Source organism: Prionailurus bengalensis, chromosome D2, assembly GCF_016509475.1.
Source record: "Prionailurus bengalensis isolate Pbe53 chromosome D2, Fcat_Pben_1.1_paternal_pri, whole genome shotgun sequence".
In the NCBI taxonomy this organism is placed as follows: Eukaryota; Metazoa; Chordata; class Mammalia; order Carnivora; family Felidae; genus Prionailurus; species Prionailurus bengalensis.
In genome coordinates, this window is record NC_057351.1 from 71,406,309 (window position 1) to 71,478,397 (window position 72,089).

Sequence of the window (72,089 nt, forward strand, 5' to 3'; positions counted from 1 at the left end):
GCTTTCCAGCCATGGCTCATGGAAGTTTTGGATAGAAGCTTCTGTCTTCCTTCTTTTTCTGGCTCTTTCCACCGTGGGATCTGTAGAAGAGTGTTGAGCTATGGACAGCCATCTTTTCTCAACTAGCCTGTCTAAAGATAGGTACTTCCAACGTGGGGCTCGAACCCCATAACCCTGAGATCAAGAGTCACATGCCCAACTGGCTGAGCCAGCTAGGAGCCCCAATGATGTGCACTCTTAACCTCAGATGACAAACCTTGCCTTGCAGAGGGTCCTCCCTCAGTGTGCAGCTCAGGAAAGAACGGGAAGTCTGACTTTGTCATAGGTGCAAGCAGCTTATTTTGGCCCAGCTTTACTAGCAGTAAATTTCATATTTTGATCTTCATTTGACTTCTGGGTATATTTCTGAACCGATTCAGCAAAAGAATAAGACGAATTAGCCCGCTGGAGCCCTAACACTTTAATCTCCATGATCAAAATGACCGGCATGACTGCCCTATTTGTGGTGTTTCCACTAAAGTCACGCTGCAGGGTCGATGCACTCGCCACGACATTATCCCTGCAGCTCTCAGTCAAACCAAGTGGTTTGGGCTGAGAGAAATGTTGGTGGGAAGGGTTTGTCATCCTCACTGTACTCTCGTGTTGATGAGCTGAGGTTGATTCATTCAGTAGAAGGTTTCTTTTGTCATGTTTTGTAAGGATTCTAGGATAAACACATGAACACAGCCTGAATTGATTTTTAGCTCCCACAAATTGTTTCAGGATGGGGTAGTGAGGATGGGTAGAGAGGATTATACAGGTAGGAGTCTTTGTAACATTTGCAGTCTGATTTTCATTATTACTCTTGCTCTGTTGGAAAGAAATAGTACCATTCTTAGAAAAGGGCTGGGATACAGAAGTTTTGGGTTTATTGATAGGGACAACTGATTTCACCTATTTTGTACTGAGATGTCTCCAGTTATCAAATAAACTTTTACTGGCTGAGTAATCTTATAATCATTGCTACCATGGGACTTAGATTACTCAATAGATGTAAAGCTGGTAGAAAATTAATGAAACTTTGTGCCCAAATCCATAAGTTGAGAATTTTAAAACCACGTATAACAAGCTTAGATGATCTTGAATTAAAGATATTACTTCAATTCTAGAAGCCACAAATTGATATTTAAAATACCGATTCACTTTTCTTCTTAAGAAACTGATGTGATTATAATGCTTAACAGTGGGCTCAAGCTTGGACCTCACGATGAAGTTCAATTTCTCAGATTTTGAATTCCGAGGGCTTCACTTTGAAGGAAATTGAATGTTTTCAGCCACAATAATTGGCTAAATGACATTTCTGGGAAGAGAATATATTGATAGAATTACGTAGTCAAAGGTTTAGGTAAATTTATGGGCAAAAGACTCTTTAATGTCCTCAGCGTACATGATTAATAATTTAGAGCCAAATTTAGGGCCACTCCACCTAGAGAGAATTACATTATCCAATTTCTGTTAGGTTATCCTGAAGTGTAAGCAGCAAGCTCATTAAAAATAAATGAGGTAATCAGACAAATTCTATGACTGTGCCTGAGCTCCTCATTAATGTTTCACTAGACAGCATTAAGAAAGACTAAATAGACCGCACTAGATTTAGAAGTAATAAATGGACTTCAAAAGCAAAGCAACTTAATGACCTTCCAGTAAACACGAAGACTTGAAACATAAAGGATGAAGGATTTTAGGAGCCTATCAGCTGCACTTTTTGGCTGCATCTACAATGGGAAACACGCAATAGAGTATGATCAATTACCTGCTTAATTTGATGAATCAAGAGGCCAGGTTTAAATATTACTTTGGAGCCAGAAATCACTGATTGGACTGTCATTAACAGGTCTAAGTGCCTAGTTCTCCCCTCACTAAGTATTGTTTGACTACAGCGTGGTTTCTCAAGGGCAACGCTATTGACATTTTGGCTTGGATAATTCTCTGTGGTAGGGCGCAGTCCTGAGACTTGATGTTTAGCAGCATTCCTGACCTCTCTCCACTAGATGCCAGTAACATCGCTCGTTTGCGACAACCAAAAATGACTCCAGACATTGCCAAATGTCCCCTGGCATTCGTCCCCCAAACTAGTGAGAGGAGGCACACCTGTTGCATACAGGCAGAGAACTCTAAGCAGACGAATAGCACCTTTCCAATCAGAGTGGGAGGTTCCACACAGCATTAAATGAGAGGATTGACTTGCAATTATTTGGTCAACTTTGATTTCACAGACAATTAAACTACTTAATTCAGATCAAAATTTCTTCTCCGGGATTTGACTCATCAGGATCGGCATCTACATTAACTCAGTTAGGGATCTCACTGTTCGGTATATGTTTTATTTTGACTTCAGGTTTCTGGCCCAGAAATACCTCCAGTGCAATGATCAGGACTAAAAAGCAGATGAGGCAGAGCTCATCAGCATGAGTATATTTCTTGGGCCTTGTTACTACCGTGCACACACACATCCACCCTCAAGGATTCTTTCCTCTGATTTCTGGTGACCCGGTTCTTTCCCTGGTGTTTTCAACTGCACCTCCCCCACTCCATCCCTGCCTAAACTGATAGACCATCTTAGCTTGGTTGACCAGAATGTATGTACTCTAGAGCCAGACAAAACTGTGTTTTAATTTTGAGCCCGTAATTTATCAGTCCCTCATCATGATAAAAAGGTGAGATCAGTCATAATAATACTTACAAAGTGGTCGTGACAGTTATATGAATTGGTTAAGATGTGTTAATGCTTTTGCCGACATCAGGGACCCAAACACAATGTTAAAAGATAAAGGTTAATTTCTCACGTAGAATTTTAGATGGAGGCAGCCCAGAGCTGGCATGGATGCTCCAGGGAGTTCCCAGGAACCGAAGCACCTCCTTTATTTCTGCTCTGCAATCTTCAGTGAGTGGCTTCCAACTTCCAGGTTAAAAGATGACTTGGATAATTTCCTCATTCCCAGCAGAACAGAAGGCCCAAAGAGCAAAGGAACTTTTTTCAAAGTGTTTCTCAGTGAGTTATTTTTACTCTCATTGGCCACACGTGTGAGAAGCAGGTACCATTGCCCCCCAGGAACATAGCAGTTATGGGCCTACGTTTCAAATTTTTTTTTTCCAACGTTTATTTATTTTGGGGACAGAGAGAGACAGAGCATGAACGGGGGAGGGGCAGAGAGAGAGGGAGACACAGAATCGGAAACAGGCTCCAGGCTCTGAGCCATCAGCCCAGAGCCTGACGCGGGGCTCGAACTCACGGACCGCGAGATCGTGACCTGGCTAAAGTCGGATGCTTAACCGACTGCGCCACCCAGGCGCCCCGACGTTTCAAGAATTCAAGTCAAATATTTCCTTTTAGAGCTAAGGAAATTCAAACCGTCAACATACAAGCCTGGGTTTCTTTATTTGGAACAATAGAGGTGGGGACACATACACGGGAGCACACAAGCAATGCTATTATTTGGGGGGAAAATAAAGGAAAATTTTACATTGATCAGTTAATGTCCTTAGCAGTTTAAGTGGAACATCCAACAAAAATATTTTTTCATCTATGTGGGAGAAATGCAAATCATTTGATGATTATTTGAAGTGTAGAATAATTGGGACTTTTTTCTTTTCCCCAGTGCCATTGCAATGCTAAAAGTATAACACTTAATTGAGTCCTGCTACTACCCATCAAAAGGTACCTTTCCTTTTATTTTTATCCAACTATAGAAAGAGAAATCTGTGCCTGTGTGTTAATGTTTAATGATTCATTGTCTGATCTCAGGCTTGTGTTTTGCCCTTTTGAAAGGAAATGCTAATTAAGTAATAAATGAGGTATCATGGAATTTCCTAAGTATGTGCTACTCAGAATAGTTGTAAATCTGTGTTTTATAAAACACAGAATAAGTGTGGCAGACATGAATAGTTATCTCTCCAAAAGCCAGTCTCCCTACCACCTTGACTACTTCCTTTCTTCCTTGGTAGCTGAGCCCTGGTTTTGTTCAAATATTTACCTTCCCGCATACTCAGCCCCAGGAGGGAATCACTGATTCATTACTGTAAGCCTGCTCTAATTTTATTACTCCCGCTAATGATCGGTGTAAACATGGGCATGTGATGCCCAGTTAGCTGGGAGGTTTCTTCCCTGAAGGGACACAGATGAAAACTTGCCTTTTCAAGGGTTTGGATGTTGTAATGTGAAGACACAATGCAGCCGTTTTTTTTTGGCCACAGAGAGAAAGACATTGTTGATATCTTCTTGAATGGCATAGCAGAAAGGTGGAAGGTGCCCAGACCTTGATAACATCCTTGAGCTTCTGAAACAACTCTGAACCATCCTAAATTTGTAGGTTACCATTTACTGTGTAGGTTCCTTCTTGACAGGTGTTTTGTGATTTGCACCTTGACTGGTGAATGGCATAAAAAGAGTTTGCTGTGGTCTCTTATGGGCTAGCTGCTTATACAATATCTGCTGTCCATTGTTTCTTATTAACAGAACTGGGATTGTATTCTTAGTAGCAGCTGACCACATTTCCCAGCTTCCCTTGAAGCTAGGGCTTATCTGAGATGTAAACTGAAGTTGATGGGTGTGTCTTCTAGGATTGCTCCCTAACGGGCACTAACTCAGTCCAGATGCTCTCTTTTCCCCTTTTCTCCTTGCCAGGAATATGGATGTAAAAGGGTGGTACTCTAATAGCCAAACTTGACCGGGTAAATTTTTTTTTAATGTTTATTTATTTTTGAGAGAGCGCAAGCAGGGGAGAGGCAGAGAGAGGGTAACAGAGGATCAGAAGCAGGCTGTATGCTGGACAGCAGCAAGCCCCAATGCGGGGCTTGAACTCACGAACCGCAAGATCATGACCTAAGCCGAAGCCTGATGCTCAACGGACTGAGCCACCCAGGTGCCCCCTCTTGCCTGGGTAGACTATTTAAGGATGCAAGACACATACAAATGATAGAGGAGAAGGAAGAAACTGACCACAGAAATGTCATGCTGGTATTGGACTATTTAGCTTTGGATTTTTTGTTTAACCCATTATTATTTGGGATTACGAATATGCAACCAAGCCTAATCCTAATGTTGCAGCTGCTGGATGGCGTTAAAAGTGAAACTTTTCTGAAAGAAATTGAGATGCAGAAGGGGTTTTTTTGGCAGACAGATTTTTTTCAAATTAAGAAATTGCCAGTTATTTTGAAAGATCAAAGAGCCACTCAAATTGAATTTAATAATTTGATTATATATTTTTTACACAACTATCGTAAAAAAACATTTTCTTTTGGAGCTAATTGAGAAAGCAAGGAATAGAGATAGATCCTTATAATACTTGTTACTATGTTTCTGTGAATGCCCAGAAAGGAGTCCAAAACTGGGTCACCAAATACATTCAGTCCAAACGTATTTATTGAGTGCATAAAACAGTAGAGACACGATGTTAGGCACTGTGTGTGTGTGTGTGTGTGTGTGTGTGCGCGCGCGCGAGAGAGAGAGAGAGAGAGAGAGAGAGAAAGAGAGAGAGAGAGAGAGAGAGAGAGAGAGAGAGAGAGAGTAAAGAGAGAGAAATGATCAAATATAGACTCTATATTCATAGATCAAAATGAATGCTTACTGGCAGGAAAGAAAATGAAAAAGCTAAGGCCGATTTAAAAAAAAATAAAAATAAAAAAATAGAGAGCGTGCCTGGGTGGCTCAGTAGGTTAAGCATTCACCTCTGGATTTCAGCTCAGGCAGGATCCAGCCCCGCATTGGGCTCCGAACTGAGTTTGGAGCCTGCTGAAGATTCTGTCTCTCCCTCTGCCCCTCTCCCCAGCTCACTCTCTCTAAAATAAATAATTAAATAAACAAAAAATACAAATAATTGCCTAAAAATGGAAGGAAATAAGCCAAAATGTTAAAAGTTTTCTGTCTTACAGTTTTAATTTTCTTCCTTATAATCTTTTCATGTTTCTTATAAAAAACATGCAGTTTTTAGTCAGAAAAAAGACTTCATAAAAACATTTTTATTGTTCAAAAAATGTAGTTGTTACAAACAAGGAATTTGGAGCCAATGTCCTCCACCCATACGTCCTGGGAGTTCTTGGCTTTCTGCATTTCCTTTCCACGGCTGCTTAAAATTCTCTAGTCGATCAGAGTGGCTTTAGTTGCAGGTTTTGAACCTATTAAAATGCAGATTCAGTGAAAGGTCAGTAATTCTTAATCAGGAATACTTAGAGTCTTTTAAAAAATAAAAATTTCTGTTTCCATTCCTAGCAATACTGATTCACTAAGTCTGGAGTAGAACCAGCCACATGACTTCTTCCTCCCCATGTGATGCTGATGTGCACTGTGGGTTAAGAACCATCGCTTTAGGTTGTTAACAGTAATGTGAACCTTAGTATACATGAGGATCCAAAGAAAAGTTTGATAGGGAATGAGGAGACGTTCAAGAGCAAGGGGACCTAACCCCGAAGGGCCAAGGGGCAGGCTGCAGTGGAGAGAAACTCAAAAGCCTTCAGCTCCGCCATTCTCCAGGGCCTTGCACTGAGCTTATAAAGAAACAAAATGTATGAAGAGAGGTGCACCTGGGTGGCCCGGTCAGTCAAGTGTCTTAATTTCAGCTCAGGTCATGATCTCACAGTTCATCAGATCAAGCCCCGTGTCAGGATCCTCACTGACACAACAGAGCCTGCCTGGGATTCTCTGTTTCTCCATCTCCCTCTGCCCCTCCCCTGTTCATGCATTCTCTCTCTCTTTCAAAAAAATAAACAAACTTAAAAATATACATGAAAATATACCCTTTAAGTATTCAACTTCTTGAGACAATGAAACAGCCAGGCCCTTGTCTCAGAGAGGTAGAAGGCAATAAAGAGAAATAGCTTGCATCTTCTGACACACAATATGAAATCAGCTTGAGTGCCTCTCATTTTTGAAGACTTAAATCAGGACCGAAAGGCAGGAGAGGGTCACTGGAGACAAATCCAGAGGGTGTGATCTGGGTGTCTCCAGATCTCATTAAAAACTGGGAGACAGTGTTAAACACTGCTTCCTTAGGTGATTTAAGGGACCTAGCTGGGGATCATCACAGCTTCAACTCGCAGCTAGATCCTGCTCCAGGGTTCGCATAAATGACTCTCACTATGAATGGCGCGTATACATGCCAGGATAGGTCTTAATCTCCATCTTTGTTTATCACTGACAAAGGAAGATAACTATAGGAATCATTTTTCTCCCTCATATCTTGCCAGAACAAAAGAAGATCCATCATCGACCCTAACTAGCCAGTTGTTTATACGGGTAATTTTTTGAAAGCCCTTAAAGCTCCAGATTCCATTGTGTTACGGTAATTTCTTCCTCGACTCTTAATTAGACTATTGCCACTTGAAAAATGAACATATTTTTATTGCAAGTAGAATGATAATAAATCTTATAAATTTAAACCAGGAATCAAAGACCCACTGAGTTAGGAAGAAATCAAAAGGCTGTAAAATGTATTTCATCATTTTCCCCTGGGCAATCTGATTCTTCTAGAGTCAGGCTCTGCCTGTTCTCTCGTTGTAACGGGCTTGAAGGATGTGGATATTCAAGATGAGGCATTACATTGTACATTACTAATTATACACACAGAATTTTGATGCTTACAGACGTTTAATTCATTGAAGGGGAAAAGACCTTTATTAAGGCCTTTATTTCACTTATCAGCTTCTAGGACTTACCCTCTCGGATTTAATTGAGAAAAATTTATTCAACTGAAGAATTAATGTTTTAAAAATCAAAGTCTAAGGCAACTAAAGAACTTCCTAAACTCAACAGGATGAAAATGAGAATTTCTTGTAGGAATGGAGACGAATTCTTTAGTGACCTGGCAAGCCTGTATATTTCCCTTTACCCATCCCTTGATAAAAGAGAATCACTTCAGAGAAAAGAGGCCATTATCAATTCTATCCAGAGAAGTAAATACCATATTAAGTATTCTTACAGCATAGAACATGGCAGCATTGATGACAGGTGAATATTTTACGTTAGCTTCGGTAAAAACTAAAATCTTATTCTTACTGGACGTACCACGTTAAGTAGTTAAAACAATCACGGAAATGTGTGTGTGTGTGTGTGTGTGTGTGTACGTGTGTGTGTGTGTGAAGTGCAAGAAAAAAAAGACATTGTGTTATATAATTCTAGGGACTATTGAAAATGGTGGTTCCTTCTCGGGAAGACTAAAATGTAGTTCCTCCCTACAAAAGCGGAGCAAAGAAAAGGCTGTAGTCTTAAAATAAATCACTGAACACTAATACCCAGTTACAGGTTTTATTACTGTAATCACAAAAGGCCAAAGACCAATATCATTTCCTATAACAGCTGCGGCCAGTTAACAACCATTTAGAAAAGACCACGTTCCAAGAACACACACCAAAATAAGTGACGTCATCTGCAAAAAGAAATAATGCTCTGCTGTCTCCATCAGCAATCCTGAACCGTGGCAGTTATAAATAACTTCACTTAGCCCACACTGCCATTTCTGTCTGTGAAGCAGGCTCTCCGCCACTAGATCAACCTTCTGAATAATGACACGCACCTCCAGTTACACCTTAGAAACCACTGATACACCTTCTTTGTATTTGTTCACACACAAAAAGGGGCGAAGTAGGTCTCTTTTTGAAGCTATGGTTAATTTCCAGTTTTCAAGATGATACCGAGTTGTATCGTCTTTTTCTCCCCAATTAAGTAGATGTGTTCCAAAGTCACTCCCCTTCCTGTTCTGCATGCCTAGCGTAATGCTGGGTACGTTGCTCAGTAAGTACCCACTGACTGATAGATTGCTCAATGATTGCACTGTGGATTAGCCGGAGTGGGTATCTGATGCCAAATGAAAGATAGTGACCCTCCTTTGAACCCTCACTGGCTGCAAACCAAGGAATTTATGTCTCATCCATTCCAATTTCTGCAAGTTATAATAAAGCACCTTCTGAAACTCATTAAAGGGAGAGAAATCTTGATCTGCTACTGCTGACGGTGTCTTACTCTTTTGCTTTCTGTTTTCCTCTTTTCCTTCCTTCCTTTACACTCACCTCCTCTTCTTCCTTTTTATTTAAGCCCATAAGCATTTATTGTCGGGTATTGAGATAGCTCCTGAGGCATATACAAAGAAGAGATGTGTTTTTCTTTTCCCCCCACAACCTGCTTAGAGGAGCTCCCGGTTTCGTGGGCTACCATTCGTAATAATGATAACTCCCTCTATGGCACATTTACTTCATTCCAGGTGTGTTTTATATATCACTGCATGTAATCTTCACCACCATCTGGGGAGGGAGTCATTTGACAAGCCCATTTTACAGATAGGAACAAAAGCTCAGCATGGTTAATTAGCTCGCCAAGTTCACACAGCTAATACATGACTGATCTGGGATTCAAACCGGGTCTGTTCAGATCCAAGGCCAACGTTTATTGCACAATAATATTCTCTTCCTAGGGAGGGGGTTGGGAGATACTTACCACTGCACTAACAAGCATGTGATCTTCCCTCTTCTGCAGAAAGATTCTCTGAAAGTGTGTGCATCACAGTTTGATTACAATTCGTAAAGGCATACACCGAAAGCGTGTAAGGATATTTAAAGCACAAAGGCTATGATTTAGATCAGTGCTACTTAAAAGCCTGACTTACAGGCCAGCACCGGCAGGTGAACTATGTATTATCAGTCTGTGATGAGATAAATACAGAAATTGGGAGCAAGCGTTTAGGAACTTCTATAGCAACTTGAGAGAGTACTACTAATAATTATATAATCAGACATAGTAATATACAGTAATGAGGATGATGATAATACAATGTAGCATTCTATTTTGGGGTTTTTAAAAAACATTTATCTTTTCTAGTACTGCATTTTTATTGTATTTTAACAAAGTCTTATTCTGCATAAATTGGCCATTAGAAAAAAACTGGTCCTTCACCACACATAGTTTGAGAAGCACTGGGTTAGGTCACTGTGAATATAAGTAAGTAAAATTTAAATGCCATTAATAACCTATCAGTGTGATTTTCCAGACATACCACTAGGAAGCCCAGAATAGATCTTTTCTCCTTCCTGCACTGTAAACCGCTAGCTGACTACTGGACCTGCCGTTGTGGCATCTGGCAGGATCAGGCCACTCAGGAGCATGTCTGTCCCCAAACTCCTCTCGCAGGTGCCTGGAACCAAGGGGGTTTTCAGGAGCTGCTTGATGAATGTTGACTGGAACAATTAGTGACCAGTGACCCATGAGGTAAAAAGTCTCTTCTGAGTTTTAACTCCTATTTCTTGGGGAAAAAAGAATTAAGTGTGGACATATCGGTGAACCTTCCAGCAATTTGGATCAGGGGACTTAGTGACAGACATGGAGGACGCATTGAAGTGGTACCATTGACATACTAGGTGGATTCACAGTTGTGTTCTTCATCCCACGTCGGTGGAGTATTTCAGGGAATAATACAAGGCTGTAAGATGATCTCAGGGCTCTTCCGTGGGCAGAATATAGACCTATAATTTGGTACTTGGAAGGGACATCCTGGACAATTTATGTACCCAGGAACCAGAATTGGCTTATTCATGACTTTGAAGGGAAGTCATGCATTTAAGGATTTGGTTATTGCAACTGGTGATAAAATGCTGCTGCTGGCAGAAAGTGTTATTTTATGAAAGCTTTTAAAAGAAATCTCTCCCCACACCCCGAATGATAATATATTGAGGACTTCAATTGCACGTGTCACTTCCTTATTTTCAGAGCAGTGTCCTGGCCATGAAAACATCTTCTGCGTCTAGTGACACCTTAACCGAAGTTGATAGGGTTGATTTTCCGCTGGCCGGCGACAAGCATGAATCCTTCATGGAAAAATCTGAGCTATGGAGTTGTTGCGTGGCTTCCCTGCCCCCAGAGACCAGCAGTGAGCGCACAAGACTGCTCTTTTATCCGTGACTAAGGAAGCTAACGGGATGACTCAGGGGCCAGGGGAAAACAGGCTCTAGGGATTTCTCCTTTCAGACCCCTAAAATGGGAGGAAGAGTAATGGCAGACAAAGTCACAGAGCAGATTAGAATTCTCTTCAGGCAGGTTACAAAGGTGCACTGACAAGCTCCGTGCGGTGGGGGAGATGAGGAAAGGAAAAGTCTCATAGCAGCTTTCAGTGCCATTTATCAGAAGAGAAAGTATCTCTTAATAAAATGACACCATATCTAAAAATTCTTACCTGGCCCCCCCATCTGTCATACGCTACAGTGTCTACTAAGTATGCCTTCATAGTAATTTCAGAAAATAGAATTTACGTTTAGGATGTATGTAAATATTAGATACATACGTTTAATAAAACAAACTGGCTTGTTTTAGACTCTGAAATGAAGCAAGGCTACAATTTCATATATGAGTTTGGTCATCTGTTTGATGAATCACGCAGACTGGCAACTTTACGAACACTGTAAGTACCCCAGCTTCCTGATGAAACATGGAATATGTATTGTATACTATAGATAGGAGGATTTCATTATTTCAATTCATTTTTTCAAATGATACACACACACACACACACACACACACACACACACACACATATAGGGAGGAGGAGGGGGAGGGGGAGATGTTCCCCCTGGAATAGTTATTTATTATCAAAGATAAATTTGTTGGCTACAATGGGGTTCAGGATATGCTACCCCAAAATATGGTACCTTGGCATATTGAATATCTTAAGCTGAAGAAATTTGAGAAAATGGCAGCTGCAGAAAGGTCACTCTGACCTTCCCCTGCTCATTCTCTTTCCCTGAAAGCCAGAGATAAATCTCCCATGTGAAAAGTACCCTCACTGAACCAAGAGGAAGGAAGACATTCTTATCACTAGAGACAGAGAATTTGGGGCTGAGAAATCTGTACAAACAAACCCTCTTAAACTAAGCCTTATCTTTCTAGTTATTTCTTCATTATTTACTACCTCTACCAAATCCCTTTGTCTTGTCAATTTTTCACAAAGTTATTGTTTCTTTGTCTGAAAGGTATAAAAGCTTCCTGCTATGACCACTTCTTCAGGTATTCCTTCTCTGGTGAAGATCCCTGTGTACATGTAAAAATTCAGTACCATTTGTAAGCTTTTTTCCTGTTACTCTGTCAGTTTAATTTTCAGATCCAGCCAGGAACCCTATAGGATCAAGGAAAACTTTTTCCTCCCCTACAGGTGGGATATAACCTTTAGCAGGATAGGCTAAACTGAGTCAATTCAACCACTGACAAGGTGTCATGGTTAATTCACAAACCAGGTATTAACTGGGTTCCCACGTTACAGCTTAAGAAACAGATCAAAGCCCAGCAACATTGAGTATGACCTTAACTGAACTGAGAAAGAATTGTCTTCTTTCCTTTCAGAAATGTTTAAAAGTAGAAGTAAATTTTATTTTTGGAGAGAATGACCAGGGTGTTCATGGTTAATTAGTACTCGTTCAAAGTAGGGAGGTAGAATAGAAAAAAAAATAAGAAAAAAAATAACATTTATTGTTGGTATAAGATGTAGATGAAGGTCAGAACTTATTCTTGAGGTTCCTTTTTTGTAATTTTTTTATTTTTTATTAAAAAAATTTTTTCTAACGTTTATTTATTTATTTATTTTTTTTTTAAATTTTTTTTTCAACGTTTATTTATTTTTTGGGGGGGACAGAGAGAGACAGAGCATGAACGGGGGAGGGGCAGAGAGAGGGAGACACAGAATCGGAAACAGGCTCCAGGCTCCGAGCCATCAGCCCAGAGCCTGACGCGGGGCTCGAACTCACGGACCGCGAGATCGTGACCTGGCTGAAGTCGGACGCTTAACCGACTGCGCCACCCAGGCGCCCCTAACGTTTATTTATTTTTGAGACAGAGAGAGACAGAGCATGAACAGGGGAGGGTCAGAGAGAGGGAGACACAGATTCTGAAACAGGCTCCAGGCTCTGAGCTGTCAGCCCAGAGCCTGACACGGGGCTTGAACTCACGGACCGTAAGATCATGACCTGAGCCGAGGTCAGCCACTTAACCGACTGAGCCACCCAGGCACCCCTTGAGATTCCTATGATAAAGTTGATGGAGTAATGAATGCCTAGTATATTATATGTAATTCAATGTCAAATAGTAAAAGTACTTTTAGAATTTCCTACTGAAGTTTTACTTTTTCTGAAATGTTTGTCCCTACCTAAGACTAACCACAAGAATCAAGAAATTTCTGGAGCCAAAGCATATCTGCATAACCAAGAAACTTAGATATGCCTTGGCTCCAAAAGGAGAACATATTTTTATTTTCTAACTTAGCCAAAACATTCAGATGTTTTTTAAATTGTGGAATAGATGTTAATCACAGATTAGGAGGAATATATCCAAACATTCTTCAGGCAAAAAAAAAAAAAAATCAATCATACATTTAAAAACCTGTAAAATATTTAAAAGGAAGATTATGATTTTCTAAATTCAATTAAGTAGTAATAGGAAAGGTTGAAGCCTTCGGGAGTTTTCAGATAACAAATGACGGGGGGCGGGGGGCATAAATCCTTCTTCCTCTGATAGCTTCTAAGCATAGTCCAGGCTAAATAAGCGGTTCTTCATTCAACCTGTTAATGGGAAACATCCATCACCTCTGAGTTCAGCCTTAAAATCGTCCTCAAGTGGAGACCATTATTAAATGTTTAAAGAAAACTGAAATTACAGAATGACATTTCCCCAGCTTCTGATAGCACAGATTAATCAATGAAGACAATTTGTACATTATCTTTGGAATGTGAATATAGAATGGTTTTAAATATTCCAAATCCTCAGAGCCTACTTAAAAGCTGATACTGATCACACTTTCTCCATGTGTTTATAAATGACTTTATTTGCACCAGTGGTCAATATGAACGTTATTTCACGTGCCTATCACAGAGCAAATGCATAACAAACATTTGTTTTACAAATGGATGAACACATGAAGGTGAAGAAACATAAAAATGATCAAATCTACTATGTTACTTTGGCAGCATTAAAGATAGCATTTGGCCAATCCTAGAGTAGCCTATTCTATTGTGTTTGTAATTTACCTAACATGTATAATCACATATATTTTGTTTACATTAGACTATAAATATTTCTATTTTAATGTCATTTAATACAAATTCAATATTTATAATTGTGTATATTGGTTTAATTTAGAATTTATTAAATATCCTTAATGTACCTTGATGACAGTGTGTACATTGTAGGAATCAATTATGTCCCTTGAGTGAATGTTCTGAGAGTTCAGGAGTAATTATAGGGATCTCTTTATGGACCTAAAAAGCACACACACACACACACACACACACACACACACACACACGTCAAGTACTTTTATTTTAAACATTGTAAAATATTCCTATCATCTTGAGTCTTTCTGTATCATGTCCCCGCTTTTTCATCTCTTGGCCCTTAAATTTTTTCACAATTGTTTAACTTGAACTGCTACACTAGGGGAGAGGGGGACTGCCATTTTCCTTTGCTTATTCCTGTGAAAATATACTTTCTTGATGGAGAGGTCCTATGAGCCAGCTAATGCACTGGCAGGTGAAGTAGCTTTTACTGCCAAGTGAGTCAGCTGAGATGGGAACGTTAGTTTATTTGAATGGACATGAGTTGACAATGCTACAAAGAGGTATTGGTATAGCTTAATGGAACGAGCTGTCAGGAAAATGTAGGTTGGGTATGGTGTGATTGGCAAACATCAAGAATGTTTCATGTTTGTGAGTTTCTCCCTTTCCTAACCTAGACTGTTGTCTCTTGGATTCCTTTGCTGAAATGCAAATAATTAACAATTATCAGGTGTGATATTAGATTAAAATTTCTGATAGTTAAATGTTTTCACCTACATAAGTGGTACTTTTATTTGATTCAACATCAGACCTTCCTAGGGATAGTTCATCAGATTACCTTGTTACGGAACTGAGAAGAGAGAGGACAAGAAACCTCTGAGACAGGGAAAGATCTGGAGTATGAAGTGTTGCCCAGAGTTGGCCATGTTATCAGGACCCATGACACCTCTGTCATTCTAGACATAATAATTCTGTTATTGCTTCCAAGATTGTGTGTCTTACATGGCTATTTTATATCCATGTAAAGTTTATATTGCACTCATGTAAGACTCAGTGTGGACAGAAATTTCCCAAATTTGTTCATTCAGGTTGATTCAAAGCCATGTGTTCTCTGACCTGTCCCTGAAAATTAGTTTTTAACATCTAGAATTTAATGTTCACCTCTATAAAAATCATTTAAATTCAGCTTAGTTCTCCAGCCTCTATAGACTGGTTAGTGGTTACTGAATACTGGTTAAGATTATGAACTTTGGAGTCAGGCAAACCTGGATTCTACTAACTCTAACTGACACTTATTGGTTATTGGAACCTTGGCAAACTGCTTACTCTTTTTGAGCCTCAATCACCTCATCATCTCAGAGTCATTACATGAGTTCCATCTGGGTTACATGAATTATTATGCTAATTCTGCACATTCCAAAGAAAAAACTAGTCCTTGACTGGTTCCAGGGAGATAACCCCTCACCCTTGGCATATCCAGCCTGATAAGAATATTTTAGTATGCCTGAGGTCTTGGACTACACCATACCAGTTGGACAAGATTGTTTATGCTAACAAGACAACTTAGGGTGATCGCCTATTCTTGTATGCCTGAGGCCCTGGGCCACATGGTATCAGTTGGATTTCTGGGGGCTTGGAGACTGTGTAGCTGAGGTCTGTCATGCAGGTACTATATGTCTATATGACAGATCCCCAATTAAAACCCTGGATACAAAGGCTCAGAGGAACTTCCCTGAGGGGCAACACTTCACACATGTTGTCACATTTTATTACTGGGAGAATTAAGTGTTGTCCTTGTGCCCCTACTAGGAGATGATAACTAGAAGCTTGTGCCTGGTTTCTCCTGGTGACTTCATCTTAAGTGTCTTTTACTTTTGCTGATTTTGATCTATATCCTTTCACTGTAATAAACCATGACCATGAGTATTACAGTTTTCCTGAATTCTGTGAGTCCTTCCAGAGAATCCATTCTGAGTTTGGTCTTAGGGACCCCCCCCCAACACACACACATTCATTTATGCTATACTAGCTATATGCCCTTGGTCAAATGATTTAACCTCATTTAGTTTTATTTTCCTCATCAGTACTCTATTTTCTCCATAAGCATCCCTTAAGAATTACTCTAGAAATTCCAGGAAAATGTAAAGTGCCAGCCCATAGCAGAAGTATAGTCAACCAAAGTTAGTTCTCTTAAGCAATCTCTTTCGCAAGCTGACCCCAAGATATAATTTCTGGACTAGGAGATCTAACCTCAACTAGTGTGGAAATGTCTTCTTCCAAACTCTTCAGCTCTCAGGAACATCATTCTCCTCTTATCAGTTGCTGACTTCTCCCATTTTCATGCAACTTTCTTGATCTTCTCTAAAAGCTTCTTGTTTTCTTTCAGCCTTCCTTCCTTCCTTCCTTCCCTTCCCTTCCCTTCCCTTCCCTTCCCTTCCCAAATCATCTGGACTTTTCTGGCCTTACTCCTTCCTGCACGTTTTTGATATTGTCTCGTATTAGTCTTTTATTATCTGCTCCTTCTTTAAAAAAAATTCTTTGCCTAATTAAAAATTTCAAATTATTACTACTATTTTTCCTTAATTATTAAAGAAACTTATGATCAAAATTAAAACATTAAAATATTTATGAAAATATTTTAGAAAATAAAACTGTGTTTTAGAATTCTGCCTCTAAAGAAACCACAAACATATTTCCTTTAGATACCTCAGTTCACAGCAGAGTCCAATCAACCACTGGTTTCTTTAATTACCTTCCTTATTAGGATAATTTTCTTCTCTAGTAGGATAATTTGAAATGGCAGAAGGGGTGTGTGTGTGTGTGTGTGTGTGTGTGTGTGTGTGTGTGTTTGGTGAGTTTTCCAGGTCTCTCAAATCTCATGCTACGAGACATGCCCATCTGTTTCCTGAACTTTAAAAAAAAATATGCCTTTCTCAAGGCCATGATATGAATTGGAGCATCTCTGGCTTTCTCTTTTTGGTTACCAGGAACACCCTTTTGTGTTTCAGTTTTTATTATTATTTTTTTTTACATTTACTTATTTTTGAGAAACAGAGTGAGACAAAGTGTGAGTGGGGGAGGGGCAGAGAGAGAGGGAGACACAGAATCCGAAACACGCTCCAGGCTCTGAGCAAGCGGCAGCACAGAGCCTGATGTGGGGCTCAAACCCACGAACTGTGAGATCATGACCTGAGCAGAAGTCGGACGCTCAACTGACTGAGCCACTCAGGCACCCCTGTGTTTCAGTTTTTTAATTTAATTTTATTTTTATTTTTTAATTTTATTTATTTATTTTATTTTAAATGTTTTTTTTTTTTTTTTTTTTTTTTTTTTTTTTTTTGAGACAGAGAGAGACAGAGCATGAACAGGGGAAGAGCAGAGAGAGAGAGGGAGACACAGAATCCGAAGCAGGCTCCAGGCTCTGAGCTGTCAGCACAGAGCCCGACGTGGGGCTCGAACTCACGGACCATGAGATCGTGACCCGGGCCGAAGTCGGACGCTTAACCCACTGAGCCACCCAGGTGCCCCTGTGTTTCAGTTTTTTAATGAGGGTCTTGCACTATATGGTCTATAAGTTCTCATCAAGCACTATTTTTCTAGGAGTCTGCTATCTACAGGAACTTGTACAGGTGAACAATTGGAGAAGTCTTTGTAAAGAACAGCCTTCCCAGGCATACATGCATATGGTAAGGAGCAAAGAAGTGTCCCAAGAAGGCAACCGTGGTGGAGCCCGTGGGAGGTTTAGAATCGAACCTGAAAGTGTTACCAATTTTTAAGTCCCATTATTTAACAATCCTTGGAGAGGTGACTGGGTTGAGGGCAGCATAGAAGCTGGTTTAGAAAGTTAGGGTCTTATGAAATAGCATGAAGTGATTGTATTCTCTCTTTGCATCAGTTCCATACACACGCAAAAATGGAGATAAAAGCATTGAGGTAAGCTATGCTTGTTTTACACTCGAGGTAATAAGCTATTTTATGTGTTCAACACTCTACTTTTCTGGAAACTGGCGCTCACTCCCCTGTACCTACATGGTTTCTGCTGGAGCTACCACGATTATTCATTCAGTTATTCAACAACTACTTACTGAGTGCCATATGTGACACTATTCCAGGCTCTGGAGACATAGCAATGAAAAAAATATACAAAAAATTCCTCATGGAGCTTACGTTCTGATGGAGGAAATAAGACATTAAACACAATAAGTAAATATTTGGTATGTCGCATAAAACGTGCTATGAGAAAAATTAAGCAGGAACGTGAACAAGGAAAGAGTAAGGCACAGAGTGAGAGAAGCACTATGTTCTGTAGGTGGCCAGGAGGGACTTCATCCAGGAAGTTTTTGGAATTAGATAAACAGGATGGTTTAAACTAAGACTGTGGAATGAGGAGTAGAAAAAACCCAAAGCCTCTTAGAAGCAAAAGGAAGCATGAAGACACAAGAGAGAAATGTGGCAGAAAAAGAGAATGTGGGTGGAGAGAGAGAACCCAAGAGAGAACTTTTCAGGTTCTGCATAATGTCCCTGTATACTATAAATCCTTTTTCTAAAAGCCTTTTGATAAATTTTAGACTGGATCAGTTTCTGTCTCTCCCACCTAAAGGATCCTAACTCACACCCATATTAAGTAACATAACTTGTAAATTCAAGGCTTCCCCAATGTGGGAGATGTTGGTTACCTCAGAAGATTAGAGCTCGATGCTTCTGATGACAAGGACACAGATTTGATGGCAGAATAGAATTAATTGTGCTGTTCCCTAGCATTCCAGAAATAAAATGTGCAAGAAATGTCCACTTTTCTGTTTTCCTTTAATCAAATTAAGTCTGATTCTGCACTGGCATTGTGGAAAATTCCAATGGAAGCATTATTTTTCACCTCTACTTCTGTCCTCCCTCCACTCTCTCCACCCTGGAGGCACAAAAGAATTAGGGAAGCTTACTCATGTCTAGACCACTGGGGAAAGGCTCTGTAATCTCCAAGTTGTTATTGTTCAATTCTGCTTTATACTTTCTCTTAAAGTCCCTGACTCTCTGCTTCTTGCCAAGAGGAGAGTACAGAAATCTGTGCTGAGGTTAAAGGAAGCTTTGCTCCCTGGGTGTAGTTAACCCTTCTGAAGTTGTGGTATCTTTCTGGAAAAGGAAAACTCGTGAAGCAGGCTCAAGTATCCAGTCGGGTAATCATGGGACCTGTAAAGCATTCCGTTTCTCTCTATTCTCTTCAGGCCTCCAAGGCACCCCCAGGCATGTTTTCTTGCAGTTTAGGCTTTTGAATAGACCATAAGAGTGACTCCCACTTCCAATTCAGCTTTCCACCTTGCAAAAACTCCCCAAAGAGCTTTTTGGCCTTTCCATTTGTGGCATAACATACATAACAGAAACTTTCCCACTTTAACCATTTGTAAGTGTACATTTCTGCGGCATTAAGTACATTTGCATTGTTGTGTACCCCAAAGATTTAAGAGATTCTGGTGATTGAAATGGGGAAGAATGACAATAGAAATAAATACTTTATTTGAAACATTGTTCTTTCATTACTTGTTGAGTGAATGGGGCAAGTTCCATAATTGCTAATTTTCAGTAGCAACGAGGCATTATTAGTATACTAGGTTCTTATTTATTTTTAAGAGAGGTCGGGGGGGGGGGGGGGGTTGGAGAACATGAACGGGGGAGGGGCAGAGAGAGAGGGAGACACAGAATCCAAAGCAGGCTCCAGGCTCTGAGCTGTCAGCACAGAACCTGACACAGGGCTCAAACTCTCAAACCGTGAGATCATGACCTGAGCCAAAGTCAGATGCTTAACCGACTGAGCCACCCATGTGACCCCAGTATATTAGGTTTTATGGTATAAGAGGATGATGAGGAGAAAGGGTGGCTGTAAAGAAACTTGGAGAAACTAAAGAAAATTAATGTGAAACTTGGGGAAACAACAGAGCCAAATTTTATCTGTTTCACAATACTCATAATACCATTTAATGTATCTGAAGCAGAAGTAGCATGAAGAATTTTTCTCCACTCTGCCTTGTGCCAGGATCAGAACAACGTTCCTGCATTTTGATGGATATGTAAATAACTTTCAGAGAGAAAGTCTCAAATCAAAAGTAAAGTTTAATTTTATGAATTGCCATAATGCCTTTTGATATCTAAGCCGTGTATTACTCAGGGATGCAATCCACAGAAGAGTTAGTATTAAAAATCTTACAATTATTACGAATTACAGTGGGGGTGATAAGGGGCAAGGTAAGGTGGACAGGAGGGCACCAAAATAAGCCCAAGTGATTTAGCACTGGCTTGGCCTAGAAGTTTCTTTTGGGAATTTGAAGAACTCGTATCCATTTATTCCTTCACGAATATTTAGTTAAGTGCCTACTCTGTGTGAGGCACTGGGGATACAACAGTGAACAGGTGAATAGTTTCCTTTCTTTAATACAGCTTACATTTAGGTGTATTTTAATTCTGAATCGTGAATCCTAGAGCACCATACATCGAATGAAGCAGTGATCCCAAGGAGCCATGATTCTTCACAAACTGCAGCAAAGACAGTATTTTAAGATTTCTATTCTTGGAAGCTGGGTCCTCTTACTAGTTCTGGGCAGGTGGGATGCAAAGAGATTGCCCGTCGAATATATACACAGACTTTGTGTTTGGGCTCAGCAGTTTGGGACTGGAACTCCGAATCACACCTGCAGCTCTGAACTAACCCGACCTAAGAGACATATAGGAGTACAGGAGAAAAAAATACTCCATGAGAGCCCCGGGAAGGCGCAGCTACCCCCAGCCTGCCGCAAAAGGCCATGGACTACAATTCCCACATGCCCTTGCGACTGCCCCTCCCGTCAGCACAGCTTCGAAGTATGGGAAAGATGGAGGGACGTCGGGCGCACTCCTGTTGCGTCATTAGCGTGCGACTCCAGCTACAAAACTGGTCTGGGTTGAAAAAGTATGGCAGCTGCTGAGGCGGCGGTGGTATCGTCATCTTTGGAAACAGACACGGCCCGGGTCCCTGAAACTGCAGGAGCAGCCGCAGCAACGGCCGCCACCTCATCAGCGACGGCTGCAGCCGCGGCGGTTGCGGCCGCCGCCAGGACCGGATCCGAAGCCACGGCCTCCAAGGCCGCTTTGGCTACTAAGCTGCTGTCCCTGAGCGGCGTGTTCGCCGTGCACAAGCCCAAAGGGCCCACTTCAGCCGAGCTGCTGAATCGGCTGAAGGAGAAGCTGCTAGCAGGTACCGCAGCCCGGGTGGGGACCAGGCTGAGGCGGTCGTCGCGAGAGCGGAAGCCGTAGAGAGCCAATGGGCTTTTTTTTTTTTTTTTTTTTTTTTTTGCGTGTTTGTGCCTCAAGAAATAAAAGGAGGGTAAAGGGTAGGATGACCACTGAATTAGCTCTGGACAGACATCTGGGGCATCTCGAGCTTGGACTTGCCCTGACGTGAACTCCTGTAGCCTGGTTGGCAGTTGTCGTTCTCAAGGGAAGAACAAAAAACAAAACACAAAAACCCCACACTTACACAAACACATCTCTTCCCTTGGGCAGGCCGGCCAATATTCTGTGATCTGATCGCCCAGGAGCCTTTTCTTTGGTTCACGTTGATGAACCTCTCCTGAAGGCAGAACTGGCTCTCTACCCCCAAAGTTGCCAAAGTTGCATCCTTAAAAATAGTTTGGATATGCATATATCACTTAATTAACCAAGGCTTTAATGCAGTGGTTTTCACATAGTGGGCATAGGAATTATTTGGAGTCCCTTGTACAAATGCAGATTCCTGAAACCCAGAGGTTGTGATTTTGAGGTTCTGGGGTATTTTTAGGAAACCATTTTTAAAGTGTTGTTCCGGGTGATTCTGTTGTAGGTAGTCTGCGGACCGCGTTTTGAGGAACACCATAACTTAAGAGCATTCTTTTTGTTTCTTCACGCGCACTGAGGGAATATCAGAAAAGCCTGCAGGATCTCTCAGTTCATCAGCCCAGTAGATTATTTCAGACAGTGGCATCCAGGAACCTTAGATTTATTGGACACCTACATTAAGCCAGATCTATGCTAGCCTATAGAGAAGTGAAGGTGAAAGATAACTGTCTTTTCTCTTAGCTGTGCTCAAAGCATAGACATTCCTGCAGCCTTTGGTGATAAAACTATGTGGCAAATTCAAGGCTGTCCTGAATTTGGCTCTGGCCTGTCTTTGCACATGGGAAACTTTCTTCTTAACATTGTTTGGAGTCCCTGGGCAAAGTTTATTATACTTTTTTTTTTTTTTGATGCAAAAACATTATGCTTATAGGAATTTGTTAATTAAAATGGACACAATCCAGATTCAGATGTTTAATGGCAGTAGGTACACTCTTGCGGATGTTTAATTGCCGTGTTCTATCTACTCGTTCTTTTGTTCCACTTTCCTTGCACTTTGTTACCTGTAAGAATGGGTCTTACAACAGGGAATGTTAAGGAAGGGTCCTTCAACAGGGAATGTTGAAGGAAGGAAATGCATCCAGAGCAAGCTTTGTGGTGTCATCATAGGGTTGTTTCCCTCATAGAATTGCTTTCATTTGGCCTGATTTGTTAGCTACACTGCGACTCAGACAGATTTTCATATGATCAAAGCCATACCCCTGCCTTCTGGTGAATCTGCCTCCAAGCCACTGAAGTTTCTTGTTGAAACTTGGTTAAAACATTGTTTCAAGACTGCGGCTAGGCTATCTTCCAGAAGCCTGTCACTCGGATGCAGATATTCTCATTACTCCATTTCTATATTGCTTTGATTGGTCTATTCTGTATTTATGTTAGCTAGACCAGGCTTTCCCAAATGCCATTGTAACTGGCTGTCAGAATTACCTGGTAAGATTCTAAAAGACACAGATTCCAAGGCACCACATTCTGATGCTAGCCAGGTTTGACACCCGCTCATTTAGACCACCGTTAATGGAAATCGCCTCTATTAACATTTCTGGCCTTTCCCTATAGTGATTCATATTATACTAAAGTCCTTCCTCTTCTTTGTCTATCTGAATCCTTCAAGGCCCAAAACATTGGGAAAGACCTTAACAAATATTCTTCCATAAATGTTACCGATAAGGTGAACAAAATTCCAATAGAGGTGGTGTGTCTTTGGACTTGAAAGAGGCAAATTTGGACACAAAGGGAAGAAGCAAACTTGGGGGCCTTCTTACTCGAAGGAGTGTCAAGTTGAAAAATCCAAAGAGTTCTCCAAAAGTTTTCTATAAACTTATAGATGAGAAATCCATAATGCATTACGAGTGAAAGGTGAAGGGTTCGAAACCTGGACCTAGGCTTATGGGTTTGTGTTACAGCAGCAGCCATGCCTTTCCAAACATGGTGATATAATCAGAGAGGGGCCTTAGGACTGTGTTCTAACACACTGTGTTCTGTAATTACGTGGTCAGGCTGAGCAGCCCAGCACATCTTTTGGCCATCGAATCTGGCTTCTCCATTATTGTTCAGCTTCCCTTCTTTTCCTTTCTCTGTTCCCTCTTTCCATTTTCTTTGGCTCTCTTTTTTATCTTCTTGGTGTCAGTGGTTATAAGGGAAGTTTGATGGGTTTGGGAGATGGAGATCAATAGAGCTGTTCTGCTCCTGCCCTTTCTCATTTGAACTTTAGTAGCCAATATTCTATCAATATGTTGATATATATAACAATAATACTGCTGAAAATAGTAATAATTTATTGTCAGAATGTCTTGTGGTTTCCAAAGCACTGTCAGATAACATGATTTCAGTGTATCTTCACACTAGGAGGATGAGAGGGGCCGGGTTGGCATTTTCTTAAGTCTCAATGCTTCAGAGGTTGAGAGGCAACCTAACTGTTACACACTTCCCACATAACCTTTTGTTGAGATTAGCTTCTTGAAGGAATAGTGAGGATTTTGATTTGGAGCAAAGGGCAATGAAGATACTTTGGGAACTTAGCATTCTTAGAAGTAGCCGTGTGAGAGGTACTCCCGACATTAGGTAACTGGGGGCACCAGCAAAGAATACCGGGAAACAAGAGAGAATTAGAAATGAAATTGAGGACCTGTAAAACTAGCTGCCTATGTAAGAACTAATTTCTTTTCATCATTCTCCAACAGCTCACTATTACTAGGAATTTACTAGGTGTTTCAGCGTTAGCCTGGATCTTTGCTCATGTTTAAAAATTTTTTTTTTCCCTTCGGAAATGAATTCTAGATTCTAAACAACTAATTTTGGGATACTATTTCTTTGTAATTTAGGGAGTGTCTGTACATTTTTAAGTATGTTCTTTGCTAGTAATGTTATCATCTTAATCTGTTAAGTTTCTGTAGTACTTTTGTTTTGAGTATTCCATCTACCCTCACCCCTTATTATAGAGATTCTATTTCATTTTTCTTGCTAATTGCTATTTCTCATCTCAATTACTTTCATAGAAGCTGGAATGCCTTCTCCAGAATGGGCCAAAAGGAAAAAGCAGACTTTGAAAATTGGACATGGAGGGACACTAGACAGTGCTGCCCGAGGAGTTCTGGGTAAGAGATGTGAATGGAAGTTTGATGTAACTATCACTTATTATAGAAAGAAATATCGGAGTGCCTGGATGGCTCCGTCAGTTAAGCATCCAACTCTCGATTTTCAGCTCAGGTTATAATCTCATGGTTCACGAGACCAAGCCTCCATGTGGGCTCTGCGCTGACAGTATGGGACCTGCTTGTGATTCTTTCTCTCCCTCTCTGCCCCTTCTCGTGTACACATGTGCTTTCTCTCTCTCTCTCTCTCTCTCTCTCTCTCTCTCTCTAATAAATAAACTTAAAGAAAAAAAAGAAGAAGGAAATATTGATTGAGAACAGATAAGATTGACTAAAGCTATGCCATTTCCAGTCTGCTTTGGAGTATTTTAGATCTACTGGATTTATAATGCCGTCTTCTAAAGAAGCTCTGAACTGGTACAAACTGTTAGAAACTTTTAGAAATAGCCACTTTTGTGTGTGGATGGGACTTTGAAAAAGGGTGTTGTATCTGTGAAGAAGAGCTAACATGTAACATAGCAGGTCTGAAATCGCTGTGTTTAGAAAGGCCTGCTTACAAGGCTTGCCCTTGGAAGGCATCTGGGAACTTGGATTTTGAGAGTGTTCCCTCCCTTCTCTATCTGATAAGGGTGCTTGCTGTCCCTCGGCTGTTGGTGTGAACAGTGTGGTTTATGTTGAACACCTGCTTTCCTTTTAGGAGCCTGGAGTTTTGTCTTTCCACTCAGGCAGATGTGCCTGAGTAACCATCCCTCTCATCCCCTCCAATAAGAACTTTGGGTGCTGAGTTTCCAGCAGGCTTCCCTGAGTGGGAACATCGCACACATGTTACTGCTGTTTACATTTTGGAGGAAGGAGCATGCTCAAGTGTCCCGCTCATAGGAGGAAGAGAGAATAAGGAAACCCATGCATGAATTTCTCTGGTGTCCTTTTCCCATTTGATCCTGCCGTGTAACGTTACTATGTTACATTGTAAGTCTTAGCCATGTATGGATCTTCCAACATGGGGTGTGGTCATGGGGATTCCTGATAAGACATTTGGCTCTTTTTTCTGCCTATATCACATTTAATCTCAGAGTACAGCTCTCTTGAGAAAGTGAGCCTTATGGTTCCTGAGAGGAAGTCACACTTTCTTTTGGAGATATAGTGAGCATCTTATTGTTTGTTGAGGCAGATTGGTAGAATTGATTAATGGGAGAAAAATAATTTATCCCTGTTTATTTATTTATTTATTATGCCTCTGGTTGAGGTTCTAAAGTTTACCTTCATGGACTGCTAAAGTGTGTATCCACATAGTTTATGTGGTACACACTTTTTGTATAACTATGTCCATAGTCACAAAAATACATAAGTTAGGATTCCTATCCCTACATCCTACAAAAAAACTTCAATAGGACAGTATTTACTTTTTACGAGGTCTCGTGTTTTGTATTTTATTGTTTCTTTTTTTTTTTTGAGGTTGTTGAATCTCTATTTATTTTAATTTTATTTTTTAAATTTACATCAAAATTAGCATATAGTACAATAATGATTTCAGGAGTAGATTCCTTAATGCCCTTTACCCATTTAGCCCATTCCCCCTCCCACAACCCCTCCAGTAACCCTCTGTTCTCCATATTTAAGAGTCCCTTATGTTTTGCCCCCCTCCCTGTTTTTATATTATTTTTGCTTCCCTTCCCTTATGTTCATCTGTTCTGTGTCTTAAAGTCCTCATGTGAGTGAAGTCATATGATATTTGTCTTTCTCTGACTAATTGCACTTAGCATAATACCTTCTAGTTTCATCCACGTAGTTGCAAATGGCAAGATTTCATTCTTTTTGCTTGCCGAGTAATATTCCAGTGTGTGTGTGTGTGTGTGTGTGTGTGTGTGTGTGTGTGTGTGTGTAGACACACACACGCACATACCACATCTTCTTTATCCATTCATCCATCAATGGACATTTGGGCCCTTTCCATACTTTGGCTATTGTTGATAGTGCTGCTATAAACATTGGGATGCGTGTGTCCCTTCGAAACAGCATACCTGTATCCCTTGGGTAAATACCTAGCAGTGCAATTGCTGGGTCGTAGGGTAGTTCTAGTTTTAATTTTTTGAGGAACCCCCATACTGTTTTCCAGAGTGGCTGCACCAGCTTGCATTCCCACCAGCAATGCAAAAGAGTTCCCCTTTCTCCACATTCTTGCCAACATCTGTTGTTGCCTGAGTTGTTGATGTTAGCCATTCTGACAGGGGTAAGGTGGTATCTCATTGCGGTTTTTGATTTGTATTTCCCTGATGATGAGTGATGTTGAACATTTTTTTCACGTGTTGGTTGGCCATCTGGATGTCTTCTTTGGAAAAGTGCCTATCCATGTCTTTTGCCCATTTCTTCCCTGAATTATTTGTTTTTTGGGTGTTGAGTTTGATAAGTTCTTTATAGATTTTGGATACTAACCCTTTATCTGATATGTCGTTTGCAAATATCTTCTCCCATTCTGTCGGTTGCCTTTTAGTTTTGCTGATTGTTTCCTTTGCTGTGCAGAAGATATTTATTCTGATGAGGTCCCAGTAGTTCATTTTTGCTTTTGTTTCTCTTGCCTCCGGAGACGTGTTGAGTAAGAAGTTGCTGTGGGCAAGATCAAAGAGGTTTTTGCCTGCTTTCTCCTCGAGGATTTGATGGCTTCCTGTTTTACATTTAGGTCTGTCATCCATTTTGAGTTTATTTTTGTGTGCGGTGTAAGAAAGTGGTCCAGGTTCATTCTTCTGCATGTCGCTGTCCAGTTTTCCCAGCACCTTTTGCTGAAGAGACTGTCTTTATTCCACTGGATATTCTTTCCTGCTTTGTCACAGATTAGTTGGCTATACGTTTGTGGGTCCATTTCTGGGTTCTCTACTCTGTTCCATTGATCTGAGTATCTGTTTTTGTGCCATATTGTTTCATTTTTTAAAATGTTGGTAATCCACTACATTGATTTCACAATACACTAATGGGTTGTGCCTACTGGTTTATAAAATACTGTGCTACGGTGTCCAATCCATTTTATTAGAGCTAAAAAATTAGATACAAACAATAAACCCAATCTAAGCTATCCAAAGGAAATGAATGCTTATTTAGGAGAAAAGAATAAAATTGATGAAGAAAATTCTATTTTTCAAGAAAGTTAGAAACAATGTAGGAGTTTGCACTTTCAAAACTTACAGTTTTTATTTCATTCACATTGGCAAAAATATCTTTACTGAAGGTGTAAATAGATTTTTAAAACACTAGGAAATCCATTTTCCTGAATTAGAGAACTTGAATTGGCAAATTCTGACAGTTATTGTTTCTTGCCATAACTAATGATAATCATTTATTGAACAACTTACTATGTGTAAAGTCTTCAGCTTAGGACATTCATAAATTATATACTTTAATCCTATTGTAGTCCTATAAGGTAGATGTTATTATTTGTCATTTTACAGAAGAAGAAATGAAAACACAGAGAAGTCATACATGGTCATAGTTTTTGGCAGAGTCAGGATTTCGACTCAGATGTGCTCAGCTCCAAAGCTTCTGCCCTAACCCGGCATGGCAGATACCTGGCTGGCCCTTCACCCATCCTGTTGCAGGATTACTGATCAGTCACCGCATTCTTAGCGATTGGTCCTACAACTGGCTTCTCCGTTCTTGATCAGTTCAGCACTCCATGAGTTGAAGCCTATTTGCTGTAACCATTCTGTTCTATTGTTTTCCAAGGCACAGCACCAAAATATAAGAAGAGACATGATAAGGTCTGCTGTGTATTTACGAATGGACCAATTGTATTAGTTTCTGGTGGTTTTTACTCATTGGTATGCAGAAGATGATGACATTCAAGGCAGTGAATAAATAAGTTTAGTTTTTACCCTAAGCTAAGGGATCTTGTTGAAATTTCCATTTTAGAATTATGAAGGACAGGTATTTGGCTGAGATTTGTGTGAGTGGAATAAGTTGCATTGGAATTAATTTCCTGTCTGGAGGCTTAATTTATATTTGATCATCCAGGGATTTATATGATGATATAATCTGTACATGTGTCAAATGTATTAATTTTTCTTCTAATGCCTGTAGTTCCCAATGAGGAATAAAGTTTAAAAAAGGTAGGTATTTAGTCACAGAATAAAGGATATTCATTGTCTAAACTAGTAGTTCTGGAGACTGTTAGAAGTTGATTTTTGTTATATGGTAGAATAAACACTGGGTTCTAATCATGAGTCTGTGAACTAGCTGCTTTATTTACTAAGTACACACACCCCGGGAAAACCTATAATCTCTCTGAATCTCCATTTGTTTATCTCTTGAAAGGGGTAACATCTACCATAACTCTCAGCAGATTTATGGAAATACCATACAAAATATTCATAACATAATGATATATGCTGTACTCTGTAAAGTGCTTTATAAAACGTTTTTTAAACAAAACTGAACCTGTGTGAAAAAATGTACTTTTACTTTCAACATATAGACTGTTTTTTGCTGTTTTTTTTTCCTTTGTAATATTAATGGTACAGATTTAAGAATTTAGCTGACAATTTAAGATATAACCTGAAATTTAGGTTTATAATTCTGTTAACCTATGTTATATATGGTATATATGACACATAATTTTATAAAGAAGGCTTGCAAGATTCTCAAAAATCCTGTGGTAAATAGAATAATGACTCCCTAAATATGCCCATGTCATAATCTTCAGAATCTATGAATATGTTAGGTTCTATCACAGGGGGGCATGAAAATTGCAGATGGAATTAATGTTGCTAATGAGCTAACTTTAAGGTAAAGAGATTATCTTGGAATATCCAGGTGGACCCAGTGTAATCACAAAGGTCTTGTGGACCTTGGTTTTCTTGGGTATAAAATGAGAAGAAGGTTAAGCTGGATAACTCTAAGATGCCTTCTTGTTTCAAATTCTATCATTCTGGATCACTGAACTAGCAGAGACATCAGCGTTTCAACCATGGTAAAGTCAAACATGTCAGCCTACGCTGAGACACCTGCACTGTGGTTGATAAAGCCACTGTGCTCATCCTTGTGTCTGAGAATGTGTGCAGTTTGTTCTTTTTTTAGAATGTACTTCTCTCTTCTCTGTATGTTCAAATTCTAAACATCCTTTAAGGCAACTCAAACTCTGTTTGAAATGCTTGAAAGAAGCATTATCTGGCCTCTTTAGCAGTTCAGAGTATTCCCTTCCTTGACCTTCTACAGCAGTTATGCTGCGTTCATTTTGACTCTTAATCATATATTATCATACTGCTGTTTAGTGTTATTCACTCATTATGCACCATTTTTTTGAGCACTTGGCAATTTCTCTTATCTGTATTTTATTTTCCCCATAAGGTTATAAACTCTTTCAAAGTCAGGAAATGTTCTGTTTCATCGAAGTGTTGTTCTTGGGACTGTGTACATAGTACATAGTAGCTGCCCCAGAAATATTGATTGGGGATTCTTGAATGGAACAAAATTGGATTGGATCTTTGTTGTTACTATTATTAATGTTTATTTATTTTTGAGAGAGAGTGAGCGGGGGAGGGGCAGAGAGAGGGGGACCGAGGACCAGAAGTGGGCTCTGTCGACAGCAGAAAGCCCGATGTGGGGCTCGTACTCAAGAGCCCTGAGATCATGACCTGAGCCGAAGTTGGATGCTTAACCAGCCACCCCGGTGCGCTGGATCTTTGTTGTTATTTTACAAAGTTTGTGCCTGGACGGCAGCAGCTGTCATCTGGAGAGCACTGTGCTCAACAGAAGATACTAAAGGCATACAGTTTTTTATCTTAGTCTTTGAACTAGTATGATTCTACCGTAGAAGCTTAGAGAGGGTTTGGGATGATTTTGTATAGGGGTTGAGATTTGAGCTAGGTTTCAAAGGATGAATTTTGAATAAAAAAGTGTTGGTACCGTAGACGTTGGGACCCAATTGAGTATTTTTGGGGGGGCTTTGTAGTGTGCAGTACAGGTTATCGGAGGTGGTTATGAAATGGTATGAATTGGAAGAGAAAGGGATAGAATGTAGAACAGACTGGTATTGGTTTAGGCTAATTCAGGCTCATGACAGTGGGAAGAAAGTCTAGATGAGTCAGGTAGCCGAAGGATGAAAAGGAAGGGGGTCCGCTGTTAGAGAGTCTGATCCGAATTTTAACTCTACTATTTACTAGTTGTGAGATTCTAGGCAACGTTCTTAGAGTCTCTCTCTCAGTTTCCTCATCTATAAAATAGGGATAATTGTATTATTTTTTAGCATTGTTATAAGGATTAAATGAGCCAACAAATGGAAGCATTTAGAGTGGAATTTGATACATGGTAAACTCAATGAATGATATCCACTGTAAATATTCATAATAATTCTTTCAGCTTGCCAGGCATTTCTCCTTGTTTTTTCTTGTAATTCTGAATTGTGGTGTTTATATTGTGTTCTTTTGCAAAGTCACATCCATTAATGAGAAATACTTCAATTCTTACAAAAGCTTCTTGCTCTTAAGTGCAGAAATCATCGTAAACTCCCATTCTCACCTGGTGAAATGTGTTGTCATAAGGATAAATAATGTTTGAAATTGAAGAGATAGGTGGGCCATTGTTGTTTGGGCCTGTTTGGTTGACCTGTTATGTTTCTGTTTTCTTGATTGTATACTACTGGACACGAATCATCTCTAAATGGTTCATTAGCTATGATGATGGCTTTTGGTTTGCTTGGTAATGAACTCTGTCAAAAGGCTTTTATATACCGTGGTTAAATTGTGCCATGTATTTTTCACTGATGCCCATATAAAATTCCAGTGAGTCTTTGGAGATTCTTCTAAAACTTCATTATCTAATTGTCTAGGTTGAGTCTTCTCTCACGTTTAACACTTCGAGAGGAAAAGCGTGTGTCTCCCATAGTGTCTTCAGAATGTCTAAGTTGCATGACAGGTTAAACTGATTGGAGTAAGAGGAGCCCTCTAATTATGCTAAATAGATGTTCCCTCCAACTTTTTATTATACGTGCCAAGAAATTGTGACCAAAATATATAGATATTTTAAAAACCTAGTTTTCAGAATAGAGTGTCATAATATTTCTTTCTTTGGTTTATAGTGGTTGGAATCGGAAGGGGAACAAAAATGTTGACCAGTATGTTGTCAGGGTCCAAGGTAAGAATACTGGAAAACCTTTGTTTTTCTTTTTTCTTGAATGTTTTTAATGACCTATGTTTTGGATTTTGATCAATTAAAAAATAAACTGTGTGCATTTATAGGTGTCATTCCTGAACATTAATTACATGTCATGATATCTGAGATTCGAAATGTTGAGACTGTAAATTGGAAATTTTTTTTTCAATGTTTGTATATTTTTTGAGAGAGAGACAGAGTGCGAGCGAGGCAGGGGTGGGGTGGGAGCAGAGGCGGCAGAGAGAGAGGGAGACACAGAATCCAAAGCAGGCTCTAGGCTCCGAGCTGTCAGCACAGAGCCCAATGTGGGGCTCGTACTCACAAACTGTGAGATCATGACTTGAGCTGAAGTTGGATGCCTAACCAACCGAGCCACCCAGGCACCCCTATAAGTTGGAAGATCTTAATTGAAAAGCAAATTGATTTATAGAAGCAAAAATTCTGCAGTGCCTATAAGTTTTAAAAATTATACTTTTTATATAAATCTGTTTCTTAGATGCAAGAGAACTTACAGATCCTAACTTCTATTGGTAGGGTTTTTTTTTAACCTTGGAATTTTTATAGAAACAATACCACTTTGTAACCCATGCACTTTTCTTTTCTTTTTTTTTAATGTTTTTTTAATGTTTTTATTTATTTTTGAGACACAGAGAGACAGAGCATGAGCAGGGGAGGGGCAGAGAGAAAGGGAGACACAGAATCCGAAGCGGGCTCCAGGCTCTGAGCTGTCAGCACAGAGCCCAACGCGGGGCTCGAACTCATGGACTGTGAGATCATGACCTGAGCCGAAGTCGGATGCTTAACCGACTGAGCCACCCAGGCGCCCTTCCCATGCACGTTTCAACCAAAGACTTGCTTTGTTTAATGGTTAGAAAATGTTTACTAAAGAAAAGTGAGGCTTCTTTAGGATGATAAGTTACATCATTCATCTGTGAGCGTTACCTTGACTAAATCCAAAAGCACATTTTGAGGCATTTGATGGGAGAGAGAGGAAGCGTTATGCAGGGGCAGGAAAAGCTGTAAATCTGTGTGTCGCTTCAGGCATTCAGTGAGAATCCTCACGCAAAACCCAAAACCTCAGGGCAGAAGGAGCATTGAAACAGGAGTCAACGTGTCAAAGGGATTAACCTCTCAGAGCCTCTCAGTTTTTCATTAGGAAGAATGATTTGATCCCCTCTACATGTCTCTTCCAGCTCTAAAAGAGACAATAGTATCTGTGTCCTAATTAGCAGTGAGGTGCTGGTTATAATAATTGGGGCTAAGGACCAGTGAAAATGCCTTTGGGGGGAAGATTAATAAGCTGCTAGGTGGAGAAGAATTTCGGCAAGTCCCTAGACTAACCTTTTATTTAATAGTTGGTAAGGTGAATTTGTCACAATTGCTTCTTAAAATATCTATAATGGTCAAAGACTGTTTTAAAAAAAAGCTTCCAGTTTGTTGCAGACTAATTGATGACTTTTGTAAAATATAATTTAAATGTTATAGCAATGTCAGATTGCTAAGTACGTTTCTCAGCAGCCTCGTTTTCTGAACTCACCTCATCGTAGACACACTTTGAGTGGCAGCGGCCTAAGTAAGCTTTTCTTAAAATAAAAGCCCTGGAGAACACACGGTCTTTGATAGCCCCTTTTTAGTTATCAACTGGAATAGAAACCTGTATCTTTCAGTTGGAAAGGATCTTAATACCTCAGATAAGTGTAAACATTACAGTGTGGCTTGCTGTGTAACCTTTAAAATGTTGGTGTTGAAAAATCACAGAATACCAAAATTGTGTTGCAATGGCAGAGTTTGACTGTTTTGCTAAATTTGTACCTTTGTGCTTAAATACCTCCACATGAAGTCTAGAATTTGTTTCTGATACAGGGTTTTGCCGTTTGCTTAATATTTGTTTCTTCAATATCTAAGTGGTTACTTTGATACAGGATTATGGATGATTTTTCTTTTCTTTTTTCACTTTATTTAGTATTTTCCCAAATCTTTACAATGAAGAAGTCACTTTTATAATAACAAAAAAGATATGTTTGCATTAAGGATTTGTTCTTTTTCGAATATTCATTATTCACCTCTCCCCTCCTCTGGAAACTACAAATACAACACAGTATTGAAAGGTTTTACATAAAAATTCCAGGCATATTTCTAGAAATATGACCGGAAATATAAATACATCATTGGCTCTGGTTTAAGCTTTATTTATCACAAAGCATTTTGGTATTCAGCTTAGAAAGCAGAATGTCATACAGTGAAATTGCTGATCCTCAGATGACTGTATCCCAAATAGAAAATCCCAGGTGCCTCTTATTACAGAAACCTAGCTCTTGGGTGCCTCACATTTCAAAAGTAGGCATTATTATCTTATTAGCTATTTGTTTTTTTATACTTTTAATTTTAGGTTATGTATCTGTTAAAAAGATAAGTCATTTAAATTTAATTATGTGGAATATTACATTTTTTATCAAAAGTAGTTAAAAATTGTTAATAAATTAAAAATTTTTTTAATGTTTATTTTCGAGAGAGAGAGAGAGAGAGAGAGAGAGAGAGCGCGTGCACAAGCAGGGTAGGGGCAAAGAGAGAGGGAGACATAGAATCCAAAGCAGGCTCCAGACTCTGAGCTGTCAGCAGAGAGCCTGACGCGGGGCTTGAACTCACAAGCTGTGAGATCATGACCTGAGCCGAAGTCGGAAGCCCAACCGGCTGAGCCACCCAGGTGCTCCATGAATAAATTTTTTAAAAATAGATTTTGTCTGTATCACTGGAAGCGATTCCAGAGATGGCTTTTAAACTTTTTTTCCCAAGACCCATAGTAAGAAATTCATTCTACATTGTGGCCCTCTATACACATACATGTATAAAAAACAAGAGTTTCATCCAACAGCCGTAACTCTATGTATGATGTCCTCTTGATATTTGTCCTTCTACTTCATTAAAAATAATTGGTGCCTGCAGATTGTGCCTAGCTAGGCACGGACCTACAGTTTGACCCAATGCTTTCTCTTTCTCCACTTCCTATTCACATCACAACGCTACTAGAAAAATTAGACTTCTGGTAGGGGTAGGGTGGAGTTACCTCAAGAGTAGAATTACTTGGTTCTTGGATGGCAGATACTCGATGTTCACATGACAGCCGTATCACTGTTCATCCTTCCCTCGCCATCCAGTCATGATCAGAGATACTGTTAAGTGAACGTGGCCTAACACTCTTCCCTGCTGAACCGAGGCACGTCCTTCGAATCCATTTCAACACGGTGCCACTTCATACAGCTACTCGCATTTAATGGGTGGAGTGCTGACCTTTTAAATAAAATCTCTATGCCATCAGATTATTTTGCTCCCATTCTTTGAAGACCAGAGACCATTCAGACCACCCAGTTTCTTTCTTGCATTCCTTCTAGTTCAGATCAGTGTAAGATTTAAGGGTCCCTCTCTGTGTTCTTCATTGCTTCCTCTCCTATCTTATGGGGCTCTTTGCTTTGCCAATGATCATGTTTCTCTTGAGTCCTTTTTTGTTTTCACTGCATGCTCTTTTGGATTACATGTCTAGTGTGTATACAGAGCCTGTAGGTTTTCCAAATAATGCATTGCATACAGAAGTTGATCAATAAATCCTATTATAGTTGGCCCTTGAAAAATGTGGGGGTTAGGGGCACTGGTCCCGTACACAGTCAGAAATCACCATATAACTTTGAGTGATGTCATAAACAGTTGATTAATACATACTTTAATAATACAGTATAAAATACATATACAAAGTAAGCTAGAGAAAAGAAAATGGTATTGAGAAAACCATAAGGGAGAGAAAATACATTATAGAACTGTATTGTGAAAAATTGCATGTAAGTGGACCCATGCAGTTCAAACCCTTGTTATTCAAGGGTCATTAATATTACTGTTCCCAAGTATTTCACGAATCCTCAAATCTCTCTCCTGAGTTCCAGGCCTGTTGGATTTCTAACTATATGTCCCATAGACACTGACATTTATTTTATCTGAGCAAGTTCTGTTGGAGACCTTGAGTACAGTTAATTTCATTCCTTTTCCTTCTCATTGATTTCTGGTAGCCTAGGCAAAACGTGGCACTCATCAGAAAGACGCAGCATCAGCTTCCAGCTCTGGGCATTAAAGCGAGAAAGAAATTTCTTACTGTGAGGGATATCGCATGATAGACCGTGGTTCTCAAATATAGTTTTACAACAGATGTAGAAGTGGATCTATATAAAATGTAACTTAGGTAAAATGATTCTGAGAGAGGTTAGACTCATGTGTCCTTTTGGCCTCACTTGATCTAAGTGCCTAGAAGGCCGCGTGCATGTTCCTCTGCTAGCTTCCCTAAATTATACTTTCTTTGAGCCAATCATTGAGCAGAAGCTGGGCAGCAGATGTACTTTGAAGTAACGGACTTTGATGAGGTTTTGCAGGATTACCTTTATTAGCATCCTGTATTGCTAATTAAAGTCAGTTACTTATATATGTGCTTTAGAAACCACATGAGCAGGTGGAAGGTTGCTGTCCTATTTTGAAATCACTGGTGCCATTTAAAGACTAACTGGCATTATCCAGAGGTAAGACTATTTTCCTATCACTGTGGAGATAAACTGAAGTGGTACCTGTAGGCAAAGCCAGTGTTTCCTCAGAAAGCAGCTTTGTATCCCTCCAACAATTAAACAAGTATTATTATTGGGGTATCCAAACTTTTCCACCCTGGATGTGTTCAAAGGATAGTAACTTTCCCCAAGTATACAGTGGCATTTTTAGGTTAACCAATCAATGACAACTCTGAACTGTGATGTCACTATTGCTCGTATGAAACATAAGCCCACTTTCCAGGACTTGTGCATTTCCCTCATTTTCTCCAGAGCATGGTCCAATTTGTACCTTGTCTTTACAGTCTATTAATATTCATATATTCCATAAGTACTATATTGAAAATTTGAAGGGCTTCCACTTAGGATCTATGAAGAGCTACTCCTTTTTAATGAAGACATTCAAAGTCACATGTTGTTGGTTTGGTAGATTTAAAAAAAAAATGTTCTTCCTCATCGTAAATAATATTCCTTTGTTTGTTCATGAAACTTCGAATCACAAGCTTTCAAAATAAGCCTCAAAAAAAGCAGTTGCCTAGTTGAGATGGAAATGATTATCTTTCTGTAATACAAAAACAGTTTCCTTTCTTCTGAAGAGTGCAGAAGCCGGTTAGCTCTTAAGCTGTCTAGCTAGTGTCTTGCTGGGGGGTTCAGGGAGCTTGAAGAGGGGTGAAGGAGAGAGGAGAGTAGTGCTAGTATCAGTGAGAAACCATGAATCTCAAAGAGCACACAGTTCAGTGGAAACCTCTTTAAAAATTCCACAGGACCTCCATTTTCGTGTAGTCAAATTATGTTGTAACGTATCCGTTAATAGATTTCAGGATTCCCAGGTATGCATCCTGTGTCTGTGTCGAATTTAGGCCAGTGAATAGAAATACTTTAGATCCCACAGGATAAAATGGTAGCATTATAGATCTACCTTGCCATGTTTTTTTTTTTTTTTTCTTTTAACCCATATCTTCTTGGTGGTAAGGTTTTGTTTCACTAGGAGGCTTAACTGTCCGGGTGGATTTTACTAAGTAGCTTGTGGACCATTGACTAGAATTAAAAGATAATTATCACTAGACGCCAAGACAAGGGAAAACTAGAAAACACCTATAATTTAGATGAGCAGTTCACCAACTGTGTTCCGGGGACTTTTGAGGGGGTGGTCTGTTGAGGTCAAAACCGTTCTCAGAGCTTTGCCATCACACAGGTATATTGTGGTTTTTCAGAGGTTACCTGATGGTAGCATGGGTCTGATAGTTAATGGAATGTGTGCATGTATTTTAGTGTTTTAAACATTGTTGAGCTTTAATTTCTAATACAGTCAGTATCAACAGATATAACTCATATGAAAAAAAACACTTGCACCAGGGTTTCTCAGTAACTTCCAAGTGTTTATAAGGGTTCTAAAACCACAGTGTTTGAGAATTACTGGTTTAAGTAATATTTCCCTTTAGAAGAATCCAACATGTAGCCAGATTCAGTGTAACTGCAGAACCTGAAAGGGTTTGAAACTTGGCAGGTACCATGTGGATGTGCAAAACTGTGGTGAAAGGTGAATTGCACAGATAGGAACTTCTCCAGCATGTATATAATTCTATCAACAACTTTTTTATTAAGCTGCTACCATGTTTCCGTCTAGTGAGAAACACAATAGAACAGCATTGCAAAATCCAAGCTAACAGTTTGTAATTGGGGAAGATAAGGATCAATATATATCTTTGCATTTCTCACAGGCACTTAGGAGAATATTTGGTATATTCACAATCCTTAAACATGATTGACTGAATGAATACACTAGTGAATGAATGAATATACAATGTGGGCTTGATATAGGCCTCCATTCTTCTTATGTATTGAACACCTACTCTTAGCTCTGCTGCCAGGTGAGCGATTGGAAGTTGAGATAAATTAATAGAGTGGCTTTGAAAGATAACAGGGTTTAGGGTTTGATTGCTGGAGAAGAGAGGAAGCTCAAGGCTAGGGAAATTGCATGTGCCAAGCACCCCTGGAGCTCAGAGACTAGAGTGAGCATTGCATGCTTGGAAAGCATGTTCCAGAATTAAAAGGTGCCTGGTTAAAACTTGTTACATAGAATAATGCAAAAAGTTTCAAGGTTCAGGGAAAACCAGAAAACAGCGATGATTTCTAGTGATGTATATAGATTGCACTGTTTTTCTTATGCAACCAGATGATTAAGGCAAAAATCAGAGCATTTTCTTGCTTTCCTGTTTCTTATGGGAACTCACTGTAACCAGATGAGTCACTCAAACCACTGTTACTGTGAATCATTTTGTATCTCTCGCTCTTTTTCTTTTTTAAATAATAATGATGATAATAGTATTGTTTTCTGTTGCTTACTGTGGCCAGGTACTGTTCTAAACTCCTGAGTTACTATTATCGTCTCCATTCTAAGATCAGGAAAACAAGGCTCCAGCATGAAAGGCTCACTTAATCTACTTTTTGTGATGGCATCAGGATTCAACCCTTTGAGTCCACATTCTTCCCATTCACCCTGCTGTATATACTTCTCCCCATGGTTTGCTTAATCCAGGTTGACTGTTGTAAAACATGGAAGCAGGAGTGGAGCATCTCGGGTGATGAGACTGTTTGTTTAGTTACAAGAAACTAATTTTTGTCGATACTAATGAAAAAATTTTTTTGAACTTTTAACATTTTATTTTAATTCTAGTGTGGTTAGCATCCAGTGTTATATTAGTTTCAGGTATACAACACAGTGATTCAACAATTCTGTACATCTCTCTGCTCATCATGATAAATGTACTCTTGATGCCCTTTATCTGTTTCTCCCATACCCGCCCCCACCTTCCCTCTGGTAACCACCAGTTTGTTTTCTGTATTTAAGAGTCTGTTTTTTAGTTTGTCTCTCCCCCCCCCCCCCGGGTTTATTTGTTTTGTTTTCACATATGAGTGAAATCACAGGGTATTTGTCTTTCTCTGACATTTTTAAAAAGTTAATTCAAATGCATTAGAACATTCCCCCTATACTACATTGTTTGAAAACATTATTTTGAGCTATGTAATAGAAGGCGATTTCATCCACGGGCAGCTTGGACTGGTATAAAATGCTTGTTCGTGGCAATTTGAAGTTCTAGTATTTTTCTCATTTTTGTCTCTGGTTCCTTTGCTAACATAATAAACTTGTCATTAATAAACTTACATTTCTACAAAGTACTTTGAGCTTCCTCTTTAAACAGTCGTCCACATAACTACAGAATCTTTTCAGTGGGAATTATATTCCTGGCATTTTTCTCACTGCTTCATGAGCTGTTCCAAATAAAACTTGAATTTGACCAAAAGAAAGTAGTGTAAACAGTATATAATACAAATGTGCCCTGAGGTGAGGAGGAAAATAGTCCTCAGTTAACTGTGAATGATCAGTTCTTAGATGTGACTTTTTTCCTTTCAGAGAGCTTGAGAAGTAGCTATTTCTCTTTAAGAAAACGCATGTAATATTAAGGACACCAGCTCTGCTGTACTAGCTTGGCTCACTTTCTGCATATTTAGCTTTTGTTTAAACATCTAACGAGGCTACTAAGATTAGTCTTAGTATTTCCTGTAAGAAGTAGTAAATGGACATATTTAAAAATTAATTTTAATTGTATGTGTGGTAAAATTGTTGAGTCTTCTGATGGCCACATACCATTGGCCACGCCATTGTACCGTTCTCTCTACTCGTAGGTATATCTGAAATTTTTCTTCCAGAATCAAAACTTCCCAGTTCCCAGAACTGGTCTTAGAAATTGGTTTGTAACAAGCGTATGTTTATGAGCCATAATTGTCAGTAAAATCCGGCTCTTGTGTGTCGTGTGGGCTGGTGTGGGAAGTTCGTGAGCACTCCTCAGTTTACATAAGTGCTTCCCACATGTCACAGATTAACAAAACAGCTGCAGTCGCTTATTTTTGCCTTTATTTTGTCTCAAGTTGGTAGGATTGGTAAAATTCTGTGTAAAGCTTTAAGACGTGCGTAAGTTTTTCTTTACCTGATGACCTATTTTCTCCCTCACTTCTTGTTTTCCTCTAGAGGTACACCGCCATTGGGGAGCTGGGGAAAGCTACTGACACGCTAGATTCCACTGGCAAAGTAACAGAAGAAAAGCCTTACGGTATGACGTTCGTCTAACGTAGTCCTCTTCGTTCACGTTTAGACAAAGTTTCTGTGAATCCAGAATTTTTTTTTTTAATGTTTATTTTTAAGAGAGAGAGATACAGTGTGTGAGCAGGGGAGGGGCAGAGAGAGAGACACACAGAATCCAAAGCAGGCTCCAGGCTCTGAGCTGTCAGCACAGAGCCTGATGTGGGGCTTGAACTCACAAAGCATGAGATCATGACCTGAGCCGAAGTCAGACACTTAACCGACTGAGCCACCCAGGTGCCCCTGTGAATTCAGAGTTTTAAAAATAAATCTCTTACCTGATGTTACCAGTGATTATGATAGCTTTTAGTACATTTCTTTGGGTTAATAAAATTGACAGTTTTGATCACATTGTTGCTTATTTGGTATGGGTTTGTTTCTAAAGATTTATCATTTGTCATAATTGCCTCTTTTCCTATAATCAGTTTCCTTTAGTGTTCGGAATTCTTGCAAATAATTCTCTTGCCAAAAAACGATTTATAGCTAGGAATTAGGACATTTTCCCTAGTAAACGAAAATGCGGAGACACTATCTTGTTAGATTTTACCTGTGCCTTCCCATGGCTTATTTATTTATTTTGCAGTTATTTCTTAGCTTTTGAAATGCACCAAGTTTAGTGCTTTACAACTAATTATGTTCCTGTGCTTTTGCAGCATATAAGACAATATGACAGAGGGAAAGCTATTTCTCTGGAAGTAAAACACAACTCACTGGGGCCCACCTTAATTTTTCTACCATTCCTTCTTTTCCTCCTTTAAGTAAGGATAGATAAGTGAGATGGTTTCCTAGCAACTCTCAGAGTGCAGCGCTATTCGTAATGCAGCCCTTGACGTTTTGTACAGTCCGTTCACCTACATTATAATGTCATCAGTCGTGAATTATTTGTAGGCTTTCTGCTGTGTTGGGTTTGTTTTTTTGTTTTGTTTTCTGCTTGTGTTTAATGTTACCCCTTCTTAATTTAGCCATCTGGCTGTCCTGTGTTTGTGTCGAATGCACTTACTATATATTATGTATTGCCCCAGTACTTAGGCCAACCTTCTCCTTGGTCATAGTAGCTTCACTTGTCCTGATAAGATTTATATATAACTTAGGATCCTACTTGATAAATCAAGCAACATAATCAAAAGACAAATCACTGATTTATGTTGATTTTTTAAAGAAACAGATGTTGAATTCTCCTTGAAATTATTAGGAAATAGCAGACCCTCACTTAATGGAAACCCAACCATAATTTTCAACCAGAAAGCTTTTAAAAAAGCACAGGGCAATAGGATGATGTCAGAGATTTCCAGAGTATATAAAGTACCTATATAATCATAAAAATGGTGAGAAGGTAAAGTTGATAAGACTTCTTGATGGGATGGGGTAGTGAAGGGGAGGACGTTGTCAACCATGACCTAGGTTTCTAGGTTTTAAAGCTGGTCATGTGATGGAGCAGTTCATTGAGTAGGGGATACTAGAATAGGACCAAGGTGATGAAAATACAGTTGACCCTTGAATAGCACAGGTTTGTCTTATGTGGGTCCACTCATACCTAGATATATATTTATGTATTTGAGAGAGAGAGAGAGAGAGAGAGAGAAAGTGTAAGAGCGGGATAGAGGGAGAGAGAGAATCTTAAGCAAGCTCCACACTCAGCACAGAGTCTGATGTGGGGCTCAATCCCACAATCCTTTGGGATCATGACCTGAGCTGAAATCAAGAGTTGGATGCTCAAACAGCTGAGGCACCCAGGCGCCCCTATAAATGATTTTTTAAAATAAATACAATACAGTACTGTACATGTTTTCATTATGATTTCCTTAGAAACATTCTAGCTTACTACAAGCTATATATAATATAATATATAATATACAAAATATATGTTAATCATTTGTTTATATTATTAGCAAGGCTTTCAGTCAACAGGCTATTAGTAGCTAAGTTTTGGGGGAGTCAGAAGTTATACATAAGTTTTTTACTTCATGCAGGTTCCATAACCCTAACCCCTGTGTTGTTCAAGAGTTAGCTGTACTTAAACATACCCTTTCTCCCTGCCCTTAAGCATTTTGGAGTTAAAAAAACCTCTTCTTTGTATTGTGCAGTTTGTAACCTTACTTACTTTAAAGAAAACTTAGTTTGTTAAAATCATCTGAATATATGTTGAACTAAGTCGTGGAAAAACTAAGTAACTTTCTTCAGGCCCTGAAAGGGAGACCTCCCTGTAGTTTATTGAATAGTATTTGTAGTCCCAGAAAAAAATGACAGCTCATCGGGTTTGCTTATTGACATGAGTTTTCTTTGTGATTTAAATAAATTAGCAAATATTTGTTATCTACTTAAGCTTAAACAGGTACAAACTTAAACAGGTACCAAGGGGAAGGTAAATGAGACCTAGCCTGTGTCCTTTAGGAACTTGTGTCCTATGGAAAACTTTTGTGTTTAAATGGAAAATGGTCTTAGATTCTAGCCTCAGGCGATTCTAAACAGGTTTTCACCCACATGACTATCTGGCAGATGTCCAGAAGTGATCTAGTACACAGAACAATTCATCGTGCTACCTGTCCTGCATGTTGTGAGACATCCAGCATCCCTGGTCCTCGAATATTAAATGCTGCTGATGTTGCCACCCTCCCACATCACTGTAACAATAAAAATGCAGTTTTTAATTGACTTTTGAGAACAGCTGACATATAGGTCAGGTAGCTAAGACAGTATGCAGTAAATGGCAAATGAATGCTCTTAAGTCATTTTTGTTCTATCTAGACAAATGCTATTTTTAGCTGTTGTTTCAGATACCTGAAAGTTCGCTCAGAAGAATAAGAAGTGTGGCTCAGTAGACTCAAAGCTCAAACTATATTAATAATAGGGCCCTTCTGTTCTTTCATGCACCTTCCTTTATCCCTAAATAGCTTTTGACTGTTTGTAAATACACATTTGCGTGTCAATCCCGAAACTGTGGGGCTGAGACCTATCTCTTTTGGTCCTCACTATATTCTTGGTGTCTAGGACAACGTGTGGCATATAGAATAAAGCACAGTGTACGGATAAATAAGGCAGGCAATAGAAGATGGCAAGACGGCAGCCGAGTCGCACAAAAGGCAGAGCATCCTCCTGCCTTGTGCTGCTCTTTTCTTATCCCCATCCAGGTATTGAGTCTTGGGCACAATTGCTGGCCTGAGGACACTTGGCTTCATTGTGTTGATCTGCTCTTCAGTGAGCTCAGGGCGTGAGGACCATGGCTTCCCAGGCTATCTTAGATGTGAGCCAAGCTTCTGGGAAGGCCTGACTGCTCCTGTGAGAAGAATAGGTTTCTCTCTCTTGTGGCTTTTTTATTGGGAGGCAAGAAAGGTGAAAGGAAAGTGGTATCTCATGCTAATCCTCTGTTCTAAACACTGCAACCCCTAGGTCCCAAGATAGGATGTTACAAGGTCTTTTCCAGTGGGTGTAGCTAATGTATCTCATGGGAGTGGCTCTTCTCGGACTGTGGTTTGCTGCCCACACTTCCTGGAGGAAGCTGAGGAGTTGAATTGGATCTCAGATTGCAATTTAAACAACTAGGGCACACGCTCTAGTACGGCCGCTGTGTAGATAGGTATCAGTCATCTTGTGGTGCCTTTTGTTTGTATTTAAACCTTTTTATTACAAAATATTACATAAATAAAGAAAAGTGAGCGAAACTTAAATTTACAGCTCAGTGAACTATCACGAAGCAAACCTCAGTGCAGCTACCAGTCAAGAAATAGAAGATTCCTAGAAACTCCTTTCGAGCCGCATTCCATATATCACATTCTTCTGTTGACATTTGGACTTTATGAATAAAGCTGCCATGTGTATTTTGTGCCTGTTTGTTGGTGGACTCGTACTCATTTCTCTGGGAAAGACACCCAAGTGCAATTGCTGGGTCATAGGGCGATCCTCCTGTACTGGAAATTATCAACGATTTTCCAAGTAATTGTGTAACTTTGGATTTTTACCACCAATAAATGGAGTTTCACTTGCTCTACATCCTGGGCAACACATGGCATTAACAGTGCTTTTAATGTTGGCCATTCTGATGAGTGTGTAGTTGTATTTCATTGTGGTATTAATTTGATTACTAATGGGATTCAGCACTTTATCGTGTGTTTTGGCTTCTTAGCCATATTCTTTTGTGTATTGTTCAGGTCTCTTGCCCATTTGCTTTTTGGGTTTTTTTTTTTTTCTTTCTGTATTGAGTTGCCTTTTTAAAAATTGTAATTTGTATGAGATCTTTGTATACTCTGGGTATGTGTTCTTCTTTTGTTACGTGTGTTTTCCTACCCTGTGGCATATTTTCTACCTCTCTTGATTGTGTCATGGAAAACAGAAGTTTTTAGCTCAAGTTTAGTTTACTTTATAAAGTCTTTCCCTTTGTGATTAGTCCAGCCCTTTTGGTACCCACTTTAAAAAAAAAAAAAAAATCCTCCCCCAAAAGCATGAAGATATTTTTCTGTATTCCAGAAGCTTTATTGTTTCGCCTTTCACGTTACATCTATGATCCACCTTTTTCCCCCCTCTTGTATGCATATTCCTGTATGGCCCAGCACTTTTCCCTACTGCATTGCTTCTTTGGTCACCGTCACGCACTTTATAGATAATGGGTTTGTTTGGAATCCATTTTGTCACACGGGTCTGTCTATTCTTGTGCTAACACTGAACTATCTTAATTACTATGGTTTTAGACTAGATCTTGATATCTGAAAGAGCAAGTCTATCTGATTTTTTATAGATTTTCCCTATAGGTTTTTTATAGCTTTCTTCTCAAAGTAAGAAAGTTGCTTTCTGTACTAACTTACTGTTTTTTGTTTATTTTTTTTTATTTAAACAGTTTTTTTAAGGTTTTATTTATTTTTGAGAGAGAGAGAGAGAGAGAGCTAGAGCTCCAGAGGGGGAAGGGCAGAGAGAGAGGGAGACACAGAATCTGAAGCAGGCTCTAGGCTCCGAGCTGTCAGCACAGAGCTGGACGCGGGGATCGAACCCACCAATCATGAGATTATGACCTGAGCCGAAGTCGGATGCTTAGCTGACTGAGCCACCCAGGTGCTTCTGTTTGTTTTAAATAAGCTCTATGTCCAGTGTGAGGCCTGAACTCAACAATCCTGAGATCAAGAGTCACATGCTCTGCTGACTGAGCCAGTTAGGCACCCCAACTGTTTTATTTATTTATTTTTTTATATCATGAGCACACATTGAATTTTATCAAATACTTTTTCTTTAGCTGTTGATTTTTCTCCTTACTCAAATATTAAACTAACTTTACATTTCTAGAGTAAGCCCAAATTGATCATGATCTGTTATCCTTTATATAAATTGTTGGATTTAGTTTGCTAATATTTAGTTTAGGATTTTTGCATTTTTGTCTGTGAATGAGATTACCTTCTGTTCTTCCTTCCTGTTAATGTCCTTGACTGGTTTTAATATCAGAGTTATGCTGACTTCATAAAATAGGTTGGGGGGGGTGGTATTCTCTTATTCTCTAGAATTTGTGTAAGGTTGGCATCATTTCTTTTTCAAACGTTTAGTAGAATTTATTGGTAGACATCTGGGGTTTTCTTTGTTAGGAAGGTTTTAATCATGGATTGGATTTCTTTTCTAAATATAAAATTTAGTATTTTTTTATTTCTTGTGTCATTCTAGATAATGTTTTCCCTAGGAATTTGTCCATTTCACCTAAATTTTCAAACTTATTGGTATAGAGTTGTTTATAACATTCCTTTATGACCTTTTTATTTTGAAATGATATCAGACATATTTTTGTAGTTTTTAGTATGTAGATCTTTCACTTCTTTTGTATATGAAATCCCTACATACTCCATATTTTTGAATGCTATTATAAGTTGAATTTTAAAAATTTCAGTTTCTGATAGTTCATTCTTAGTATAGAGAAATGGAGTTAATTTTTAAATATTGGTCTTATGTCATTTGCCCTTGCTAACCTCACTAATTTGAGTCACTTTTGTGTAGATTCCTTGTTAGTGTTGATCTAAAGTAGACATTTTTCCAGGTCTCCATTAGTTCTACTCCTCAGACACGGCTTCTCTGGGGTCCCTGTCACATTCCCTGTGTGTTCAGCCAAGTTTCTTCCTTCTGGATGGTTGGAATTCATCCAACCTTATAAGAGCTTGCAAGAGCTTTGGTGGCAGTTCTTTGGTTAATTTTCTGGCGTCTGTCTTATGTGCAGCTTGGAATTGAGCTGGGCTCAAGTGGACCCCTGTAGACATCTCCTTCTCTGTTTGGTTCTCCCAAATTCCAGTTGCTGCTGCTTCCCCAAATTCTGATTTTTATTCAGTGAGATTGTTACTGGCTGGTGGATTGTAAAATTCCTTGGTTCTTGTCTTCTTGAAGGAAAGAATTCAGTCGAGAGACTCCATAGAGAATTAAACAAAGGTTTTATTTAGCAAAGGGAGAGTACACTCCAGAAAGGTAGCAAAAGAGCTTGGTCTACGCGAGATGATGCGGTGTCTGGGCAGAGACTGGGTAGTCCCTGACAGTTTCCTACCTGCCATCCTCCTTTCTCCCCTCCTGCTCAGGTCTGTCTAGCTGCCTCCAGTAGCAAGATTACAGTGCTCTTTTGGGATTCCCTTCCTTACATCACAGTTCAGAAAGTACCTCCAAGCAAAACAAGTGATCCTCAGAAAGGCCCTGCCTGTTTCTTTCTCTTCTCTCAGGGATGATAGTCCCAGCTGTCTGTTGTCTAAGGTTTGAAAACAATTGTGTATTATGTATTTTCCCAATTAAACAGTTTATAGTGGTAGGACTTATCCAGTAACAGTTACTCTGTCATGGTTGAATATTGTTTTTAAATCCATAGTTCAGTTAAGTATCGACTATTGTAAGTTCACGGGTAGAGTCAACAGATTTTAAGCAAATAATATGTGATATGATCTTACATATATTAATTTTATGAGAATGACTTTTTAAAATTAATTTCAGGGGCACCTGGGTGGCTAGGTTGTTTAGTGTCTGACTCTTGATATTGGCTCATGATCATGATCTCACAATGGTGGGATCAAGCCCGACATCGGGCTTCATGCCCAGCATGGAACCTGCTTGGGATTCTCTCTCTGCCCCTCCCCCACTTGCTCACTATCTCTCTCTCTCTCTCTCTCAAAAAAAAAAAATATTAATTTCAGGGGTACGTAAGTGGCTCAGTTGATTAAGTGTCGGACATCAGCTCAGGTCATGATCTCACAGTTTGTGAGTTTGAGCCCTGCTTCAGGCTCTGTGCTGACAGCTCAGAGCCTGGTGCCTGCTTCGGATTCAGTGTCTCCCTCTCTCTCTCTGCCCCTCTCCTGCTCATGCTCTGTATCTCTCTCAAAAATAAACATTAAAAAAAATATATTAATTTCAAATGAATACTGCTGGCACATTGATGATTCTAAACAAAGAATAATTACCCAAGTCCTATGACACTTTTATCATACCCATCTTCTTTTACCAAATGTATTTCTTGGATAGTTATTGGATATAATTGCTTTAGAGATTTTATTCTCCATTTCTTTTTAAATCCTTTGGAGGTAGAGTCTTTATTCTTAATAATTATTGTTTGGATTGGACTAATGGCAAGATTTAGAGATAGCCAGCATGCTTCACTACATACTCATGTAGTGAACATAATAATCATATGATAAAAAAATACTTATTTTATTCTAAAATAGTATATTCACCTTTATTGTAAAACAACTTGTTGCATAGACCTTGCGTCTGGTGATTCAAACTTCAGAAGAATCATTGGCCTGGGTGACTTTTAAATGTCCTTTTGACCTTGAGATTCTATTATTCCTCAGCTGATTCAGCAAGAATGTCTTGAGTGCCACTGTAATTGTGTACCTTATATAAGAAGAAAAGCTGCCTTTGCCTTTAAGGGCCTTGGAATTTAATTGGTGAGATAATACCTGCCTATGTATAGTAGGTAACATTTACAAATTGTGTATGGTTAATTGCAGAATGAACAGCACAAACCTAAAATGCCTGAGATGTTAAGTCAGAGAAAGAGACCCTGGCAGAAGTAATGACAAAGAACACGTCTTGTCATCTTATGTTGGGGAGTGTGAGTAAAAGACAACAACTGAAGCAGGAAAAGGAGTATACATTCACAGGAATGTTAGGAAAGAGGCCAGCCTAGCAGAAGTAGAGAGCCGTTTCAGTTTCATTTAGTCTTATTTTGAAGATGTGTGGCTAAGCCATGAACTTAACAGTACGTTGCAATTGCTCTGCAGTGGTATCAGCAGTGACATTTCTTCAGCAGCCATGCTTGGTGGTAGCACTGGCCGCCTAGATTTGAAAGCGTTGCGTCACTAAGGTGGCACCAGTAATTGTTTTAACGTTGCGGTAGAGCAAAAATTTCTCATGGAAAAATCCTTACCCTGTCATGAGCTACATCTGTTTGAAAAACAGTATGAACAGAATACCCATCTGAGAACTGTCTTTTTGGACTGTTAGGTGTTGGAGAAATTCTTTTGAGTTCTGTGGCTCTTCTCTGTGTGAGTCTAGTAGATTCTGGTCTTTTGTTTAACTTGAGACTCAAGGTCACACCGAGGTTAAGACTGTCTCGCTGTGTTGATATTGAAACCTGGACACAGTATTCCATGCTGTTGTTTAATTTTTTTTCCGGTGATACAGTGATAATTCAAGGCACATTAATTAGGTTTTGCTTAATGTTATTTCGTAAAATCAAATGTAACTATGTATCAGAATAAAAAGTTGAAATAAACGTCCTACAAAGTGAAAAAGAAGCTCTGTAATTTCCTTCCATTGACTGTGACCTAAACAAGTTATAGACTATTTCTATAATTATTGAATATGAAATATACATAGTCATCTATAAATACGAAAATCCCAAATACTGAGTTTCAATGTGTTATAGTTTTCATTTGTTAAAATTATAGAACTATACTCTAATATTATAGTACTAATATTTTATAGTTAATACAGTTGATATTTTGTGTGAAAGAGTATTAAAGGCTGGAAACATGATTAAGTAACATACCGAAAACTTGTATGTCTTCATTCAAATTTTCTAAAATCATTGTTAAAAAATGCTTAATAATCATGGTATCCTTGCTGTGTATATTGTCTTTTCACACTGGCTTATTTTGAGGCAAAAGTCAGACTCCTAAGAGTGTTTGATGAAAAAGAACAGAGAAATTCCAAAAACAGTGAAAGGAGGGAAGGAGACAAATACAAGTTTTCTTGGGGACAGAACTGAATGTAAGTGTGTCAGTTTTATTCCACCGTAGAACTAGCAGGTAAAGTTTTTGATGTGGTTGCTACTTAATAATCTTCAATACTGGGGGCACCTGGGTGACTCAGTCCGTTAAGCATCCGACTTCAGCTCAGGTCATGATCTTGCAGTTCTTGGGTTCGAGCCCCACTTCGGGCTCTGTGCTGACAGCGCAGACCCTGAAGCCTGTTTCCGATTCTGTGTTCTCCCTCTCTCTTACTGCCCCTCCCCCACTCATGCTGTCTCTGTCTCTGTCTCTCTCTCTCTCTCAAAAATAAACATTAAAAATTTTTTTTTTTAAATCTTGAAAAAAATAATCTTCAATACCGTGTACATTATTTATAGTATTTGATGCCTGGAGAAACTTAGATAACTTAAGCGTATTTTTTTTTAATTTTTAAATTAAACTTTTAAATTGATTTTTTAGTTGACATTCAGTGTTACATTAGTTTCAGGTGCACAACAATGCTTACCATCTGTCATGATACGAAGTTACCACAGTATTATTGACTATATTCTCTATGCGGTACATTTCATTCCCATAATTTACTTATTTCATAACTGGAAGCTTGTATTTCTTAATACCCTTCACCTATTTTGCTCATTACCACTTGCCGTGGTGAGCACTGTGTAATGTATATGTCAGATCGCTGCATTGCACACCTGAAGCTAATATTAGCATCGTATGCCAATTATACTTCAGTTATTTAAAAAAAAAAAAACTTATATGAATTTTTCTACTTGTTTTCTGATCCCCTCATTTTTTAATGCTGTGGTACCTTTTCTATAGCTAATGCGCCATTTTTCTCAGCTTTTCTAAAGGCTGTAGTAAGCACCAGCTAAATGCATATAAGATGATGGAGTCATTTATTGGAGAAAAAATTGAAGCAAAGGAAATTTAGTCTTAATATTAGACAGTATAAGACTTTCTCCCCCTCTTATCTCATTAATGTGTATTTTATTCATCTCAACAAGGTAGAATTTGGCCTACAAATATGTGTTGATAGAAAATTTTTAATTGCGGGGCTCCTGAGTGGCTCAGTTAAGCACCTGACTTCGGCTCAGCTTATAAGCTCACAGCTTGTGGGCTTGAGCTGCGTCGGGCTCTGTGCTGACAGCTCAGAGCCTGGAGCCTGCTTCGGATTCTGTGTCTCCCCCTCTCTCTGCCCCTTCCCTGCTCGTGCTCTGTCTGTCTCTCAAAAATAAACATTAAAAAAATTTAAAAAAAAATTAATTGAAATTTCAGAGCGTTCAATGCTGTGAAAATAGCACATATTCTGTAGTTGTTTGTTATCTTTTTCATTTTTTGGCAGATAAAATAACACAAGAAGATATTGAAGGCATTCTGCAGAAATTTACTGGGAATATAATGCAGGTACCTCCCCTGTAAGTTCACTTACTGAATTTGAAGAAATGTTTAATTTTTATTTTTCAGTGTTTAACATCACTTTAATGAGAAAACAAACAAACAAACAAAACTGCTTCCTTCTTTCTGTGTATGGTGAAGCACGTTTTGATCCGACACAGCGTCTGCTCCAGTAGAGGTGGGACTGACTTAGGCAGCTTGCAGAGCTTCCGGCACTCTCTGGGGCGGCGCGATGCCGTCTCCTCTGGCCCTGGATGCTGCCACGGCCTGACATCCGTGCCGGTCCAGTGCTGATGGGCTTCTGTGATTTGCACCCACACGCCTCAGGGCAGGTCTGGAGCGCAGAGAGGTCAGTTTTCCCCGAACTGCTGCGAGGGGCCCGGTCCTGTCCAGTGCTGCTGTCAGAGCTGTGATTTGTAATCCAGTGGCTACTTTTGTTCAGGCATCGGGACCATTTCCTGTGGGCCCAGAATCTTATGCTTCACAATTCTCAGCAACAAATGAGACAGATGAAAGTTACACTTTATTAAAAGTATAAGAATATTGATTTACCACTTAACCATATTTTTTGTGCACATTACCATTTCAAGCAAATTGCTTTTTATTTTAAAAAATGGCTGTATCGTTATGTGTCAGGCAAAGTTACTGACAGTTCTTTTAGCATTTAGTACTTTTTATTTTAAAATCTTGATTTTTTTCAAGAACGCTGAAATATCTAACAGGGAAATGGGTCTTCATAATTTTGCTTCAAATGAAAGTTTTAAAAATTTTGTAGGATATGGATAAATGTTATTTTTGATCATTATTGTTATAAATAAAATATAAGTATGTTTAATTTATTTTAAGAGCAGTTTTAGAAATTTCTTCCCGGGACTGTTCCAAGGATTTCGTAGTCTAATAAAATTTTATCACACAAAGCTAAGATCTGTTAAGTAGATTATCTGCTTCTTTGCATTTTGAAATGTTTTGACAACTCGTATGTGAAAATGAATATTATTGTAATGGAAACTGTTTCAAGGAAACATAGTTGAGACCATTGTGACCAGAGGCCTTGTCACGGTGTCCTTGACCCAGAACCCGGACCAATGAACAAACATTTGTATAGACCACCTCCACAGAGAAGGTGGAAGGGTAAAATTGACAATATTGCTCATTGGGTACCAGATTAAGCTTTCGCTTCAAAGATATTTAGGAATTCCGTCCCTGGCACCATCACGGAACAGATGGGAAGGAAAAAAGGAGTCCGCCTGTTAGAGAGATTTTCCATTTAAGTGCCGCTCGTCATCCTTTCTTTCCATGCTGTAATCTGGAGTTATGCTCTCTCATTCTTTCTTAACCTTTTCTCTCTCCTTCACGCCCTCTCTGTCTCTCTCCCTCATCTTGCAAGCTATTCTGCATTAAAGAAAGACGGACAGAGACTTTCAACCTTGATGAAGAGAGGTGAAATAGTAGAAGCGAAACCTGCCAGGCCAGTTACGGTGTACAGTCTCTCCCTTCAGAAATTCCAGCCACCATTTTTCACATTAGGTAAGCTGGAAAGACTTGAAATCATGTGTAGCTAGTTACATGTACTTTTATCTTGCATTCGGCTGCTTTCGTGTAGTTTAATGGATCCCTACGATATTGGAGATTTTTTTAAACTTGAATTTAGGTAAGGTTAGGACTTGTTAATACCTTTTCGAAAACACATTTGACGAACATACTGATAGCTACATGGAAGTTCACAAATGCTTTTCTAAATGCTTTTCTTATTATCTTATATATAATATAAATATCTCTACATTGGAATATACCTATTATATTATAAAGTTGGAAATAAACATACCTTCGATCTCTAATGGCAAAGAGTAGGTAAGGGATATACACTTTCAAAATTTTATATCTTGTGTTTTTACTCTATTATGGATGGTTGTTCCCCCATTTTGGCTAGTACCTGGTAGTTTACATTCAGCTTTAAAATTTAATTTGTCCTTTAAAACAAAGCATTTTTAGTTTTTGGACAAGAAATTCTAAGGATAGAGTCATTATTTCTCCCCCTTCTTTGTTACCTGCAAGTTACTGCTAAAGATCTTGACAATATGGAGACAATGGGTAAGGCACAAGTGTTTGCTTACACACGGGGTACATTTTAATTCAGGTTATCAATTTGAATGTGTCTACAATTTATATTTGAAATAAATTTAAAAACCAAAACGTTTGTCTCTATTGTTTGGGAATTTGATGATCTCTTAGTTGCAGAAAGTAGTAGCTGAAGCCACGAACATCTATGAGCTGTGAAGAATTGAAAGCTGTGGTTCTTCTGAATTCTCAGGCTTCCTTAAACTGATCCTGCTCTTTCTTAATTTCACAGTGACTACTAACTAGGATTCCCTTGAGAAATAATTTCCCAAAACTTTTTTTTCCCTATATTCTATTGCTTTGACATACTATTTAAGGTGTATCAAGTTCCTATAGAATGTGGTTTTTGTACAGTTAAAGTGAAGTCACTTCTTTAGTTTCCTGATTCTAAAATATTTGACAAATAATGAGAAAAACATACTAAAAAATACCTCATTCCATGAAAACAAAGCAGCTGGGTCGGCACGGTAGATATTATCTATGAAAGGAGGAGAAGCTTGAATTTTTCTGATTGCATTTTGGTTGTAAATAGTTATTATGTTCACTTATTTTGTAATAGGCCAAAAGAGTTGTCTTTTCACCAACGTCAAATATAGTGCAAGAGCGATTATACACCTACTTTGATCCTCGTGCTCGTTTTTTTAATCTCAGCTGTGGTCCCCAACCTTGAGCCGATGGGGAAGAAAAAAGAAAATCCCCAGGTAGTGAGTTTTGATTAATTCCCTCAAGTGGCTTTCTTTGTAGGATAAGACTATAAGCACCAGGAATGTAGTTCTTTGTGTGGAAATTCAGGATGTCTTGTGGACGAATGAAAATAATCCGGAGCCCTGCTCTTAACCAATAAGCACATAATCTACTGTGAAGATGTTTACATATGCAGTCACTCTGGAACATTGTGTAGTTTTAGTTATTTTATGACTTCTTCAGGAATATTTCCAAGAGAACATTTACATAGACTGAGCTCTCCATGTAGTATATTTTCCCAAACATAATTACCATCCCTGATACGGGGTTTTTGTTGTATTTTTTGAGTGTACCCATCTGACAATATCTTAAAAATCTACAGTTTCTGATAGCGAAGCTGAGATGTCCCACCTATTTAAAACCGACAAAATGGAAAAGGTGTAGAAATCTGAAAATGTTTTTTTAAGCGTCCAGCTCATAATATCAAAGCTGAGACTCCTCACTATTTAAAACCTATTAAAGGAACAAGGCTAAAGGAATTACGTGGTGTGACTTGCCAGTTTTTTTAAAAATGTGTTCGTGAGTTTCTGCTGTTTGCTCTCTCCACACTGACTTTTCAATCTCACAAACACATATGCTATTGGATGAATAATTTATGTTGTAGCACATAAATATTTTATCACTCGATTGTTTGCATAGTGCATTTTTACATTTGTTTAGGGGCATCATTTCTATGTAAAGTGGATTTCATGGGAGGTTAGCAATTTACCATGTCACTGTTAACATTCCAGATGTTGAATGTGGAGGAGGTTTTTATATCAGAAGCTTGGTCAGTGACATTGGCAAAGGTAAGCATAAAGATGAATTATGAATTATCATTTAGAGAGTAATACTCGCTTTTGATGGGAAGAGGGAGTTTTCTATTTTTCCTATCTCTGAGTGCCCGCCTTAGGGAACTGTACCCTTGCTGCCTCCAGCTTCAAAAGCATTGTAGGTTTATGGCATACAATTATCAGCATCAGCAGCTGCAGTGAGATGCTTGTAACAACAGGAGACAAAGAGAGAGAGAGGAGAAAATGAAGATGGGAATAATGAAGGCAAGAGCCAACATAATTGCAAGTATGAAAGATTTTAACTCAAATGGGATAAGATAAAAAGATGGATCCGTCTAAAAGTTACTTTCATTGATGCAAGTAGCATTTTTTTTTTTAGAAACTGGAAGGCATAGTCCTACAAACAGCTAGAAAGTTGCAGTCCTGGCCCTGCCATTTCCTGGCGGTTGTGGCACCGGACAGGTCAGGTTACCTCATCTGCAGATGAGATTAATAGTTCCCTCCTGGGCTTGCTTCACGGTTAAGTAAGAAAAGGCTGTGTAAGTTCCTTGTGGCCTTTGAAGCAGTTTATAAGGTGAGTTACTAAATACCATTTTGCTACTTCGTCATTTGTCAAGGCTCTTGGATCTTAGATTAGCTCATTACAGTTTTACATTTGGGGTGGTTTTGAGAGGTTGGAATCCGAGGTGTTCTGTCATTTGAAAAATTATGATGACTGTGGACTACTGAATCGTTGACCCTGTGGATTTTCTTTTCGCCTTTTGTTGCCGTAGAACTGTCTTCCTGTGCCAACGTCCTAGAGCTGACCCGAACCAAGCAGGGGCCGTTTACGCTAGAAGAGCATGCCCTTCCTGAAGACAAGTGGACAATTGATGACATCGCCCAGTCTCTGGAACATTGCTCGTCTCTTCTCCCGGCAGAGCTGGCACTTAAAAAGTCAAAACCTGAGGAGTCTAATGAACAAGTTTTGAGCTGTGAATATATAACCCTAAATGAGACAAAGGGAGAAGAGGATATAATTAAGGCCTCTTAAGATTGGCTTGGGGTTGTCGTCATTTCTTGGTTGACATTTGAGTCCTGTGTACAGAATGGCAAGCTACATGCAAGAGATGAACAACTGTTTCTTTTTTTCTTCCCGCATGATTTTTTTTTCGCATGAAGAAAAATGTCCATCATTGACAGTTTCCGTGGTGTACAATTTATCTGCTCTACATTATAAATAGCTTTGCAGTGACTTATTCAGTTCTTTGCCTCACTGTGAAATGTTGTTTTAGGATGTTATTATGTTGTTCAGTTGGATTCAGGAAAATCAACCTTCTGATTTTGATCTTTCTTCAGAGTCTTTTTCTAATCAAAGAAAAAGAAATACAAGCTATATGTTTCTTTGGTGTCACAAGACTGAATGTAACTTTGACTTTGACTTTATTTTGGCTTCCTAGTGGCTCTATTATTTTGAAGTTCTTATGTTTGAAAAGACCATTATTTAACTTACATTTTGGAGTTTACAGTTATTAACATTTATTTGACAAGACTTGTACTTAACCTGGTAATAGCTATGTTTGTTTAGCTCTTGGAAACGAATAAACTTTTATAATAAATATTTGTAAATAAACCAAATTGTTGCTGCTACCACTAACAGAATGTAAGAAGACTAAATATTTAGTTAAATTCATGTCTACCATGAGTGCAAAGGACAGCCCCGTGGCTTATATTTGGCAGCTACGTGATTTTTTCCTGATGATTTCATCCATACAATCAACCGCCCTGTACCAAGTTACTAAATAGCATAATTTTTTAAAAAGTAAGCCAAGGAATGTGTCTTCAGTTTAAAATTTCTTTTGTCTATTTTTTAGTATTTATTTATACCTCTACAGGGCATTAATCCCTGTGATACTGTTTTTTTTTTCTTTAGTTTGCTCTTTCAAATTATATTTATAGACGTCGAGATAGCTGCCATACATGTCTAGCTAATCCCTTCTGCTCTAAATATTTTAAAAGTTATTCTCCAACATTTTCATTCAAATAGCTTACTGAAAGTTCCCTAACCCTTTTTTAATTTTGAAAATGTAGTCACAAAATGGTACGTTTCACATATAACGAGTCCTTCGTATTTTTATTATGGGAAAGCAATATATTATGTGGCCAGTCTTTAGAAATGTCCAAATTCTGCTTCGTTTATTCAGATAAATATAGTTTCTAAAGGAAGGATAGTTTAAAATTTCATAAATCAGATGTTTCTAGATTTTTATGGATTGCCTCGCTTTTAAAAGTAGTTGCCTGGGGCGCCTGGGTGGCGCAGTCGGTTAAGCGTCCGACTTCAGCCAGGTCAGGATCTCGCGGTCCGTGAGTTCGAGCCCCGTGTCGGGCTCTGGGCTGATGGCTCAGAGCCTGGAGCCTGTTTCCGATTCTGTGTCTCCCTCTCTCTCTGCCCTCCCCCGTTCATGCTCTGTCTCTCTCTGTCCCCCCAAAAATAAATAAACGTTGAAAAAAAAATTAAAAAAAAAAAAAGTAGTTGCCTGTTTGCAATCTCCAAAAATTTCAAATCTGTAAAATCATGGGATTTTATTTGTAGTTAACTGAATATAAATTCAGTACGAAAATTTATAAAGCACATATAGCTTTTTATATATGGGGCGTTTTATCACATTGGCAAGGTATCTTAAATGAAAATATTAAAAGTAATTCTGACACACAAAACTGTAAGGAAAAGAGTTTGCTATCTCAATGCATTAACATAAAATACCAAACACACAAATTTGTAAGTTTACAACTTTACTTATCTTGTGCCCCGCAGTTTGTCCCACTCAGAAGTGGAGTCCGCCTGTCTGCTGGGGTGGCCCAGGTGATAGGTCGTCAGGCATTGCCAGTTAAGGTCCAAATAGAGGGAAATTTAGGTTTTAGGAAACAGTTGGGGCATTTCTGCTCTATTTCTCAACTTAAAAATTGCCATGTATAAATTTACTGGTGGAGAAGAGTAGAGATTATGTATCTTTTTCTTAATATTGAAAACATTGAAGAAAATTTTGCCAAATAGAAAAATTACCCACAATCCTCACCATCCTGACGCAGGGACTTCAGAACTTTAATTTTGTATTACCATTTTCCCTTTTTTGGTTTACATAATTACAGTCTTAAGACACCTATATTTTCTAATCGACTATTTTTTCATTTCATGTTCTGAGATGCTTTGTATTTACTTTTGATAATTATTATTTTCATCATATCACTTCATATTCAGTTTACTTAAACCATTATCGTAATCCTTGAACTTTGAAGTTATTTTCAGTTTTACTAGGATCAATTCCTGGGAGTGGGATTATTGGCAGAATAAGAACACTTTTATGGCTCTTCGTATGTTTGCCTTATTGCTTCCCAAAGAGTTATAACATTTTACACTGGCACCATTTAAGTATCTCCGTTCATTAAAAGTTTACAGCTTTGGGTGGATGTTTCATATGTTGTTGCTAAGGTAGTAAGTATAAGAGTTCAAAACTGCTCTTAATTTGCTTTTGTGTGACTTTTTTGTATACTTTGTTCATTTATATAAGTAAATGTCTTAATGGTTTCTTTATACATTTGTAGGAGTTATTTCTGCAGTAAACACTTGGCAGCAAGTATTTTCGTGGCCTGTTGTCTTTTTAATTTTCATTTCATTTTTCATTTTTGCTAACTAGATTTACGAATGTTAATAACTGTTCCCCTCTTATAGTGGTCAGATTTATGAATATATGAATAGTTAAAATTATTTTAACTTTAAAGTATTCTTAACTCATACACAGCTGAAACTGATCAAAATGCTCTGAAAAGTTCCAAACTCATCGATAAATACTAGACTCTCAGGAGAAAATGAATTTAAGTACTGATTGTTTTGTTTTTTTTCATTATGTAGTTCTAGGCCTAAATTTACTGACATGGTAAAGTTGTTTTACTTGTAAGAACTTCTTCCTGAAAATGTTTCAACCTGGAACATACCAAATTACTGTCTACACTTCAGATTTTTTTGTATTTCTGAAAAATATTTTCGTCTTAAAAGTCATCACAGGTAGTCCTAGGATTATTTTATGTATGATTTTGAAATTTATGAGCATTAAAATAATACAGATTTTCTAATTCAAAATCATAAAATTTGAATAAGGGCTAAGCTCACATTTTCTTATGCTGACTAGATCTCTTCCTCTTAAATACTTGAATTAATACAAGCTACTGATCCATCATCAGAAATGATTAATTTTGTAAAAAAAAAAAAAATAGTGCTTTATATATCAGGTCTTCAGTGCATTTTATACTTCTCTGACCAGTTTGAAATTTGTGTCAGACTTAAAATGGGCACTTAGAGGTTCATTTAGATTGTGAGTTCTATTTCAAAGGAAGAAAGTAATTTACCTTCTGTCATTATGTATATAATAGAGAAAATGTCATTGAAGAGGCACTCTAAAATGTTGAAAAGAATTTAAAGAGAGGAATATAATAGATAGCTTATGTATTGAAATCATTATGATGGCCTTGTAGTCAAATCTTTAGAAGACTTGTCCGACACTATTTCCTTACAGTATGTGTGGGCAGCCCTAGCCTGGCCTAATCATTAAGTATCATTTGTTAAACACTTACTATATGGCATTTGAATCATATTTTCAACTTGAGTTCAATTCTCTTGATGAACAGGAATATTTCAGATTGCTGTTATAAATGGTGATACCAGCAGGAAAGTTGAAGTCAGAATTTACTATTTTGTTCTTCTTACCCATGACTCTTAAAATATAACATTAAGATAGTTTCTGTCTCCACTATTAATCAGCTTTTTGATCCAGGCAAATCAATCTTTCAGGGCCCCAGTTTTCTTATCTTTGAAACAAAGGGGGCGGACCAGTCCATCTCTAAGAACTTTTCCATCTCTAAAATAGTAGGCTTCTGAGTACAAAATAAATGTGTATTTCTTCTGTTCAGAAACTCATAACTTGAATTTGTGTTGTTCATTAAATTCTCTTCCTTTGTCACTTTGAATAGTGCATCTCTTCCATCCAGTTGTATTAGATTTACGTCCCATCTTCTCATTTTGTTTTATGTGTCTAATTACTCTTTCATATTTTCTCTCTCTGCCCTCTGTGCTGTAGCATGGGGAATTTTCTTGAACCTTTTGCACGTAATGAATCCCTTCTGCTATTTCAGTTTACTGCTTAATATATTCATTTTAAGGATTATTGTATTTTTAGAAAATTTCTAGAATATCTTTTTTTTCAAAATCCCTCTTGTGTGCCGTCTTGTTCTTTCATCAGATTTTAGTTTAAATATATATATATTTAAGTACAGCTTAAATAGGTATTTTTTTTTTACTTTTGCTGAAAATATCTATACAGAAAATTGCACATATCATAAATGTATAGCCTGATGAATTTTCACAAGGCAAACACGTGTAACCAGTGACCAAATCAAGAAACTGAACATTACTAGCCCACCAGAAGCCGCCTGAAGTTCTCTTCCAGTCACTAGCCACTGACCCCCACCCTACCACCAAGGGTAATCACTTCTAACATTATAAATTATTAATTTTCTTTTGTGCTTTATATATACAGAAGCATGCAATATATACTCTGATGTCTGGCTTTTTATATGTATTTTTTAATCTACTTCCAAGTTAGCATATTGTGCAACGATTTCAGGAGTAGGTTCTGTAATGCTCCTTACCCATTTTAGCCCATCCCCCCCTCCCACAACCCCTCCAGCAACCGTCTGTTCTCTATATTTAAGAGTCTCTTCTGTTTTGTCCCCCTCCGTTTTTGTATTATTTTTGCTTCCCTTCCCTTACGTTCATCTGTTTTGTATCTTAAATTCCTCATATGAGTGAAGTCATGTATTTGTCTTTCTCTGACTTATTTTGCTTAGCATAATACACTCTAGTTCCATCCATGTTGTTGCAAATGGCAAGATTTCATTCTTTTTGCTTGCCAAGTAATACTCCATTGTATATAGATACCACATCTTCTTTACCCATTCATCCATTGATGGACATTTGGGCTCTTTCCATACTTTGGCTATTGCTGATAGCACTGCTATAAACATTGGGGTGCTTGTGCCCCTTCGAAACAGTACACCTGTATCCTTTGGATAAATACCTAGTAGTGCAATTGGTGGGTTGTAGGGTAGTTCTATTTTTAATTTTTTGAGGACCCTCCACACTATTTTCCAGAGTGGCTGCACCAGTTTGCATTCTCACCTGATGTCTGGCTTCTTTTGCTCAAAATTACATTTGTGAGATTCTGCCATCTGGTTGCCTATGGTTGTAGGCTATTTATTCTCCTTATTGTTTAGTATTCCATTGTGTGAATATACCATCCTTTATTCATTGTACTGAATGATGGGCACTTTATTAGCTTTCAGCTTTGGGTATTTTTTTTTTAGTATTCCATTATATCTTACTCATTCTATCTCAATTTTGGCTTGCTACTTCCGCCTCTTTTAAAAGATGTCTTAGTGTTTGACGTAGGATTTATGATACACGTCTTCAACTTATCACAAATTCCCTTCATTGTACCACCTCATCTATCATGTAGACACCTTATAATAGTATATTTCCATTTCTTATCTCCAGTCTTTTGTGCTGTTTTCATATATCTTACTTTAACATATAAACCCTATAATATGTTGGGCTTTTGTTGTTCTTTGTTTTTACTTTATCTCTTTAGACCATGGTTCAAGCAAACCTTTTCTGTAAAAGTCAATTGTAAATATTTTAGAGTTTGCAGGCATATGGTTTCTCTCTCTTGAAGCTATTCACCTTTGCCACTAGCGCGAAAGCAGCCACAGACAATACACGTAAATGAATTATGTTCCAATAAAATATATTTACCCTCATACTGTAGCTTGCTGACCACTGCTTTAGTCTGACAGTTATCTTTAAGATTAAAAATTGTAAAAAAAAAAAAAAAGTATATTTATCTATGTCCTGGTGTTCTTCATTTTTCTTATGCAGAACCAAATTTCTTTCTGCTGTCATACTCCTTCCTCCTGAGTAAATTCCTTTAATATATTTTTAGCACAGGTCTAAGAGCAATGAATTCTCTCAGCTTTTGTCTGAAAAATGTTTATTTCATCTTCATTTTTGAAAGATTTTTGCTGGGTATATAAATCTGGGTTGGTTAACATTTTTTTTCATTCGGCACTTAAATGGTGTCATTTAATGATCTTCTGAATTGTATAGTTTCTCTGTTGTCTATAAGGTTTTATTTTTTATTTTTAGCAGTTTGACCCTGATGGATCTAGGTGTATTTTTCTTTGTATTTGCCCTTTTGGGGGCTTCTGAATTTCTTGCATTTTAGTTTGTTTTCTTTCGTCAGTTTTGGAAAATTCTCAGCCATTTTCTTTTCAGATATTTATTCTACTCCATGCTCTCTTTTTTCTCCTGGGACTCAAACTATTATTATATTCAACCATTTAAGTAAGATTGGCATGCCGCTATTGGATGCTCTGTTGTTTTTTTTTAAAATTTAGATTTCAGTTTGGGTAACTTCTAGTGACCTGTCTTGAAGTTCACTAATTCTTTCCTCAGTCCAGTGTGTAGATACACCTATTAAATTCATCTCTGATAGCGTGTTTTTAATTCTAACATTTCGATTCAGTTCCTTTTTTTCTGGTTTTTATCTCTCTACCAAAATTCCCTTTCTGTTCATACACGTTGTCTACCTTTTCCACTGAATCCATTAACATATTACAGTTATTTTAAAGTCTTTGCCTGATAGTGCTACCATCTGGATCATACCTTAGTCTAGTTCTGCTGATTGTTTCGTCAAAGTCTTTTTTTTTTTTCTTGTGTGTGTGTTTCATGGTTCTTGATTCAATGCCAAGTACTGTGCATAAAGTGGACTGAGGTAAATAGTATTTACATCTGGAAATGGGCACACATCCTCTATCCAGCCATTAGTGTGTGACATTAGGGCAGTCTAATCAATGGTTGAAATAGGTTTGGGTTTGTTGTTATTCTTACCATTAATGTACCAGACTTCTAATTGCTATAGAGGTGAGTAAGCTGCTGCCACTGTGTTTAGTGGAGTCGTGAACCGTGGGATGATTTTTCTCAGTGTTTCCCTGCATGCTCACATTTCAACAAGTCCTTCATACCTATGCCACAGAAGGAGCGTGACCTATGCTTTTTCACCTCTCCCAGGGGTGAACTGCTGTTGCTGGTTACTCGGTGGGCTTCAAGGAGGGATTTCTTGGTTCTCTCACTCCAGCCTCAGTCTTGTGCTCTTGGACTTCGGGAGTGGGTTTTTTGGGGGTTTTGTTTCTTGGTTTTTGTTTTTGTGTGTGTGTTGTTGTTGTTTAGCAATTCTGCCCTTTCCCAGTAGTAACAGATCTCCACTTTGTATCAGTGCAGGATCTTGAGCCAAGCTCATTTTTTACCCTTCCTGAAGTGGCGGGCAGCTTTTGCTTCTGCCCTTCCACCAAAGGCAATGGATCTTTGCTTGGGCCTCTTTTTTCTCCCCTCAAAGTTTATGGTTTTTCTTCTTATAAGGGAAGGGTTCATGTAGTGGGTGGGTTTCGTGCCTGTGTGCTACCCACAGGGTCTCTCTCAGGACTCCTGCCCTGCCCTCAATCTTTCTTATGTGCACCAAGTGGAGACCCATGGAAAAGAACTAGAAAGAGACTTCCTTTCTGTCTGGAACTCTCCAAATTCCTAATTGTCATTCTTGGCCTTCAAGAATTTATTACAATTTCAGCTGTTTTCCTCTTACCTGCTTTGATGAGCTTACCTGAGTTGCAAAACTCTAATGTTGTAGTTAATTTTATATCCTTAGAAAATATGTTGATCCATTGACTCATGGCAGAGCATGTCATAAGTTAGCATTCATGTGTTTAAGGTGCTTTGAAATCATATGACTTTTGATTCTTCCAGTGTAAGTGAGAAAATTAGGGCGTAGAAAAGTAACTTTTCTCAACTCCAAATTAATGCATTAGTCAGAACAGAACTTAGAGACCAGGTATCTTAAGTCATTAATAATCTTTTGGTTCACAGAATTGACCATGTGAACCTAAAGGTGACGAATAGGTGATTTTATTTTATACAATTTAAATATGTCAATTGTCAAATATTCATGACTACTTTTGCATGGGAAAACCATATATAAATACAAAAGAAGTCTTGAAGATATAGTCCAAGCCTTTAAGAGGTTTTCACTCACTTAGTTCACTTACTTCCTACATATAAAAAGAGGAGTATGGTCCAATACTGATACCCATGAGTATTGGTATTTGCCAAAAAGTGCTAATGATGTTTCGTGGAGCAATGATTAGTTTTGCAAACATCTGTTGATCTCCAAATGAGAACAGAGGAGGGAGATCACCTATCTAGCGATGAGGATAGGTGCATCAAGGAGGAGGGCCTTGAACAGTAGATAATATTCAAAGCATTAAGAAAGGAGGGGGGAGTAGTTCCAGCCAAGAGGGCAGTGTACCAGGCCTATTCAGTCAGGAAAGAGAAGGTCCAGGTGGAGAAGAGCAGTTGCATTAAGATGTGGTCTGAAAGGCAGACTGGTATTAGGTCATTTGGAACCTTGGAAGCCAGAAATGAGTAAAGCTCCAGAGGAGGGACTGGTTTACATGGGTGCTTTATTTTAAGGAGATTACTCTGGTAGTGATGTGTGGCAAGAGCTGAAGAGGTTGAAACAGGAAGCAGACAGCCCAGTTTGAATGGAATTGGGTGCACGGATTCAGGACTGAGACAAAAAACTCCAAACTAGAGTATCATCAGCTAATCTATGTTCAAAGGGACAGTTTAAAGGAAAATTGACCTTATTCAGTGACTTATTAGGCAGTTGAGGGTTAGGGAATTGGAGGACAAGATGATTAGCAATAGCCATCAAATACTGTATCTAAAGGGAATGAATTGAATCTTTGTAGAAGAGTAGCATTTTCTTGGGTGCCGGGTAATCGGTAGAGGCGTCTATGCTAACAACAGCTATTGTGCTTTGTTCCTTTTGAAACCACTAATAGTTCTCCCCTAACCAAAGAGCCTCCTAGAAAGAACCACACCTCCTCACTTCTCTCCAATGTCTGGCACATAGTAGGTTTGTTGAATTTAATCTACGGTTAAAGATTCCCAATTATTATTTGAAATATTTTTTTTTAATTTTTCAAAGTTTATTTATTTTTGGGACAGAGAGAGACAGAGCATGAACGGGGGAGGGGCAGAGAGAGAGAGGGAGACACAGAATCAGAAACAGGCTCCAGGCTCTGAGCCATCAGCCCAGAGCCTGACGCGGGGCTCGAACTCCCGGACCGCGAGATCGTGACCTGGCTGAAGTCGGACGCTTAACCGACTGCGCCACCCAGGCGCCCTATTATTTGAAATATTAAGTCATGCTCATGGTAGGGAACATGGGCTCTGATGTTGTAGCTCTTCCAAGCTCTACTGCTTTTCACCAACTATTAACCTTAGGCAAGTTAATTAACTTCTCTGAGCTCCCGTTGCCTCATTTGTAAAGTGGGGATATTAATAGTGTCTGCTTCGTAGACTTGTGAAGTCTCAATTGGGTCATTCAGGTTAAGTGTTTAGTATGACTCTTAGAACTTAGTAAATAGAAAACAGAAGCAAATGCCATATACCTGATTGATACGTAAGAGAAGGATAAACCTGAAATTCTCATGGCATATGGTTCAAAGTATACATTTCAACCATGCTTTATAAGATATTGTTTTGATAGGAAGAACGGAGTTGAAACAAAGAACTCCTGGCAACACAGATTATTAAATGGTGCAATAGGCCATTGGTGCAAGTAGAAAAAGTTGTTAGAGAAGGTAGATGTTTACCTCTTGTATATTAAGTGTACTAAAGCATACTAAATATGTGTAGATATATCTACACACACATACACACACAAACATACATGCCATTAAAGTCAATAAATCTTTTGCATTTCTGTCGTCATATGTGACTCTCCAACAGTCCTGTGAAGTAGGAAGGCTCAGTCTTTACTTGTCATTTAGGTGAAGAACTTGGAGTCGCGTTGAGCACTAGGTGACTTGCCAAGGGTCACATCGCCAGCGTGGCAGAGCTGGGTCTCTGTACTCTTCTGGTTCCAAAATACTGTTTCTATTACATCTGGAGAAAAGTGATCTGAAGCACAGATGTTTAGTGGGAGGAATGAAACGCATGCAGTAATGCCAAAAAATAACTGGGCACAAAAGCAGAAAATAAGACATTTGTTTCTGTTCTAATATGACAGAAAATAAGGCCCTTGTGGTTTGGGACTGAGCATTCAGAGAAGAAATGGGGAGTGGTTTGATTTGGGTGACACTGCCCTTGGAACGCTGCATCTGGTTCTGGGCTACTCATTACTAGGCTTATGGAAACCAGCTGGACGAAGTTCAAAGCCAAGCTCCGAAATGATTAAGAGGCTGATGGCATTGATTAATAAGGAAAGACTAAAAGTATTAGATATGTATAGCTCAGCCAAGCAAAGACGAAGGCAAAACAAGCTAAATGTATACAAATATCTGAAGTGTGTAAACATTAAAAAGGAAGATTATTTAGCGTGATACATGAGTATGATATGCAATAGGATGAAGATTTAAGCAAAGTATAAAGGAAAATTGTTTGATAACCGATGAAGACTATCTGTGGCATAGCCTTTCCATAGAGAAGCAATAGAAATCTCAAGTCTTAGGCCTTCTTCTAGCTATTACATGACGTCAGAGGATCGTTGTTCATTTAGTCAGGTGTAGTACTATTGTATAACCACAGCAATAGTAGTAATATAAGAAAATGGCATTTTTTAGAGTTATTCTGAAATATAGGAGAATAATATGATGGGAGAGATTTGCTTAAAAACATCAAGAAAAAGAGGGAGGAAGAAAGAAAAGGAAGAGAGGGAGGGAGAAAGATCAAAGGAAAAGAGTCGATGAAGCAAGTATGTCAAAGTGCTGATAATGTTGAATCTGAAGGAAGGCAATGGGTGAGTTCATTTTACTTTTTTCTTTGCTTTTACGTATGTTTGAAAACTTTCATAATAAAAATGTTTAATTCTGTTTTTCTGAACAAAACTTGGTAGTGTATGAACCCCTGGCCTCCTTTAATAGAAAGGCCTTCCTGCCACACAGGCAGGCAGACTTCTGGTTGACCAAGGCCTGCAACGTAGGGGTAAGTGTGTCCACCATCTTGCTCTGGCATTGCGGACTGAGTGGACTGAAGGACTCTAAAACTGTAGATAGTAAATCCAAGAAAATTATTAGAATTGTAGGCCTCTGGTTGTAGCTTCAGGAGGTAGAATTTCTAAGATGCAAGAACAGAGAGCTGGATTGTTGAACCATTAGCAACCGACCTCTTCTGTCTCTTGTTCACAGAAAATACTGGCTATTGAGTGGAGGTCTACATGCCTTGGGATGACCAAATCTTATCCTCCTGAATGAAGAAACACTTTGCCTTTCGTTTGTTGAATTTGAAAAACAAAATGAGGGGTAATTCATAAGGTAAAGTGAAAGATTTCAAAACCAATCATCTATGAAATGGAAATTAAAAAAAAAAAAGATTTAAAAAAACCATCTTCTCTCCTGTGGCTTCTCTAGGCAGATATGAATGTTTAGGGCCAGAGATTTAGGATGCTTTTGGAATGTGTGCCCTCACTCTGCTCTTTTGTTTGTAGAGGAATATAAATATTTTATCTGAATTTCACTGGTGGCAATCAAGCATGAACACAGACCCGGTATTTGAGGACCTGTCATGTCTGAATTTTTCCAGAGTGCACAAGTAGGCCAACAAATGGCAGTTGGAGTGAGGCTGATTCCAGCTCGGTGTAAACATGGACCCTGTAACCACTGGGGCTGTCTGAAAATGAAGCAGAGGCTGAATGGCAGACGTATTTGGTAGAGTCTATCCCATGACCAGACGTCCTTTCTGCATCCCAGGGTCATTATCTTGGCCGGGGCCCTTATCATTTCTTCCTGGAGCTATTGAAGTAGCTATCATTGGGTTTCCTCAGCTCCAGTCTCTTATGCCTTTATCCTCCACCTTCCCCCCAGAGTGGTGCTTCTGAAACACAGCTGATTGGGTCATTCCTCTGTTTAAATTCTTAGCATTCACAGAGTAAAGCAGGACAAGGACTGTATCTTATTTTATTTTTTTTTACTATTTCCCAGGTACCGCATACCTTGCCTGGCCTGTAGACATTCTTCGATGAAGGGCTGATTCAATGCCTGCAGCCTCAATGCCTCCCCTGCTCCCAGTCGCCTCTCCGTGTCTTTGTACTTAACTTCTGCCCAGAACATGGCTATTTCCCTTGTCCACCCAGCAATTTTTTAAGACTCAAGTTAGAGTTTATCGTAATGAAGTCTTTTTTGACCATCCAGTCCGAATTAACCGATCCGCATCTCGGTTCCCATGGCACCTCCTATATACATTCATTACTGTACTTAGCACCCCATTTTAATCATACATTTTCCTGTCCCCCCAGCCCCAAGTGGGCCTTTTGAGAGCACATGCTATGTTTTCATCTCTATTTCTCCAGTGCCTGATACAGTCTAGGTGCTCATTATCATCAGATAAACCTTGGGAGCTAGTATGTTCCACATAGGAGAAGATGGTGGGCACTCAACAAGTTTGAGTGAATAAAGAGGCATTTATTTATTCAGCACATATATACTGACTGTTTACTTCTTATGCAGGCTGCTTTCCTGTCTGTAGTATGAAAGAAACAAGATGATATGTAACTTATTCTAATTTGTGGTAGCATCGTTTGTTTGTTTCCTTTTTAAGGAGGCGGCGGAATTGGATTGTTTGTTTGGTTTCTTCTTCAATAAGAAGCATCTTAATAAAACTAGTCTGGACATCTGTCCCATTTTCAAAAATTACAAGTTTTGATCATTGCTAAATTGTACAGATCCCCGTCTGTCTGCTCTGCATACATTTGCATTTATAAAAGCAGAGACAGACTAAAAGTCTTTCTAATGCAATCCCCTAAATGCATGAAGTATTAGATTGCTTGCCCCCATTGGTTCATGCATTGCTAAGGGCTTAAAAGGATCATTGATTTGAATTATTTAATGTGTACAGCAAGTTGAGTTTCCTTTTATTTTTTTTTTTTTAAAGAAGCTTTGGGGACATTGCTTTATTTTTTTTTCTTAATGTTAAATCTCATTTTTCTTTGAAAATAAGTTAAAGCCGTATTCACATAAGCTCCCAAAGTGCCAGATATTCATTGTGTTTTTAAACCATCTAGGAAATGTTTGATTCTAATGAACATTACTGCTGGAAATTGGACTGGAATTGCTGGGCTGAAGATATAGTTATAACTACATATTATTCTAATGTTGTATCATCCTTTTTCCTTTTTCAGAACTGATGCCAATGAAATAAGAGGGAGAGAGCTTGTGTCTAATAAAAAGCCATCCTGGATTTTTGTTTTTAAAATTTAAGCTGGTTTTGACTTAAATTCAGTAAGCAGAGTCCTTGACTTTAAATGTTGAACATTTTTACTATGTAATTTAAGTTTTAGTTCCTATTGTTTTTGACGGTTTACTCTCTCCCCATGGAAAGGCAGCTGTGTTATCAGCACAATTTGGGATGGTAACAGCTGGGTGAATGGATTTATTTTGGTTCGTGTTATGTTCAGAAAGCTTGTCAAAAACAGAGACTTGTTTGTGAGGTCTAGCGTGGCTCTCTATAACAAAGCAAAGGATTTTATTTAATCCATTCGCCAGGACATTGGATAAATGAAAAAAAAAAAAAAAAAGGAAGTCTATCCACATGGGGCAGTCAGGTGATGTGAAAAATTCAGGTGGAGAGATTAATAGGATGACCGTATACCTTATCATCTAAACCCAGAGATTGAGAGGGGAACGCTAGATAATTAGGAGATGTTACTTGATCTACAACAGGCATAAACTGGGACCATCCAGGACAAACTGGATGCCATTGTCACCCTAACTGGGAAGTTCACCACTACCATTAAAAGTCTCATTTACCATAATCTATAGCAAATTCTTTTGGGAATCCTAAGTTCTGGTAAGTCATTGATGTAGCTCTGTTTCAAAGACTGATATGGTAGGAATTCTTTGTTTTTATATATTTATTTTTTAGTTAAAAATTTCTTCACGTTTATTTTTGAGAGAGAGTGAGAGAGAGAGAGAGAGAGAGAGAGAGAGAGAGAGAGAGAGGCAGAGAGAGAGACGGAGACACAAAATCCCAAGCAGGCTCCAGGCTCTGAGCCGTCAGCACAGAGCCTGACGTGGGGCTTGAACTCACAAGCTGTGAGATCATGACCTGAGCCAAAGTCAGATGCTTAACGGACTGAACCACCCAGGAACCTCTGATCTGGTGGGAATTCTAATACATCAGGCAATGCTATGCTTTCCGGATTTGTGGCAGGTAAGAGGCATGTTAGGACAGAAGACAAAGCAACTGGGACTTAACAGAGGGTGTAAACATTGTCTGATAAACCTGCTCCAGCTGATGGTAGATTATGGTTATCGGCTAAACATCTTTCTTAATAAATAAAATGCACTTAGTATGTACGAGGGCACAGGAATTGACTGCCCACTGGGAGAGCTGGGATTTGGGTTGCCTAGGGCTTTGATTCCAGAGTCAGAAACATTAGCCAAGGATGTCCGCAAATGAAGTAGGTTTTCACTGTTCTATGCCACGAGACGCAGCTCCTGTCCCGTTTTCACTTACAGTAATTCCTTCTGAATTAATATACCTTAAAATAGCTGCAGCTCCTCAAATCCGTAAGAATGGGATATGCTGCTTGCCACACGTTCCTTTTTCCTGAAGGTTTCTGAGATCTTGCCAGAACACATGGAATCTTTCAGTTCAGCAAATATTCAGGGGACCTACTGTAAGTCACGATGTAAGATGCTTCTAAGATACAAAGGGGAGAGTGACCCCTTCCCTCACAGTATTTTTTCTATAATACAAGGAAATAAGGTGAATAAAGAAAAACACGATTAGGACGTAGAACGTACCATTAACAAAGGACATACATTAAAGGTGGGTGTAGGAATAAACATATTTACAACATTAGTCTACAATAACTTTCTGCATGTTTGAAATATCTTATAATTTCAAAACATTTTGTGGACACCTGCTTGACTCATTCGGAAGAGCACGTGAGTCAATCTCTTGAGTTCAAGCCCCATGTTGGGTAGAGATTACTACAAGGAAAGAAATGAAAGAAAAAAAAGAAACACCTTAAGAGGGATCTGTATGTATGTGGTACCATGGAGTTTAGAGACATGGGAAATCACATCTGGCTGTAAGGATCTGTGAGGATGACTTTTCCTGCTGTATTCTATTCACTTTCACTGTAACGTGGCTTCTCTAAAATCTCCTTATGACAAGGGACTGCTTTCTCACACACCTATTCAACGGTAGGCAGCCAAACACATGTTCTTTTGGATGCCCAGGACCTTCCCTATTTTGTCTTAACAGTCTTTCATGTGCTCTGCCTTTCTCTCTTAACCTTGCCTGTGTCACGGGCATTGAGTTTTGGCACCTGGCTCCAGGGCGACCTTCCTGCTGGCTCCGTCACCTGCTGGGACAATCTGGGGACATTCCTGTTGGTCATCTTTCCATGGCACAACTCAGTCCAAGCTCCACACCTGTCTTGACTGCACGCCTGCCGTGGGTTCCCTTCTCTCTCTTGCACAAGTCTGTTCTCTGCACAACTGGCAGAGGAGGGACTGGGGGAGAAACAGGCGTGAAAGTGCAGAGGAGAGTGAGACACTGTTGTGCATATGCTTGCTTGAGAAGTGAAGCGTTAGATATTCACGACTTGATAGACTCCTCTGACTCCTGTCAAGAGAGATATGGGGGTGGAAGCGCTGAGATACTTGTGTATGACAGGTGTTTACAACCAAGGGATGGGATCAGGTCAGCGTCTAGGTCATCTCCATGCATAGATGGAGAAGCTAGACAGCTTTGGAGTCCTTAGTCATTCCACATCAGTCCAATGTAGTAGGAAGAAAGCCCAGGGACCATGGGATCTTGAGGATCGAGGGGTAAAGTACTTCAAGGAGGGACTGGTCAGTGCTGCTGAGGGAACTAATAAGACCAACAGAGAGGCAGTCATTGGTCCTGGAGAGCTGGAGTTTGTTAGTAATCTTGAAAACCCCCAAAAGTTATTTGCAATATTTGTTGGGTGTGCACAAAAGAGACCAGAAAACCAACAAATCTGGGGCACCTGGGTGGCTCAGTCAGTTGAGCATCCAACTCTTGATTTTGGGCTCAGATCGTGATCCTAGAGTTGTGGGATCGAGCCCTGCGTCCAGCTCCATGGTAAGCATGGAGGCTGCTTGAGATTCTCTTTCTCGGCCCCCCTCCCCCACTTGTGCGCACGCACACACTCTCAAATAAAACATAAAGTTAAAAAAAAAAAAAGAAAACCAACAAATCCTTAGTGGGCAGTTCCTACATGTCTGGCACAGTGTTACTCCCATTTAAGTTTCAGAGAAACCCTGTAAGTTCAGTACCATCATCCCCATCTTAC

General features: G+C 38.9%; 1 protein-coding gene across 1 annotated transcript; it reads left to right on the forward strand.

The window, feature by feature from the left end:
- The first annotated feature begins 20,946 nt into the window (after window positions 1-20,946).
- On the forward strand, window positions 20,947-56,254 carry TRUB1 (TruB pseudouridine synthase family member 1). Its single transcript, XM_043597647.1, has 8 exons — window positions 20,947-21,274; window positions 24,444-24,542; window positions 31,603-31,658; window positions 40,284-40,365; window positions 50,931-51,003; window positions 52,371-52,510; window positions 54,577-54,633; window positions 55,392-56,254. The coding sequence occupies exons 1-8, from the start codon at window positions 20,992-20,994 to the stop codon at window positions 55,649-55,651; spliced, it is 1,050 nt and encodes a 349-aa protein (XP_043453582.1). The 5' UTR covers window positions 20,947-20,991; the 3' UTR covers window positions 55,652-56,254.
- Window positions 56,255-72,089: the final 15,835 nt, after the last annotated feature.

What these genes read in the sequence shown, in the direction of transcription:
- TRUB1 (XM_043597647.1), top strand. Translation starts at nt 20,992, where the DNA reads ATGGCAGCTGCTGAGGCGGCGGTGGTATCGTCATCTTTGGAAACAGAC. An exon ending in TGCTGCCCGAGGAGTTCTGG is followed by an intron (nt 24,543 to 31,602) that starts GTAAGAGATGTG and finishes TTTGGTTTATAG; the next exon opens with TGGTTGGAATCGGAAGGGGA. An exon ending in AACAGAAGAAAAGCCTTACG is followed by an intron (nt 40,366 to 50,930) that starts GTATGACGTTCG and finishes ATTTTTTGGCAG; the next exon opens with ATAAAATAACACAAGAAGAT.